The sequence below is a fragment of the Myotis yumanensis genome, unplaced genomic scaffold (assembly GCF_028538775.1).
Source record: "Myotis yumanensis isolate MYYU_CA2020_CCGP unplaced genomic scaffold, mMyoYum1.0.hap1 SCAF_5, whole genome shotgun sequence".
NCBI lineage: Eukaryota > Metazoa > Chordata > Mammalia > Chiroptera > Vespertilionidae > Myotis > Myotis yumanensis.
The window spans coordinates 65,386,174-65,446,800 of NW_027223756.1; the positions used below are offsets into that span (position 1 = coordinate 65,386,174).

General features: G+C 39.7%; 1 protein-coding gene and 1 pseudogene across 1 annotated transcript; one reads left to right on the forward strand and one right to left on the reverse strand.

Moving 5' to 3' along the window:
* Positions 1-14,308: 14,308 nt before the first annotated feature.
* On the reverse strand, positions 14,309-57,305 carry GUCY1B1 (guanylate cyclase 1 soluble subunit beta 1). The gene is made up of 14 exons (XM_070415420.1): positions 57,191-57,305; positions 56,458-56,531; positions 41,389-41,489; positions 38,964-39,082; positions 31,187-31,384; positions 29,001-29,231; positions 27,432-27,548; positions 25,987-26,120; positions 23,660-23,857; positions 21,064-21,301; positions 19,837-19,977; positions 19,202-19,356; positions 18,727-18,853; positions 14,309-17,324 (listed from the first exon to the last, which is right to left on the reverse strand). Exons 1-14 carry the CDS (start codon positions 57,191-57,193, stop codon positions 17,301-17,303), a joined length of 1,860 nt encoding a protein of 619 aa, XP_070271521.1. The 5' UTR covers positions 57,194-57,305; the 3' UTR covers positions 14,309-17,300.
* On the forward strand, positions 39,506-39,619 carry LOC139011947 (U2 spliceosomal RNA; annotated as a pseudogene).
* Positions 57,306-60,627: the final 3,322 nt, after the last annotated feature.

The window sequence follows — 60,627 nt, forward strand, 5'->3', positions numbered from 1 at the left end:
AGACATTTTGGCATCTATTTTCCAAAATTCCTGTTATAATCTTATGAAAAAGCAAAGTAAGTGAAGATATTATTATGGAGTTCAGAGACCAGTAAACAAATAGGAGGCTGATTTTAACTCTGCTAAGGAAAAATAAGAAGGAAATTCCAGTTTTTGAGTCTCTTTAAATTTTCAAGACTTTAAAATCCAGCTCTCTATATCTAAATGTGATTCAGGTTTTGTTTTAGGTCCATACAATTACCATTTAAATCTGGCTAATAACATCTTACAAATTCTCTAAAATACATACACTCATATATGCTCACACACGTGTGCTAGTGGGGAAAGTAGAGGAAACTAATGGGGAAATCTAGGTGGTTTAAATGAATAAAAACAGCTAGTAAAATCATTATGTTTCCTCCACATTCAGAGAGCCAGCACTTTTAGCTGATGCCTTAATGTAAGGATACAGTCAATGACATTCTTTCTCTACTTCTGCAACCCATCGGACCTCTGTTGGAATTAATCAGTCCCACAACCTGGAAACTCTATGGCCAATCTGGTTTTAGGGCAGCATACAAGCCTTTTATGTTTAGACTAGAGGCCCAGTGCACAAAAATTTGTGCACTAGGGAGTAGGGGGGTCCCTCAGCCTGGCCTGTGCCCTCTCGCAGTCTGGGAACCCTCGGGGGTGACCACTTGCTGGCTTAGGCCTGCTCCCCAGGGGATTGGGCCTAAGATGGCAATCAGACATCCCTCTGGCAGCCCGGCAGCCCTTGGGGGATGTCCACTTGCCAGAAGGGAGCAGACCTAAGCTGCAGTCAGACATCCTTAGCGCTGCTGAGGAGGCAGGAGAGGCTCCCACCACCACCGCTGTACTGGCAGCCATCAGCCTGGCTTGTGGCTGAGCAGAGCTCCCCCTGTGAGAGCACACTGACCACCAGAGGGCAGCTCCTGCATTGAGCGTCTGCCCCCTGGTGGTCAGTGTGTGTCATAGTGACCAGTCATTCTCAGTCTTTCTGCTGTTAGGGTCAGTTTGCATATTACCCTTTTACTATATAGGATAGAGGCCTGATGCACAGGTGGGGGCCGGTTGGTTTGCCCTGAAGGGTGATCTGGATCAGGGTGGGGGTCCCGCTTGGGTACCTGACCAGCCTGGGTGAGGGGCTGATGGCTGTTTGCAGCTGGTCACACCCCCTTCATGGTGGGGGTCCCCACTGGGGTGCCTGGCCAGTCTGGTGAGGGGCTGAGGGCCGTTTTCAGGCTGGCAGGCGACTGAAGCTCCCAACTTCTTTTTTTATTCTTTTTTTTTTTATTCTGGGATTTATTTACCTTCTATAGCTATCACTGGAGCTGAGAGCCGGCTCCAGCTCTGAGGCCGAGGCTGGCTGAAAGCAGGTACCTGGGTTTGTTTAGCTTCTATAATTGAAACTCTGTTGCCATCACTGGCATTCTAAGCTCTGAGGCCCCGGCTGGCTGAAAGCAGGTATCTGGGGTTTGTTTAGCTTCTATAATTGAAACATTGTTGCTTCCGGAGCTCAGAGCTGGCTGCAGCAGGCGGGGAACCTTGGCTTCCTCCATCACTGGAGCAAGCAAACCTCCTGTTCGCTTCAGCTGCGTGGCTGCCGGCCGCCATCTTTGTTGGCAGTTAATTTGCATATCCTGCTGATTAGCCAAATGGAAGGGTAGCGGAGGTATGGTCAATTACCATGTTTGTCTATTATTAGATAGTACTAGACGCCATTACACAAAGATTTGCGCAATAGGCCTTCCTTCCCCTGGCTGCCAGCACCGGTTTTCCTCCAGCACCCGGGACCCAGGCCTTTGGTCCGGCCACAGCAAAGAAGCCAAACCTCTTCAGTCTTCAGTCTTCAGTCTTCACAGCCATCTTTGTTGGGTTAATTTGCATAATCACTCTGATTGGCTGGTGGGTGTAGCAGAGTGACACCAATTTGCATGTTTCTCTTTTATTACAGTAGATGGACCCAATACTATTATGACATTTCTTCTACTATAATACTGTATGTGTCCTCTTGTTCTCTCCTTATGATTGCTGCTTTGTGACCCACATGAAGTTTTATCATATTCTCCTTTCTAAACTTGTTTTGGCCCTCAGGCCTCCAAAACCAGTCCTTCAGTGTTTTTCATGAGACATAGAGCCAAAACCTCCTGTTATATCTCCTTTATACTTCTTGACCATTTGTCTAACTAGAACTTTGTTACCTGAAGTTCAGTCACCTAATGTCAAATCACACTTGCCAATTGCTTTGCCAATGTCAGTGGTTATCAATCAATGTGCCACAGAATTTTTAAAGCATGCAATACCTGACTGTTTCATCAGGGTCACTGACATCTTTGCATTTAGATTGTCACATCAAAAAATGACAACAGCCCACAGGACAGTAGCCATCTGATGTGAATGAATCAAAATCACACCTATATTTTTTTTGTCAGATAGGCAAAATATATATATATATATATATTTTGGCATGCCATAGAATGTTGTAATTAGCTTACATGTGCCATAAGATGAAAAGGTTGAAAATCACTGGCTTGCATGTAATTTGAGAGATCAGATCATACTGGTTGGAAGCACAGGCTCTGACATTAGTTGTGTGCATAGTTACCAGCTCTTTGAATGGCAAGTTACCCAGACTTAGTGCTGCAGTTGACCTTTCATGTAAAATGGAGGTGATAATGAGTATTTACTCAATGGGTTGCTACAAGGATTAATCATATGCAATATGTTTAAAACAATGTTGGGTACATGGGGGCACCAGGTAATATTAGTATTGTTCCCCAATTGCCATCTGGTGATATAGATTTTGCAGGGCAGCAGGAGTTCTGGTCACCTTTTATCTCAAGTTTTTCATGCTCACTAAGTTTGATTAGCAGTTACTATATAGTACATTTAAAGAGATGTACATTTTTAAAAGGAGTTTTGTAATTTTTATGGTAGTGTTGCTAACACTATTTTTTAAAAGAACTCTTTTTTTAAAGGCTTTTACATGTTAATAACTGCAAAGAGCTGTATTAAAGAATTTCAAATCTTAAAAGTTCATAAATTGGAAGGAACTTTTGGTAAACTCACAGAGAAGGGCATGTTGTACGGTAGGAACATTTCCTCCCACTAAGTTCTGGGACATTCTGTTAAGCATAAATCAAATCAAGTTATAATTGTTCATGTGTACACAAGTGTGCAAAATCTCTAGTAGTCATCTTTTGCATAATTCTTTTTTAGTTAATGCTTTTCTAATATTCCTGTCAAGTGCAAACAAAATAGGTTGGGTTGCCAGAGAAAGAACAACCTTTAACAAAAATACAAATGAAAAGGAGAAATGGAATGTGGGAGGTTACTGAATGATGAGTTAAATCTTTATAAAGATTCTTAGCATTGTCAAAAGATAATAAGGGCTGCTTAAAGCTTCATAATTGCCTCTTACACAGAATTTGCAAAAGAATTGTCAAGTGAAAATGCAAGGTCCTTTATCATCTCAAAACATTAAGTTTCTAATGTTAATAACATTTAAAAAGGGCTAATTTCTCTTCCTTAAATATTTTTCTAAAAATCCCTGAGAATTCATTTTCCTTTATTACTCTTCTTAATCACCATCTATATATGTGCAAGGTATTTAAGTTCAGAAGAAATGCTTTATTCTAAACTATACATTATAAATTTGTTATATCACAAATCAGCCAGCTAGATACCAGACGCCTTAACAAGCCAATTAATTAGGAGTCATTTATTGTGCGAAGATTCAGAGCAGATTACCTCTGTCAAATTCTGAACACCCAAAGGGGGAAGCATTCTCTTTTTATATTTTTTTAGGTCCTTGTGTAAGTTATTTTTACAGACAATTTGTAACCTTGAGTACATATCATATTTATACAGACACCTGTAACCTTGAGTATCATATCTATACAGGCACCTGGCATCAATTATCAGTGTATCAGTTAGATGGCTAGCTTGCAAGGTCAGACAATTAAGTTTATCTTTTCTATTCAAGCAAAAATAACAAAGTTATTTTACAGTCTAAAAATAACAGAGTTGACCTACAGAATAAGAGACTGTCTAAGAATAACAGAGTAGTTCAAACAGCAGTTTCAAACAGCAGTTTTCCAAAGGAGGGACCACCATGCTTCATTCCCCACTGGTTTTATGTAAATGAGTCAAATCATTGACTCTTGTGGGTCACTGTTGGGTAGGAGGTCATACTAGCTCCTGAGGACCATAAGCTTGATGGAATTAATTCTCTGTTGAATAAAGTTAATAAACCAGTTTATAAGACAGGGGCCCAGAATGAGGGCCAGGAGTACATGCAAGAGAGTCTCAGTTTTAGGGTCAGATGAAGAGTCCTGGATTCTCTATTCTGCCAGTGCTGCCTTAATCCGGGTGTGATGAAGCCACATCGGGATCCCGTCGACCTTGACTGCCGTGGGGGTGGTCAAGATGATGGTGTGTGGTCCTCTCCAGGTAGGAGTCAGTCCTTGGGTGGTAAATTGCTTTACCCAAACAGAGTCACCAGGTTGGAAGGGATGGATCGGATCAGAAGTTGGTCCAGGCAGAGAGTCTTGGACGTGCTTCTGGAATGCTCTTTGAGTGGACTGTAAAGCCTGTAACAACTTGAGTAAAGATTGGTTATGGATTTCAGCTTTTCTAGATTAGGTTCCCATATAAGCTGGTGAGGTGGGTAGGTCAGGGTCTGGAAGAGTCACTAGAATCTGTAGAGGCCCCACTGGTTTTAAGGCAGCCTCCTGGGGTGCTTTATCTACAGCCTAGTTTCCTCTTGCTTCTGGGGAGTCCCCTTCTCTCTCATAGGTAGAGGTGGAAAGACTTGGTTACATTTGGTAGCACTAGTTGGTCCATCATCCTTGCTCTGCTCATGTCTGTCTTACTGCCTAATATATTACCTCAAGGATCCTGGTTCTGAATTCTTTCAGGGAAAATGCTGAAGGAGGATGGAGTTTTCTTTCAGAGCCAAGAGATCCTTGCTGTCTGTCAGAGGGACGATGAGGCCTAGGCACCGAAGGAGGTGTGCTTGTGACCTGGTGGAGACAAACTGCCTTATAAAAATTAGTATTATTGAGCAATTAGAACAGCAAGAGTTATAACAAATGGTTTGGTAGAAGGGAAAGAAAACATTCTAGTTTTAATAACTTCTATTGAAATACAATTTTTTTCCTTAAAATTATTCCTCTGTTTATTAAAAGAGCTAAATCAAGACTAATTTATCTATTGCATTCAATTTGGCTTGATTGTTTGCATAAATATAATAAGAATGGTAACTGACCACCTTTGCTGGAATTTCATGCTTGAATCTTAATGTGCCCCGTAGGGCCAGGAAGCCAAGCCATCCAGCTGCAGTCAGGCCTGCCTGCAGTATCTGCTGAGTTAGGTGAATCCCTCACCTGCAGCGACTCCATTTGGGCCCATGCCCTAGGCTTCAAGGCCTATTTCAGTAGCCCTCCTACTCCTTGTGGCCTAGAGTGCATGGGGGCCCCACAGGGATGCAGAGGTGCCCTTATTGCTCCCCTTCTACTCTGACCAACCGCCATTGATGGTAGGGGATGGGCTTGACACTCCAGCGCCAGCCATTTTCAGGGTCACCAAGCAGGATACCAGGCTTTCTTTATTGGTTTCAAGTGTTCAGAGTTCAGACAGGGCTTTTTAAAACATGACACTCCAGTCAAAGTTTTCAGTTAATAAAACCACTATTGAAAACCGGTCTTATTGAATTTATGCAAAGAAATGTATTGCCACGATTTATTAAAAAAATTGCCACATTTTGGAGGAATTATATAAGGAGAAAAATATACTGACCTGCTTTAAAATTTTCTGATTTTCCTTGCCAGTCCTTTCTATGGATTCTTCAGAGTAGTATTTTTCTAAATGTATTATAATCAAATAGTAACTGCCTTTAAATGACAGGAAGAAATTTAAAATGTGTCTATACTCAAATAGGTAGTCACAGCTGTCCCTGTAGTAGGGTTCCCCCTACTTGACTTGTCCTTAAACTATATATGGTCTCTGGGAGGGGTGACATGCTCTCTCAGAATGGATTAAGGGAGTAGCTCTGCCACATGAGCTTTATCCCTTTGCAGGGTCTCACATGTCACAGGACCTCACAGGGTCTGTAATTCCTGTAACAGAGGGCTGGTACTCACCATTTCCTTCTGCTCTATACAGGCCTCCCCCACTTTTCTAAAGTTGAGGTTTGTGCCACCCCTGACATGGTGGGCTGTCAGGGCCAGCCTGACAGGGTTGAGCCGGGCTGAGGCAGGGAGGTGGGAATTGAGAAAAGGAAGAAAGACAGGAAAGCGGGGTCGGGAGGACCCCAGTTCTCTCGATGAACTGAAGCAACTTTATTAGCCACACAATCCTATTTATACATAACACACTGAATAGGAGGTCTATCAAGAGGAATGTATTCTTTGTTCCTCTTAATCTCTAAGGGAAGGACACAGCAGAAGGACAAGTTCTCAGTACAGCATATCTCAGTAAATAGTTACAGACTTCTTGGTAAGCTATGAAAGGCTGTTCTCATTCTATAAATGTTGCTCTTATTCTACTGATAAGCGCCATCCAAACAAGTCTGGGAAAACTGTGTGGGTAAGGATCCCAGCCTTGCTAGCCCCTACAGGTGCAAGGACCTTGCCAGCTTACATCTGGCCCCCAACAGTGGGCATGGTCACACAGGCCTGCAAGGCAGTATACAGGCTGCCAACTATCTCTCAATAGAAACTAAAACCTGATGGGTATTTTTCTTTGCCTATTTGGGCACCAGCCCTTTTGGCAACTGCATTCAAATCTGCAAGAGAATTAAAGGTTAATATAACATATTTATATAATGAAGCCCAGTATTGGCACTGTGGCCACTTCAGGCAGCCAAATTTTCTGCTACCAAACATGACACATGGTAGGGCTATACAAACATTTTAGGGAGGTGACTAAAGTCCATTTTGACCTTCCCACACAAAGTAAAACTGTCCTTGTCTCTCTGGAGTCATGTCCATAAAGACGCAGGCATCATCTAAGTCTATTATACAGTTTTCTGCAGCCACTGTCAGGGCTGTGCGTGGCAGCCGGTTCTTCTTTCTAGCCACAAACACAGGCTGTCTAATTTCCCTAAAATGTATTCTGGTAAGGGGGGAAAGTTGTTTTGCTTTACATAGGCAGCTTAACCCCTATACAACTGGGCTTGGACCTCTACCTAGCACACTGCGGTCTATAAGTACAATATGCAGCCTCTGGTCCTTCTAACCCAACAGGGTCTCGGCTAGTCCCTCAGTCAGATTCCTCCTCTCTAGGAGCTTCTGAAAGTCCTGAAGGCTCTCCAGTCCATGGAGAGTACCTTCCCTTTACCCCCTCCTGTTAATCCTGTTTATCAGTTACAGGGCATGGCCATCCCTGTCTTTCAACACTGTTTGGTTTCTATTGGCGAGACAACATAGCTGGGCTGCAGGGATAAACAAGTTTGCACATAGCAAAGTGCTCCGGTGATGGCTTGGGCATCAGGCCCTTGCCTTCCCACCTGTCCTCTTTCCTGGCAGAGACTCTGGCCTCCTCTGCAGGCTCCTTTGCCGGAATGTGGCATCTAGCCCCCCTTAACCAGGTATCTTGGCCCACCTCTTGGTCTAAGAGGTTAACTCTCTTTATTTCTCTGGGAGAGTTCAAAGTCCTGAGCCCTCCAACTCAAAGGAGTGTCTTTTCTCCAGTTAATTCCTTGCAGTATCAGAAGCTGCTGCTGAAGTCTTAACCCTTTCAGTACATTTGCGAACAGGGAGCTTTCCCTAGCTCTATTTGCTGCTGTCACAGATCTGGGGCTCACTGTTCTATTCCTGGGACTGCTGGAAGGCTAGTAGCAGTCACTGGCTTCTGGTTTAACTGCTGTAGCCAGCAAGCCAAAGGCCTCAGTTTTGTATTGCTTATAAAACGCTCATTATTCACTGGGCAGCACCTGGGCAGCTCCAGTGTCAGGTAAATATCTGCTGCCCCCAGCTTGTCATTGTTGCTGCTGTTTGGCTCTGGGTGTCTGACCTCCCCTCCTGCTCACTCTTCTGACCCCCCCTTACCTACCCGCTCTTACTCTACCAGTGATGGCAAACCTATGACACGCATGTCAGAGGTGACACAAAAACTAATTTTTTTGATTTTTCTTTGTTAAATGGCATTTAAATATATAAAATAAATATCAAAATTATAAATCTTTGTTTTACTATGGTTTCAAATATCAAAAAATTTCTATATGTGACATGGCACCAGAGTTAAGTTAGGGTTTTTCAAAATGCTGACACGCCGAGCTCAAAAGGTTCGCCATCACTGCTAGGCAAACGTTTCTGCTGGGATTGCCTGGCTGCAGCTTAGATATTTAGCCTCTCTACCTTCTTTTTTTTTTTTTAATATATTTTATTGATTTTTTACAGAGAGGAAGGGAGAGAGATAGAGAGTTAGAAACATCGATGAGAGAGAAACATCGATCAGCTGCCTCTTGCACATCTCCTACTGGGGATGTGCCCACAACCCAGGTACATGCCCTTGACCGGCATCGAACCTGGGACCCTTCAGTCTGCAGGCCGACGCTCTATCCACTGAGCCAAACCGGTTTCGGCCTCTCTACCTTCTTTTGCCTGCTCATGCTTCTCTGGCGAAGGTCTCTGCCAAGCCTTCTGCTCCCCGCTGCTCTTTGGGGATCTGGTTCCAAGTCCTCAAGGGGTGGGGAGTCAACACAATCTCCTGACAGGGCACTTACCCCTAAAGGTCTGTCCTGACACCTAGTGTTTGGAGCACTGGCTCCTGCTGGGACCCACACATCTTCTAGATCAGCTGTTCTCAACCTGTGGGTTGCAGTAGGTTTTTAAATTGTAGCCAATCAATAGTTTCCTCACTCTGAAAGTCTCTCTTGAGCTCCTGTCGGTAGAACCACATCCTGTATGGTGCTGCCTGATTGGAATGGATTTTCACTCAAATAAACTCTTAAAATGTTTATCGTATAACATTAGCCTGAATCGAGATGTGCCTCAGGTATAAAACATGCACTGGATTTCAAAGTCTTGGGATGATATAAAGAATGTAAAATGAGCCCAGCTGGCATGGCTAAGTGGTTAACCATCAACCTATGAACTAGGAGGTCAGCCGATCAATGATTCTCTCTCATCATTGATGTTTCTATCTCTCTCTCCCTCTCCCTTCCTCTCTGAAATCAATAAAAATATATTTTAAAAAGAAGAATGTAAAATGATTCAGTAATAGTTTTTTGTGGATCACATGTTGAAATTACAGTATTTTAGATACATTAGGTTAAATAAAACATATTGTTAAAATCAGTTTCACCTGTTTCTACTTTTTAAAGAGTTGGCTACTAGATACTTTCAAATTTAAAGATTTAGATCACACGTGACTTGCATTTATTTCTGACATTATATGTCTATTCAACCATGCTGATAGATTATCCTTGCAATTTTCTAAATAAACTTTAAAAACATTGCTTTGGAGGAAAGCATAGTTATCCTAATGCATCAAAGAATTACAAACACCCCATTACTTAATATCCTATTCTATGCTTAAAACTGAGGATACAATGTCATTAAACAAATGTGTTTCATAAACATTTTTCCACCCACAAACGGACACCCTGCAAAAGGATTTGGACTCTAGACATACTTAACTCCCAAATCTTTCCTGCTGCTGATTCTCTCAGTTACTAGCTTGTTTTGACAGCCCACTAGGCTTTCTTATCAGTTCATAAATTTGATTTCTACCTACTTCCTGAGACTGATGATACTTCCTTCAAGCCCTGCCTTCCCTTTGTCTCGGGTTCCACAATATGAACCCCTGACTCCTCATGGACCAACCTACTCACTTACATTTAGAGTCTCAACTGCCCAGGAACAGAAGAATCAGTAGCTGTCTTAGCCCGTGCCTTACACTGTAATGATTTTTACACATGAACAACCAAAATCCCTTTGGTTATATTCTTTGTACTAATGCACTCGTGTGCACTCACATTATCAGATTTGGGTGCTGTGGTTGCCCAACTTTATGATTGCATTATATTCGTGGGTGTATATAAATTATATTGAAGGTTGTTTATGTCATGTCGTGCAGAAAAACACAAAAGAGAAGGTATTTACGGAGGTGTTCTAATTTAATTTTTAAGTTGTTATAATAATTTCCCCAGCTTTATTGAGGTATAAATGACAAACAAAAATTGCATATTTTAAGGTGTGCAATGTGATGTTTTGACATATGTATACATTGCAAAATGATTACCACACTCAAACTAATCAATATATCTATCACTTTACATAGTTACCTTTTCTATGTGAGTAATGAGAACACTTAAGATCTACCCTCTTAGCAAATTTCATGTGTATAACACATCGCTATCATTAACTAAAGTCATCTTGCTGTACATTAGCTCTCAAGAACTCATTCACCTTATAACTGAAAGTTTATACCCTTTGACTGACATCTTCCCATTTCCCACAGCCCTGATAAACACCTTCTAATTTCTGTTTCTATGAGTTCAACTATCTTGGATTCTACACGTGAGATCATTCAGTATTTGTCTTTCTGATCTGACTTATTTCAATTAATATAATGCCCTCAAAGTCCACCTGTGTTGTTGCAAGTAACAGGATTTTCTTCTTTTTAAAAACCAACTAATATCCTGTTATATATTTGTGTCACATTTTCATCTGTGGACATTTAAATTGTTTCCATGTCTTAACTATGGATTTCTTTTTTTAAGGGTGATGTTTTGTAAGTTAATCAAAAATAGGCAATAAATTATACTAGTACTAATTTAAAAATTATCTCTGTAATACTCACTGACACTTCCTGTCTTTCATTTTAAGAGGTTATATTCTATTTAAAGCATGGCTACTTAAAATAGAGGCACATTTTCTCCCCTTATTGTTAGAGAATCAAGAACACAACTCTTTATTAAGGAATTTAAACTTAGGACACATAATTAAATAAATATTACAGGACCAATTTTTAACAAACACATACATTAACACTCTTATACACTAATCTGGATTTGTCATTGTGATTTTAGCTTAGAGTCAAAAGTCTTCACCAGGTGCTTGCCCCACCCAGATTTCTTTCCTCAAAGTTAGTTTTAAAATCCCTCACTTCAGGGGTGGGCAACCCCTGGCACTCGTGCCAACCATGGCACGCCAGTAACTTTTGCTGGCACTTGAAACCCTCTCTTATAATCTTCCATTTACAATTTTTTTTCTTAATATCGACTTTTTTATTTTTCAGATAAATTCAGTGTAGATAAATAAATAATGTTACATAACAAGTTATCTTAAAGACCATAGACATGGATTGATGAGAGAGGGGAAGAGCAATTTCTATGCCTCTGCCTTAACTCTCCCTGCCTTCCTAGATCCAATCAGTGTTTTGGTTTCATCCACATACGCTTGTGAATCTTTGTTCTCAGTGATGAATTTTGTTAAGTCTCATAATAGGAGTAGCCTGACGGATGAAAGTAGTAGCTTGTGCATATCTCTGAAGGTCACGAAATATAAACCTGATGTAAAATCTCTGTCATCAGTGATGCAGCAGCAAAAGTCCCATGATAATATCAAACGGAGTCATAAAGTTTTCTGTTGGACTATCAGTGTACATGTATACATTAAAAAATAAATATAGCCGAAACCGGTTTGGCTCAGTGGATTGAGCTTCGGCCTGCGGACTGAAAGGTCCCAGGTTCGATGCCGGTCAAGGGCATGTACCTGGGTTGCGGGCACATCCCCAGTTGGAGGTGTGCAGGAGGCGGCTGATCGATGTTTCTCTCTCATCGATGTTTCTGACTCTCTATCTCTCTCCCTTCCTCTCTGTAAAAAATCAATAAAATATATTTAAAATAAATAAATAAATGTATTTTTCATCATCATATACTGTCCCTCGAATGAATTTTATTATTTCTTAAAGGTTCTTCACATACGTACACCTTAAGAGATATCAAGTAGGCGTAACATGTTCTCAAAAGATTAGGGTTGGCACGCAGAAGAATTTTGAGTCAGAGATTTTGCTGGTTTGGGCACGCACTCACAAAAAGTTTGCCCACCCCTGCCTCACTTGATCTACTCATGATTACTGGACTATTCGAGAGAGAGAATGGTTAAGAGTTTAGGTTGTCTTTCTGAGTATTCTCAAAAAGGCCAGGCCAAAGTCATAGCATCACTTCACTGGAATTTTTACAAAAAAATGATGGAATTTTGAAGCAAGAATTAAGTTTAGGTAACCTCTTGTCCAGCTCCTTTTATACAGATTAAGAAACTGAATCTCAAGAAGGTAAATGACTTGTCAGGACTGGGGGGCTGGCTTTGCCAGAACTGGACTCAGGCCCTTGACTCTCTGTCCAGTGTTTTTTTGTTTTGCTTTGGTTAATTAATGCAAAATGAGGGCTTCTTCAATTTTCTCCTTGTAAACAAACAGTACTCTTATATTTGTATTGTATAGCTTCTAACATGAACTACATAAAACTTAGTTTGCCTACAATCATTCTGTCCAAATAGTTTTTATTACAAAGTGCCCATTTTGACAAGTGTACATCGCTTCCTAAGATTTTAGAAGAAATATTTGGGTGAAATTTTGAACTAGGTATGTGTGAATGAATTTCATGTTACACAAACGGACAAAATGGGGTAGAGATAATTATTTTTATGACATGCCTTTGAATCTGGGGGCCGGTGGAAGAGATGGATTCAAGGTTGCACACAAGAAGTGCCAGTCAGTTGGGAACAGAGGTGGTGAAAAGCACTTCTAGGAGACATCCTGTTCTTTCTCTGTTCTTTCCCTAACGGCACGCTCTGCTGCCCCCTAGAGGTTCTACAAGTCGTTAGTGAGGGCTGCAGAAAGGGAAACATACTTAGGAGTAAGCAGATAAGTAATAATTTTTCCCTACAAATTCTGCACCCATTTACAATGTGGGCTTTCCCCCACACATACCACCAAACACCAGCTGGTGTTCCTACAATTCAACTCAATTTTGACACTATCTTCTAAGATAGCAAGTTTCAACCTTTTTCATCTCATGGAACACATAAACTGATTCTTAAAATTCTGCAGCACACCCAAAATATACATGTTTTGCCAATCTGGCAAAAAGGGGAATAATTTTTATTCATTCACACTGGATGGCTATTGTTGTGTTGGCTGTTGTCATTTATTTGACAATCTAAAGGAAAAGAGGTTTAGTGTTAGCTGCCTCCTGCACACCCCACACAGGGGATTGAGCCCGCAACTCAGGCATGTGCCCTGACTGGAAATTGAATGGTGGCTTCCTGGTTCATAGGTCGATGTTCAACTACTGAGGCACACTGCCAGGCGTATTGCGTGTTTTAAAAATTCTTGCGGCACACTGGTTGAAAATCAATGTTCTAGGAGATAGTATCAGATTCCACAGTTGAAGAGCTCAGCCCTAGAAAACTGGCCCCACTTCAGAGGCCAATTGCAAGTCTAGGTCATCTTCTGTGCTTCTGACCCACCTGCTACAAGTCTAACATTCCCACAACACCCAATTTTGGCTTGACTAATGTGCTACAATGGCACACAAGCTCAGAGAAATAGTTTACTTACTTAAAAGCCTATTAACTCAAGAACAGCGAGATGGGAGAGATGCATGGTACAAGATGTGAGGAAAGGGTGCAGAGCCTCTGTGCCCCACCTCTGCAGGCACCACTCTCTCTGCATCCTCACAGGACACCAATCTGGAAGCTCTCCAACTTGGTCTTTTTGGGCTTTTATGAATGTACTAGAGGCCCGGTGCACAAAATTTGTGCAGGGGAGGGGGGTTTGGTCCCTCAACCTGGCCTGCACCCTCTTGCAGTCCGGAAGCCCTTGGGGGATGTCCGACTGCTGGCTTAAGCCCACTCCCCCCCACCCTGGGTAAGTGGTGCTCCCTCTGTGGGAGTGCACTGACCACCAGGGGGCAGCTCCTGCATTGAGCGTCTGCCCCCTGGTGGTCAGTGTGCATCATAGTGACTGGTAGTTCTGCCTTTTGGTCAATTTGCATATTAGCCTTTTATTATATAGGATCATTGCACATATATGATTGATTAGATCACTGGCCATTGGTAATGGTTTTAGCCTCCAACCACTCTCCCCTCCCTGTAGGTCGGAGGCAGGGGTTGGGAAGACTGAAAGTTCCAACCTTCTAAACACAAGAGTGGCTCCACTGGAAACCAGCCCCCATTCTTAGGTGCATTCCAAAAGTCATCATTAATATAACAAAATAAATCTTTGTCATTTTCATCACTTAGGAAATTCCAGGGGCTTTAGAAACTTGTGTCAGAAAATGGGACAGGAAGGAAGACCAAATATATTATAATTTATTACAAGTGACAATATCACAATATAAAATGTTCAGAAAAGGCAAATTGTTAGGGACAGAAAGTATATTAGTGGTGTCAGGGGCTGAGGGAAGTGGTTAATTTGGAGTGACTGGTAATGTGTATAGGGTGTCATTTTAAGACAATGCAAATATTCTGTAATTAGGTGGCTGTACAACCCTGTGAATATACTAAAACCATTGAATTGGACACCTTAAAAAAGTGATTTTGATAGTGTCTGAACTGTATCTCAGAAATTTTTGAATACAGCAGACTACAGAAAGCTAGAAAACGAAATTGTCAGAATACAGTGAATTTTTAATAATTATAAAATCTAGTGGCAGGTGTATGGTTGTACCCTGTGCAATTCCTTTAACTTTTCTTTATGTTTTCAAATATTCACACACAAAAATGTTTGGGAAAGAATTTCACAGAAACAATAAAAAGAGAGTAATACTTTTTTTTTTAAGCCTGCATGCAGTAGTCATTGGGACCAATGAAACAGACTGATTGGTATTCACTAAACTTTGGAATTAGGAAGATGGCCTCATGCAAAGCACACTTGATGCATAGAATACATCTGCATATGAGAGTTACACAGGAAACTAGAGACACTGCGTGTAGGCCATGTGGACCAAAGAGCATCCAGTTTAAGAAAACGTCTTAACCAGAGTTTATTTGAGCCAAAATGACCACAATTGCTGGGAAGCAAAATCTCAAGGAACTGGGAAAACACTCGGAGAATGGCCATTTGCAACTTATTTTATACATTAGAATCAAAGGAGGAGATTTAGGAGGGATACATGAAATCCATTGGTGGTAGATTAGGGAGGCAGGAGAAAGCAGAGCAAAGTAATCACTGGGGTTGGATAAAAAGTAAAATGGAGAGACAAGTACTTCTTTTACATGGTGGGTACAGGATACTTAACTGAACATTTACAGCACATGGGGGTGGTATTCTAGGAACAAGGTAACAATGAGGGGTTCTGTGGCCTCTTGCTCTGGTGAGGTGGGTGTGCCCCGAGGATCAGGAAAAGATTACTCTGACATTTCAAAGGTATGTTATCTCAGATGCAAAAACACAGTATACAGGTTCACTTAGATAAAGACAGACCTTTGTCAAAGAAGCTACAGGCCTAAGACGTGACTACCCTCCATGCCCTGCCTTTAGTTAGGAAGTTCTATGTTCAGACCGTCCTCTGTGGTTAATTTCAGTCTCTGAGTTTATGAGGCCTGCCATGCCTTCCCTGAGCTTGTCAAGTTTAGTATGTGGCCCCTTATTTATCCACAGCTACGAAGAGATGCAGGTCCTTACTTCCATGGCACTAATTCGTCTTTAAACTAGAGCACCATAAAATCCAACTGGCCTCCCCATCTTCTCCTATTCTCACCCCACCCTGTCCATCCTCTCCTCTCTCCTTCTCTATGTAGTCTTTTCTTTCTCTTGAGGATGTTTTATCACTACGAATATTACATATTTTTTATCATTTGTATATGTGTCTTTCATTCCTAAAAAACTGTGAGCACTTCAAGAGCTGCTGTCATTGCATATTAATCTGTATATTCCTTCCCTCCTCCACCCACCTTGCCAGATCTAGTCTTGTTTCTGTTATTTTGTCAGTTCTAAAGAAAATCGCATTTTAGAATACGCCTATCTAAGAGGAGCATTAAACTTTATAACAGCAATGAGTCTAAATTGATTTTACATTTATAATAGGTAAAATCATAAAATGTATGTACAAAAAAATAGCATTAATAGAATGACAACATTCATATCATGTTTGTTGATGTAAAAACTGATAAGAGACAAGTGGAAAAAATAATTTATTGCAGATTCTTTTACACATTAACATGGAACATCTATACATATATCGATGTGTTGATATGAAATACTAAATTTAAAGACAAACATTTTTACACAAAAGTAGTTGCACTATATTTTGTAAAGATAGATATTCATAAATTATGGAGACATTTAAGAACAGGCCAATTATTCCAATAGGAATGCATTCTACGTTGCAATTAAACTGAGTTATCTGAACATGATGCCCTAGATATAATCACATCCTTCTGAACTAAGAAAAAGAAGTTCATTTCTGAGAATAAAAGGCCAGGAATGGCTCTGATTGACAGAGTGTCCCAGTTGTATTCTTGGAAGTGGTTAGAGTCCTGAACCTGTATCCCAAGCTAATGTAATATAGCTCACAGGGGAAGAGTGCAGCTTTCTGTGACCACTGTGTGTAGTTAATGAGATTTAATACAAGGGCTACAGTACAAACAATAGCATTTGACAGGAATTACAATTGCCACATGATTTGAATGAGCAACCAAATATTTTAACAACAGACACGTGTGTTCTATATTTCTGAAGGGAAATCGACACACTTCAAAATAGTCCCTATTTTCTTAGCATGATATACTAATCCTTACTTTGGGAGTCTGAAAATAAATCATTTTTTTCTCCCTAAAACTTACAATCCACTCCTTTAGAAAATGATTCCTATAATGCTATACACCATCATGATATAAAGTTTGTTATGTGTTATAGTCATTAAAATATACATATACATATATATGAAGCATGAGACAGATTTGGTCAACCATGATCTGTATACACAAGGCCAAATACTGTTCAGTTTCATTTAACTAAATTCAACAAATATGTATTGGGTGTCTACTACTTACAAATTACCATGTTGAGTAATGCTTGTAGTAGATTTTAAGACACATGAAGCACATATCATCCACATCTAAAGCCGAACTTTAGATATTGTATTAAACCTTGAAAAGAATCCAAAGCAGAGCTAAAGTTGAGTAATGAGTAGTGAAAGATATACCTAAGAGATAGGCTTGGGATCACTGAAAAAGACAAAACCAGAATTTGTATCCATAAATAACAACTGCTCCTAGGCTTGCCAGGTGTTAGGGGATAACCAACCGGAACCTAATCCCAGTCTTCCTCCCGAAGTCCAAGATTCAGTTATCATCCTGGTTTGTTTCCTTGGGAAGGGGAAGACACAAGGGATTCATTTTCAGTGATGATAAAGCTGACAGTACCCCTCAAAAATAGTTTTCTATAAGAGTGGGACCTGCATTCCTGTCTACCGTTTTTCTAAGGCATTCATTCCCACCATAACTCTGGGGGAAAGAGGGCCACCCAACTACAAGGACCAACACTCGAGGTACAGTTAAACGTATCAGAAAACATCAGTAAGCATGCCAACCACAGAAGTAAATTATTTAAAGTAAAAACAGCTGAAAGAGGATAAAGATAAATATTTTAAAACTCGGCATTCCATTCCTTTCAGGACTTGTTATACTCTAAAAGCATTTTCAGGGGATGTAAACATACAGAAAAAGAAATGTAATCAAGTGGTCTCACCCCCTCTACAGAACCAATACATCAATAGGGTAACAGAGTGTTTAACTAGTTTCTGATGCCACACACTGCGAGTGGGAAAGGCTGGGTTTGGCCTGCATGTGTGCCAGCTCACTGGCAGTCATGGGATTTCAGCTCAGGGGCCAGTGTTCTGAGGTCTGCTCCAGCACATGGGTTCTGGCGGGAGGACAACCACAGCGCTAGCATGAACCTAAAGATTCCCTACAAAATCACTTACATTCTGAAAAATTATAAATCACTCTTCTCTGTAGGTAAAACACCCAAGGGACCAGAATTGCCAAAGATTCCCCAAATACTTACAGGGAGATCGTTGGCCCTTAGAACGATCTAAAACCTCATGGTTGCCCAGTTGGTGTTGCTCAGTGGTGAGCACTGACCTATGAACCAAGAGGTCACTGTTCGATTCCCCGTCAAGGGCACATGCCCAGGTTGCGGTCTCCATCTCCAGTGGGGGGCTTTCAGGAGGCAGCCGATCAATGATTCTCTCTCATCTTTGATGTTTCTCTCTCTTTCCCTCTCCCTTCTTCTCTGAGTTGAGGACACAAGGCCAGGGGATTCCCCTCACAACCCACTCACCTCAGTTGTGTTTGAGCCAGATGACAGAGCAGGAACAAAAAATCAGGGCTTCTCCATCCAGTGATTTTTGGTTTTAATTTCAAAAGCCAGCAACCACAAAGTATCCCTTAAGAAGTATAGGGTATCCTCAAAAATGTACACACAGATTTTGAATAATTATAAAGGCAGTGTTTATTAAAATACACTTCATTTTCAAAATTGAGCTATCAGCTGTTAAAGTGTGTATACATTTTTGGAGGATATCCTGTATTTATTTTTCTAACTGGCTCATTGACAGTGCAATACTTTGGCTGCTTTACTTAAAAGTTCAATTCTGGAAATAAGAATTCTTTTCAAATGAAACATGTTTTCAGTGATTAAGATTTAACTCCCCATTTTTATAAGCTGTCTTGAAAAAAAAAATAATTAGGCTCTGCTTAGTCATACCTCTGTCCCTGTATTTTTTCTGGATAGAAACCAAACTTGCATTGGTTCTTTCTTGCCCTTCATGGACACTGGGCCTCTGTGCTCCAAGAGGAACTGTGGGTCTGAATTTTCTGGTGTCATAAGACATCTGAAAGACAGCGAACAGAGAGTAGGGAGAGAATTAGGAAATATGGTTGCATGGAGAGAGAGCGTGGCATGCACCAAAGCTATAGAGACAGCAAGGACCACACACTAAAATTGTGCTTAAAGGTAGTTCAAGATTTGAGGAGCAATGATCATATCAGGAATTTCTGAGATGATATGAAAACATTTAAAGTGAGAATCATGACGCAGTCTTCTCAGATACAAATTAAACGATCCTAAGAGTGAAGGTGATAACTGCTTAAAGGTAAAAGAAATTCACTCAGAAAGTTAAACCACACGCAAACAGACATTTCCCTTTCAAATCAGTACATACCAAGAAGTGTTCTCTTACCTGTATGTATATTCAGACACATTTATTTTTCCTTTTTCTCCGGTGGTTTCTGTTCTGCTTGTGAGGTTGACAGTATTTCCAAAAAGACAGTAGCGAGGCATCCTCTGCCCTATGACCCCTGTGACCACCTCGCCAGTGTGTATCCCTATTGTTATCTGCGGGAATCAAAGCTTTGCTTCAGTAACTTTAATCTCTAACACACTAATATTTATTTTGTGTTACGGAATAATGTAGAGTCACTGTACAAAAATCATAAGAATTCCCTAGAAGAACTCCAAGTGTATTACAGACAAAAATAAAAACCCTCACAAAATCTGTCTTCAAGAGAAACATTCCCTTTCTAAAGACTTAAGATTTTGAAGATGTGACTCTGGCAACTTAAGAGACACAAGAAAGAGATTTTAAGAAAAATGAAAACAAACAAACAGAACATGGGGTAGACTAAGTAATTTCAGATATGTGGAGAGATTTGCCATCTCTGTGAAAAAATGTAATACAATGGATTCTTTAAAATATTTCAGTCTTTGCTGTGAAGATACCCATCCTTGTACATAATTTGTGACTGATCAAGAACATGAATCGCTTGTCTACAGAGGTCCATTACCATTAGTGCGATATCTATTTTATTTACTAACCTGAACAGATTCACCATCTACTTGAACCTGGCCAGCAATTTCCATCATGTCCAAGGCCAGGTGGCAAATGGATCGTGCATGGTGGATGCACGGCTCTGGCAAACCACTCACTGTCATATACTTATCGCCAACAGTCTCCACCTAACATAGCACAGACAGTTAGATGTTTATGGGGTAGCATAAATATGACCGCTTCATTTGCTATCCTTACACAAAAAATTACTTGTCCAAAGCTATCAGTAACTTTAAACTCTCTTCCCACTTAGTTCTGTAAAAACTTTAACAACAACCTGAAACTTTGTCATTATTTGAAATGTACACACATGGCATTTGAGGTCTTTGATTACAGGCAGGTGTAGACACAGCATTATTTTTCCTCTTGTAAGTCCTTTTTTGCACCTCAGATACCCTTATAATTCAGTAAAAACAATGTATTGCCTTATTCCCTCTCCCCCACAAACATACCCAAGCAGTGAGAGTTTAACAGCACAAGAGCCACTGCCTGAAGTTCAGTGATTTATCCTGGTCCTTAACCATTTATTTTTATGATTTGCTCACCAAGTGTTACACTAAAGCTCAGAAAACGACTATAAAATAAATAGTTCTCATGGCACTTATATGACTCCAGATGCCTGTGGATGGTTTAGTTAACATTCTTTCCTTTACAAAGCAATATTCCACTGACTTCATTTTTCCAATATTATCATTGCTTCTCATTGAAACCAAGGGCAGAAATGCCTCATGAATGTTTATCTTCAGGTTGGTGCTGTCTAAACTTCCAGCACACTTCTCATGCTCCAGGACTTCTTTCCCGTATAAAACATTTATACATTTCAGCAAAAATGTCTCGTCCAGAGCACGAAAACGAATGCTACGTTTATATCCCGTGTGCTCAGATTTGTTCAGTGAGTGCAAAAAAGCTACTGAAGATTACGTTTTAACTAGGGAATCATCTGCTCCATGCATTGTGGTTACAAGAAAGAGAATGCTTTATAGCAGGCATGTCAAACTCGTGGCCTGCGGGCTACATGCCTTGTTTATTTGGCCCGTGTTAGCCTTTGAGTTTGACATGCCTGCTTTATAGCAAGAGGTGATTACTTAAGGTAATGATCAGTATGGGACACATGGAGGTTTCCTATCTACGGAGGCTACACTCAGAGAACGGAATGGAGTGCCCCTAGAGGGCAGGGTCTGACAGCACTGCATCGCCATAAGGTCAGGACTTGCCTTATACACAAATGGGTTTTTCCGGGAATCAGTCAGTGTGTCAAATCTGGTGTAGAGGTCATTAAGGAGGTTGACAATCTTCATGGCCCCTTCCCCAGAGGCATGCTTGCTACAGAACGCGTTGAAGCCCACGATGCCACTGAAGAGGATGGTCACATTGTCATATCGTTTAGCAGGCACGGGACGCTTGTGTCTCAGTTCATTGGCAACAGATTGAGGAAGGACGGAGTACAGCAACCTGTTCGGTGGGATCAGGAAAAAGCCGTAGTGAGGAATGCTGGGACTAGGTTTCGTGCTTCTATTGACCATTTCATAGAACATTGATATCATTTGCTCTGTAAAAGGCCTGGCTTCTTATAGGGAAACCTCTATAGCTAGCATCAAATGTTAGCTGTTTTTATGTCAAAACAAGACATACAGACAGTATAAATCATTTGTTTGATTTGAATTACATACAATTCCCCAAGGCCAAACCAACGCAAACCAAATCAAAATAAGCCAAACAAACACCAGACCAAACAAAGAAAAGTCAGTTTTCATTTCTAGTCCTGTGTTCTGACTCTGCTGTTAGGATAGTCACCCTATGGAAGTTGTCACTACCAGCCCTGAAAACACGGCATGACTAGCACACCAGGAGCATGCTTATCTCTCCGGAATGAGAAACTGATTTCAATTGTTGTAAAGCAATATTGAGAGGAGCAGATTTCCTCCAATCGCCTTCATCCCTCACTCTTCTGTGGAAGAAACTGGCAAGACAGGTGGACCTTGGTCTAGACAAGAAAATATTTTGTTTCTCTAGTCAATACTGAGACTGCGACAATGGCCTCCGGGACCCTGCTGAGGGGACAAGCGTGGTAAACACAACAGGAGATCATCCTTCGATCTCTGATGAATTTACAGGAAAAGAAACAGAAAGCAGGGAGACTGAGGACTCTGGGCATGAGGACTCAGAGGGAAAAATGAAGCCTCCTTCCTTGTTCTTCTCGGTAGTCAGAGGGCATAACGTGCGACATTGAATGTACAACATGGAGCTGAGCTCACATTATTTTTCCTAGCTTTAGTGGAATTTCCCCAGTCTTTCATTTTTAACTTTCAAACAGAAAATTTCATAAACTATTTTAAAGCTATATTTGAATATTAAATGTGAACAGTAGGACTACTTGGCTTTAAAGAAAAGAAACAGTAAAAGGGTTTATAATTAAATCACCTAGAGAAACAAATGTCTATAAAAAATAAAAAATAAAAGCACTAAACCTGGATGTTTTGCTAATATAACAGCCAGAGCAGAATACTAACTTGACTTTGAATCTTTGTCCTAAGGACTATCTTACGTGCTCCACAAAATTTGATGTTTTTCATGGATAAAGTTGTACCACAGACCAATAAAACATACAGTTTGAGTTGTTTTTCAAGCAGTGGAAGGAATGTGAACCGACTGTCCCATATATTTTCTGAATTTTTCAAAATACATGAATAGATTAAGGGGTTCGGTTTAGGACTGTGAGGAATGTTAAGTGGTCTCAAAAAATAAATAAATAAATTATTAAATAAATAAATAAATAAACAAACACACACAGCTTTCACCTGCATTATACAAGGGCCAAGACAATGCATTAAGAAGCTGTGGAAAAATACAAGCATTAAATGGCGTTCTCTGTTTCATCCATGCTATGAATAAATAGCTAACTGATGTTTTTATGTGTGGGCACAGCATCCATCCGTGGGCAACTACACATTTATCAATGCAAAAAAAAAAAAAAAAGCATAGAAAGTGATGTTGTTACCAAGATTCTAAGTGCTCAGGTAGAGTAAAAGCTCATATGGAAGTAAGACAGAGGAGTTCAATTCTCCAACAAGATATCTTCCTGTTATATAAACATTAAAAATGAACATACAAGGCCCTGGGTAAAATATCTTATGAACATCAGTGACTTAGTGCCTTTCATTACTATATGCAAGCAAGGCCAAGTAGTATGTCTGATATGTATTTAAGTGAATTACTGAAAATGAACTACTACTTTAATGCTACTTGCCCAAAATTTCATCTACCATTCATAGAAAAATAATTATAGCCTTATACTTCCATTTTTTGATAATGTTTGCCTTTACAAATATAATTGTTGTCATTACAGAGGACATTACAATCTGTCAGATTCATATCAGCCAATTCCTAAAATAATTCAGTCCAAGAAAAGAAATCTTTTAAAATATAATGGCCAATTCTAAGTTCTGTGTGCCGTGTAACCCTCAGAACTTGGCCAGCCCTTGGCGCCCAGAGGATGCTCAAAATATATTTCTTATCTAAAGGAAAGAATGAATGATAGTTGGATTTCAAACATCTGAATTATTGTAATGATTTTCAGAGAGATGTGTTGGCATTTATTCTTTCAGCTTGATTTGTAAAAATAGAAGACATATTCCCACCACCGTTGAGACTGATTTATTTCTGTATGCATAATTTCATTCTAAGTGATATGGAAGAGTTTATCTACTACTCTGGAGCTATCATGGCTCTCATGCCTTTTTAGTCTGACTATTGATCTTCACTGTAGTAGAGTCACTGTATACCTAGCAGTCGGCAAGGTTACAGGCTTACGTGTCTGTCTTTTTCTTTTCATCTTCCAGCGCTCTTAACGTGAGCTGCAGTCTGTCTGTCAGAATTTCCAGCTCCTGGGTCAGTTTGTATTCCTCTCTGAATTGTTCTCCCAAAAGAACGAGGTCCCGTGTGGCATCGTGCAGAGGGATGTCACTGAGATACAGGCCTCTCCTCGTCAAATCGTCCAGATTCATCACACTGTTATACAGAGAAATCAGGCACCATCATTCCAGCTCACCCACATGACAACACCAATGTTGATTACTGTCAGGGAGCATACTCCTGCCCTCTCCTAACATTCTAAAGCTTCTCAGGTTGAAGAAAAGAAAAGGAGAATCATTATTCATTCTTCTAGAGATTTCAAAATCTACCAAAGAGCAGTGAACTTAAAATGCATTTTTGCCAAATTGTACTTTTAATGCCATTAGCCTACATTGAAAGATAACGTAGACAATCGCCCTATGCAACCTGCTCAAGTATTTAACACAAGGCTGTGATTTATTATCACATTTTCTCTCATTATCAAGAGATGAAAAAAATTGATCCTTACTCTCTTTAACAGGGATATGTGTGCTTCTTCTGAGAAACTTGTTCGTTTCTTCCTATAGATTCTGTGACTCCTGTGACTGGTTGCTTTTTTTCTTTCAGACATGATGATTAAAACTTTACAACCAGATTTATGACCCATCTTCTATGTATTTACTAGAGGCCCGAAGCACGAAATTCGTGCAAGGGGCTTGGCCTCCACCACCATGGCTTCATCCGGAAGGACGTCTGATCTAATTAGCATATTACACTTGTATTATTATAGATGACTTTCTGACATATATTTTTATATGCTATTCTTACTTCTGATTCTAATTTCTTATCTACTCTTATTTTCTTTGACTAATGTTTCTCATTTATTTGAATCAGTATATTAATTGCTGAATTTTATGCATCTTTGCAACTTAAGTCATTTTTAGAAACAACATAATATTTATTGATTCAGTGTAGACCTGGTTAAATAAGAAGTAGCTTTTTAAAAAATGTTCTTAAAAAATTTAATCTTTGGTTAAAATGTCTTGGGGTTATATTATTGGTATGAATTCTTTAAATGTAAAGTAATTACTTTGGGACATTTACAATAATAGTTTCTCTAAGATGACATAATTGAGATTTTCCTGAAGAATTATGGATTGCTAAAATGCCCCCCTGGAATACATTTTCAGCAGAAATGTCCATATTTCAAAGCAAAAATTAGCATGCCAACATAGAGATATAAAATGATCAAAACATTTACTAATGAAGCACATGGTCTCTTTAGATTTTGTTATAATGGATATGTAAGTAAAACTCACTTGCAGAAATAGACCTTTCTGGAAAGAGGCCAGATAATCTGCTAACTGGTATAGGACTGCCCATGAGCAGAGAAAAAAATATTATATGCTTAAAATAAAAATGAATGGTTATGGCCCTTGCTGGATTGGCTCAGTGGATAGAGTGTCAGCCTGCAGACTGAAAGGTCCCAGGTTCGATTCCAGTCAAGGGCACATACTCATGTTGTGGGCTCAATCCCCAGTAAGGGGCATGCAGTAGGCAGCCAATCAATGATTATCTCATCATTGATGTTTCTCTCTCTCCCTCTCCTTTCTTCTCTGAAATCAATAAAAATGTATTTTAAATAGATGAATTGTCATGAATGTTCAGACTAAGTTAAAAACAATCAAATTATGTCTCATTTTTTAAAAAAATTATTTATTATTTTGTCAAACTATCAAGATTTTTTCTAAATTTCAAGTAATTCTCTTGAAATTATTTTAGAAGTAAAACTGCTCTTAGTTGATCTCTTTTTTAAAATTCAATGTGAGTGTGTCTTTCTTCACACAGGGACTGGTACCACATAACAATATGCATGTGTGTCACTATGTAACTAATTTCTGCATACGATAGTTAAGAAATAGACTCCAAAATTTTCTGCTCTGTTTCCATAGAAACCTTTATCACCATGAATAGAAACTGTTCCTATTGAGAAGCTCTCGACTACTAAAGCTCTACTTGGAAAGAAGCGGAAGAAATAAACCAATATTGATGGCAGATAAACATATAATTAGACCAATGCAAGTTGTTAATAAAAAAATAAAGTTTATGTTCCCTAGTTTTGTCTTTTTTAAATCTGTTTTTATTGATAATTTTAGAGAGAGAGGAAGGAAAAGGGGTAGAGGTACACTATAAAATCGACTTACACTTCAGAATATGTAGACATGATTGAATAAAATGCTATTGAAATCCTTTGTTACCTAAAGATGGGTTCTTATATGCATTATAATTAATCTAAAAAGCATTACCTTGGTGAGCACAGAAAAAGTATGCTGTCTGCTTCAGGTAAGTAGATCATTTGACCCTTGAGACGTAAGCAGCTGATCTCAGTCCCAGTCAGTTCATCTTCACATTCTAATTTCTCTACATCCAACAATCCTTCCTGGAAAAGGCAAGACATAAACATTACCTAGTACCTTTCTCCCTACCTAACAATTCAGCAAAAGGAAGGACACATAAACCTCATTTCCCACCAAACCCTAAGGGAGAATAAGTGTACCAATTAGTACAAGGGAGGGATTTCACCAGCGTACTGCCAGGTTGCAGGTATAGTGGTTCCCTTACAAACACTGCAAAAAAACCGAATTAATTCTCTCTGAGCACAGAAAGCCAGTAGGTATACTACTGTTCACATATTTATTTAAAGCTCCCATGATTATTTCTTATTTTCCAGTATGGTTACAATATAATACCTTGTCTTAAAAAAAACACACGCATTATGCTAAGTGAAATAAGCCAGTCAGTGAAAGAAAAATACCACATGATCTCACTCATTTATGGATAATTATAAACTGATGAACAAAAATAGATACAGAGGCAGAGAAGCATCGAACAGATTGTCAAAGGACAGCGGGAAGGCTGGGAAGGGTTCGGAGGTGGGGGGAGGTAAGAGATCAAAGGAAGGACTTGTATGCATGCATATAAGCATAACCAATGGACACAAGACACTGGGAGGGGGGTGAGGGCATGTGCTGGGTGGTAGGGGAGGTTGAGGAAGGTCAATTGGGGAAAAAAAGGAGACATATGTACAACTATTTGTAATACTTTAAACAATAAAAAATAAAAATAAAATAAAAAATAAAACACACACACAAAAACAAGCCTCACCACTCCTCACCCCTGCATTCACAGAGCAACTGGGAATAATTCCAAATACATAAAGTATGTGTACATAAGACCTTTGGGAAGGCTGTAAGAAGGATGAAGTGTGTACTTCAGAATACCTTTGCTCTATCAATCCCAAAGACAGAAACTGTGATATCTGGGTACTACCTAAATTTTATCACTCCTATTTCCATCACAAAAATGGAACCAAGAATAACAGACACTTGAAGGAAGTGGGTAAAGTTAAAAAAAAAAAAATCTATCAGTTCTTCTGACTCCTAAAATAGGACATCGCAGCTATACCGGGGCTAAAAGATGTTGGTTTAATGTGAAGCGGGGTTGTCCCAGAGAAGCATTCTCAACACTTACTTTTGTCAATTCTGACCAGGTGACAGTCTCATTGCTCCTCCGGAAAATAAAAAATCAACAGTGTCGCCTTTGAAATAAGACTCCGTTTGAGGTTTGCTTCTGATCTGGCTATACCTCCACCAACTTCTAGAATGGCATAGTAGCTTCTTTCCCCTCAGAACACTTCTAGTGTGTAACTCACCCTTCTTACTCACATTTAATAAAACAATATCTTGCTTACCTTGCTTCTCAATACGAAAACCGTATTGATGTGTGAAAGGATCCCATGGAAACTAATGTCAATATGAGGACGGACCAGAGAGAAGACAGACAAAAGGCTACAAGTGCCAGGCTGGAGCTAAAATGTAGATAAGAAGAAAAAGAACACCTATTTAAAACAATGTTTATTTTATATTATTAGATTAATCAGCTCAATTGTATATAAGCACAGAAATATATTATTTTGTAGGAAAGTTACCTCAACTATGGACTCGTATCTTGACCTATGCAACTCGGTGATTAAATGGACATCAAATAGTTCCATGAACATAAAACCTAATATGGATGCAGATGACCAATATTCAAAAATAATCTCACAGAAATAAGAGAAGTATTTTCAACGGAGAATGGAAATTTCTCTTTGAAAATGTAGCATGACCTATTAAATGCCAATGGCTTAAAATGAAATTTAAATATCAAGACCCTCATCAAACACAGTTTATCAAGAGATGGTTAATAATAATAATAATAGGAAGCAGTTACTGATTGCTTCTAAAGGACAAGGGCAGAGAGAGGCCAAGTAACACACCCCAGCTAATTATGAGGGAGAGCCAGAGCCAGCATTAAGAGCCCAGGCTTTTGGATTTATATGTTTATGCCTGATCCCATTTGGGCTAATCCTGGACTATCGAGTCTCTTTAATTACAAGTAAAAATTATTTCTGGATACATGTCATGTACAACTCCAAAAGCTGGTAGAGTAGAAAGGAAGGCTTTTACAACTGGGTCAGAATAATGTCAATCAAGAACAGATTCTCATCATGGCCTCCACTGTTGTCCTTTGACGCTTTTTCTACCCAGTCCCATGATAAGCTCTGTCGTTTTTAGTGTTTTTTAAAATTCTCTTCTTTTCCCTGAAAATGTCAAAGGTTGATTTTGAAAGCTATTTTCAGATAGTAGATATCCAATGAATATTCATTCAATGACTAAATAAGTGAAAGTTGATTGTTAATAGAAAGTTATGTTATCTCATTTTTAAAAAGTATAGCATTCCCACTTGCCGTCTTTATTTTTTTAATCCTCATGTACAGATATTTTCTCCACTGATTTTTAGAAAGAGTAGAAGGGAGGGAGGAAAGGAGAGGGAGAGAGAGGGAGAGAGAGAGAGAGAGAGAGAGAGAGAGAGAGAGAAACATTCATGTGAGAGAGATACTTCACTTGGTTGCCTCCCACACATGCCCTGACTGGGGTGGGGATGAACTTGCAACCCAGGTACGAGCCCTTGACCAGAAATCAAACCTGAGACCTTTCACCCTTCAGCCCACTGGCTGATGCTCTAATCACTTAGCAAAACCAGCCAGGGCAGCACTTGCCCTGCTTTTAACAGAAAAAGAAAAGAAAAAACCTGTTGTAGGAAAGGTAGCATTATGTTTAACTATACTATGCTCACAATTAAACAATTTAGGTAATATACAATGTGCTGCACACCACGTAATACACAGTAAAAAGGTAAATAGAGAAATGTCCACATGTAACAATAGCACCTTTATGGCCTTTTGTCTCAGTCCCCAATGAAGTGGGATGTGGTTTACCTGGGGAAGCACTCTGTATATGGCATTGCCACACTGAGTGACCACTAGGTCCCGGTCAAATATTATGTGGAAAGGAAAAGCTTTGCAGAAGGTGTAGGGGCTGATGCGTGAGTCCTGGGTACCATTTTCTTCAAATCTGTCAAGATCTTCATAAAAATCCTCTTCTTTAGACTCTTTTTCTTCAATTAAAAATTGAGTATGATCACATTCTTCATTTCTTTGCTGAATAACCTGGATGTCAAAGGGGAAAATGGTCTTAATTGTCTGCATTTCAATTTACTTAAAAAGGCCTATGTACCTAAGAAACTGGTTTTGAGAATTGCATTTAGAGGGTTAATTTTAAAAATTTAATGTGTGCAAATGCTACACATGCCTAAAATAGAAAACACTGTCTGGACATTTATTTATGAAATTCAAAGACTGAATAATTATTCACAGTAAAATTGTGAATGTGTTATCAGTCCCCTAGTAGCCTGTACAGACTCTGGTAGAATTGGAGGAAAAGCAATCTCTTATCCTGGTGTGCTTCGCCTCTAAGCCCGGAACATTACTATAATGAGTGACCTACAAACTATACAAGTAGTATTATTTAACATGTTAAAAATAATATTTTCAGACAAAAAGAAAATAATAGAGGCACATATTTAAAAATACATGCAATGTCACTTTTTTACCCATCGATTGGCAAGTATATAAAATTACAATACCAAGTTGGTTAGGATACATTAAAAAATAAGGCTGAAATAGGGTGGTCCTCTCCCCACTTTTCTCAAATTTGGGGCCACTGAAAAATGGCTCTTTGGGATGAATATGGTGAGCACACAAAAAGCAGCTCACTGGAAGAGACTGTCTGGATTAAATATAGAAAAATGATGGTTCTCTTTATTGCATAACTAGAGGCCCGATGCATGAAATTTGTGCCAGGGGCTCGGCCCTGGCAGGCCCAGCTGCCTCGTGGCCCTGCCCACTGGTCGTTTGGAAGGTCTTCCGGAAAGTCATTCCACCCTCTGGTCTAATTAGCATATTAGCTCTATATTCTATAGGATTGCATTCATATCTTGAAATTCTCACCTAAAACTAACAATCCGTATTACCAATAGCAACACCTTTTTAAAGTATGAGACCTGGCTTCTTTCAACAAGTAATCTAATTTAAAAAAAAAAAAAACAAAAAAACTTTTAGTTCACAAAATAAGATATTCCAATGATATTTCAGGGATAGACAAAAAAAAAAACCCACAAGGAAACAATGCACAGTAATATCATATCTAATTTTATATTATCATAGAATCTGACTGTCCGGGCTATGGAGGGTATTTTTTTTTTTTTTTTTTGTATTCTGAAGGACACAGCTTAGCCAGTCCCATATCCTCCTGCTTCCCAGCTACTGTGTGCTCACAGAGAATGCAAACTAAATTAAGCAATGTATAAAAAGAAAAATCTGCTGAGACAAAGGGGAAAAATCGCCTGTATTCCTATACAGTGGGGCCTTGACTTACGAGTTTAATTCGTTCCGAGACCAAGCTCATTAAGGAGCTAGTTAAGGAGCTCGTTAACTTAAATTACTCTATCAACTCAATGCAAAAAATCGGCCGAGAGACAGCTGGTATCTCAAAAAACTCGTTAATCGGGACACTTGTAAGTCAAGGCCCCACTGTATATCCTTGCATTCCAAGGCCAAGCATAGACTTCTGATGATGCCAGTGTTATGTTTTATACTAGTACTAGAGGCCCAGTGCATGAAATTCATGCACTTGGGGGTGGGGGTGGGGTCCCTCAGCCCGGCCTGTACCCTCTCACAGTCCGGGACCCCTCGCTCCTTACCGCCCGCCTGCTTGCTGCTCCCTACCGCTTGGCTAGCTGCTCCTTAGTGCTGCTGCGGAGGTTCCTGCCACCTCCACTGCACTCGCCAGCCGTGAGCCCGGCTTCTGGCTGAGCAGCACTCCGCCTGTGGGAGTGCACTGACCACCAGAGGGAAGCTCCTATGTTGAGCGTCTGCCCCCTGGTGATCAGTTCATAGCGACCAGTCATTCCACCGTTCGGTCAATTTGCATATTAGGGTTTTATTATATAAAATATGCCTTTGGTGAGTTCCACTAGCTGCAAGAATGAAAGGTAAATTCACTGAGCACCACTTTTAATATTCTGCCATCTCTATTTAGAAGTGTCTCCATTACTGACCATTACCTTCATGTCGATTTCAGTGCCATGTATTTGTTGAGCTACCGTTTTAATGATTCCGATGACAATATCCTGAAGCCCTTCTCTCTCTGAGTAGTAGTGCAGAATGAGTCCTTTGCCCTTATCTGCATCAGTGCACCTAAAGGAAGGTGCACGCATGCCTGGGTAGATAGTAGCAAGGTGGTCATGCAGAGCATCGAGGTTCTGCAATGAAGAGGAAATGGTGATGAATAAACAATGCTCCCACAATGGCAGCTGACTCCTGGAGAGCAAGATAAAGACAGAAGGCTCAATCTGAGCTTAGTGGGCAGATCAGCCGAGTAAACATTCACACAGCATGCCCTTCCCTTGCGGTACTGAGACATCTGTAAGGCAAGAACCACAGAGAACTTGAAACTCAAGTAGAGTAATTAAAACAAACATCCATGGCTATTAATAGTTAATGCATCTTAAGAAAAGATAAATAAACAAGTGGGGTAAAAAAAAAAAAGGAATGCCTGAAGCAGAAAAAAAGAAACATAGTTAGGGCTAAAGCAAATATATACATATTTATAGGTTTGGGGCAGCTATATATGCATGACACTATCATTTCATGGTAACATAGCAGTTTACCCAATTTTTCTAAGACTTGATTTTTTTCTGATAAAATGGAGATAACTAAAATGATATATATAAAACACTAAGCACATCCCAGGTGCAGCAAGCAAAATAATGGTGCTCCCCCTAATTTCCATGCCCTAATCCCTTTGAATATGATACCTCTCCTGGCAAAGGAGATTTTGCAGATGAGATCAAGGTTATGGATCCTGAATTGGGAAGAAGGTCCTGCATGATCCTGGTGGACCCAGCTAATCATATGCGTGACTGAGACCTTCAAAGCCAGGACCCTTTCCTGGTTATAGGGACAGAGAAGTGTAATGACAGAAGGTCAGAGAGAGGGTGGCATGAGAATGATACTTTGTTCCAGGTTCTGAGATGTAAGAGGCTTATGTGCAAGGGTGGAGAGAGGCAAAAACATCAGTTCATCCCCATGGCCTGTAGGGGCTGCTATTGTCATGTAAAATATGACAGACACGAAGTATTGGAAGTTAATATATAAACTACAAGCCGCTTGAGTCCCAAAACTATTTTACTTGGTTAAGTAGTACGAGGAGTTCTTCCTATGACAAGTTCTTCTCAGGATAATTCTTTTCTGAGAAGGGAAGACATGAACACAGAACCCTCCCAGATCCCATCTGCTGAAGTTGCAAAAAGGTCATGAGAGCCCTGGCTGGTTTGGTTCAGTGGATAGAGCGCTGGCCTGCAGACCAAAGGCTCCCGGGTTCGATTCCAGTCAAGGACGCTACCTTGGTTGCAGGCTCCTCCCCAACCTGGGTCCTGGTTGGGGCGAATATAAGAGGCAACCAATCAATGTGTTTCTCTCACATCAGTGTTTCTCTCTGTCTTTCCTTCTCTCTTCAACTCTCCTTAAAGATCAATGGAAAAATATCCTCGAAGGAGGATTAACAACAACAACAACAAAACTTTATGAGAAAATCTGGTGAGGAAAAAAAATGACCAAAGAGTTTTATACTTATCTCCATTTCCCACAAAGCCAAAATTGAGCTTGTTGCTGCATTTAGGTAATTACTTAATGTCCTCGGGTTCAGTACTGTGTTGTGGCTCATTTTAAAGGAAAAAAGATAAGTCAACCAATAATTTGAAAAATATATTTTAATAATATTGTTTCAATTTTCCCTCTGTGAAAAATTGAAATTTGTAATTTTCAAATACAGCAACGTATTTATATCGTAAGTCAATATGCCTATATCATTTGCATACTGATCTATTTTCATCTTGTTCATATTATATTAACATATTTCTACATGCAGCTACGTCATGAGTCACAAAGAGATAGACACTTTAGTCCTGGCCGGGTTGCTCAATTGGTTAAAGCATCATCCTGATAAGCCAAGGTTGTCAGGGCACATACAAGAAGCAACCAATGAATGCATCAATAAATGAAATAATAATTCAGTCTCTCTCTCTCTCTCTCAAAAAAAAATCAATTTTTAAAAAATTTAAATTAAATAAAAGATAGGCACTTCATCCTAAATGCTGAGCCATTTTTATTTAAATAAAGGTATAAATGTTGCTAATAGCATGTTGCTTAATTTATTGCTTCAAAGCAAGTGGGAAGGCAAAACATTTGAAGTCAGAATGTTCATCTTTTAGTCTTTGTGGTAACCAACTCTCCAGAGATTTACTGTTTTATTGAATCTACTGTTAATTAAATGGACAAGCTAAGTGCTTTCCTGCAACATGAAAGCTTTAACACCACTTAATGCAATATTGATTTTCTTTAGATAGCATCTAACATAAAAACACTCTTGGGATTTCTTAAGTTACAGCTTTCCTTACTCGGTTTTACTCTTTCAAAATTGAAGTGATTGCCACAGCCTATCTGATATGAGAAATGGAATTCGTGATTAAAAATTAAATTATTTTGATTTGAGTACGCTTATATTGCTAAAAATGTACCTTCACCATAGATTAGAATTGTTTATAGCCACACTGAAGGCCAAAAAAAGATTCTCAAAATAGCCTAGATAAAACCTTGACCACATTTTATAATATGATTTATACAAAGCTAATCATTTATCCACACGGCTGTAGCAATGTATTTTGGAGAATAAAAATTTCATATTAAAACTGGTATTCCATGTGCTGTTGTTGTTGTTTTTTAGATATACCCGTGGAAGCAGGTATACAAAGAAAAAACTATACACATTACAAAGAAGTACATACATTATGTGTGTGTGTTGGGGGGGGAGATTGAGCAAGAAAAAGAGAGAATTCATGGACAACAGTGATTGTTGGGGTAGAGGGGGTGTGGGTGGAGGTAGAAGAGGGCATAGAAGGAAAAATGGTGATGGAAAAAATAAAATTTTTAAAAAGGAAGTATACACATTAAACATAAGAAAAAAAAGTGAACACATACATATATTCTAGCACAAGTAGATTCCCAAGAATCAATAAAGAAAACCTCAAATGTGCTTCCCCTTCATTCTTCTCAGCTTTATGAAATTAGGACACGGGAAAGGGCTAGAGAGCAGGCCCACCATCTTTTTTGCCTCACGGTGCCAAAAAGTTACTCTGAGGTTTTCGTTTTGTTTCTTAACGCCCTGATATCATTTAACCGGTTTTGGGAGAAGCAAAATAAATGTACTTTTTCTCAGATCCATGAGTCCAGTTCATCTTGTCACCTAGCACTTATCATTTGCAGAAGAAAAAACGAGTGCTGGCATCCCGGGAGACGGTATGTAGTGCTCCATGTAGCACATTCCACAGATGTAGGCAGCCAAAGAGAATGTATCCTTCCACTGAGAAACACTGAAGTTCTCCATGTTGAAAGATCTCGGAATGTTTCTACATAAATGCAAATTTTCTTTGTAATATGCACGGCAAAAATGAGTGCATACACAATTACAGAGGCAAGATTTCTAGAACTCAGCTACTTCTTCTTCCAGGCTTCCAGGGCATGTAATTAAAAATCCCTAAAATCCACATAAGTGGGCAGAGTAAGACCTCGCTTCGAAAGTTTTGAGACAGAGAGATGTTTCCGTCTCTAAGAATCCGAGAGGATGGGAAAGCGGGAGCTATCTGTGTTACTTGAGAACGTTACTGGCACTTAGATCTGGAAGAAATCTTAAGATCAGTCCTTGCAAACCTCTTTTTTTAAGGAAAAAGGATGGGACGCAGCATTTCCTTTCTTTTCATTCCTCACACTTCTGACAAACAAGACCAACACCAACATTTACTTGTGCGGGTCATGTAATTTGACAAATATTTTAAGTTTTATAAGAAAGGAGTCATCTTAGAATTTGAACATGAGAAATTTAAGCAGGCAAGACCTCAATAAAGTGGAAAACACAACCCCATAAGAATGGTCAGCACCAAGGTCAGGGTGTGAGCAGCATGAGGTCAGAGTAAGGAAGTTGACACTTTAAGGCTCCTGTTCCTGCCTTTTCTCCTTGGAGCTGCTCCTTGAGAAATAGCCTCCCACTGAAAAGATACAGAAAATATTTTTTTTCTTTTAAAAAATAATGTAAGGCCCAATTTAAAAAAAAGAAATTATACCAGTTACTAAAATTCTTTAAATAATATCTTGAAATTATATATAGCTATCATTACCATCCTCTCAAGAGAAATATTTTAAAGTAAAAGGGCAAGTGATTATAGAATTGCCTGTGTAAAATATTTCACTTATGCTATAGCTCTTAAACTCATGTGTTTTTTTTAAAAAAAAAATCCCACTTATATAATACTATATTTGACAATCAATATCATGAAAATATATACCAGCTATTCAAATACTTATGTTCCTTTAAAGTCCTCACTTGTCCATTTAAAAACTGCAGGTTACAGAAATTAATGTTTTGGATGTTGGAAAAAACAGGTCCTTTGGAAATCCAAAAGTTAAAAATAAAATGAATGGAGCATTTTTTTTTCTAAGAAACACTGTAAATAATTTAAGGAAGTATTAGAATTTCACAGCTGTTCAGGAAAATCCTCACATTTCCCAGAATAACACTTTGGACAAACATTTAAGATTTTAGATCGGTCATCAATCCCAGATTGCTCCTGGTGGGCTGGCCACAGCGTTGTGTTTTGGAGGCCAAAACATGGAGCTGTCGTGACCTGGAAATCCCACTGCAGGCTGCACAGAGGCCCTGACAGAGGAACCCCCACGTATATGAATTGGGGAAATGAGTGAAACTGACCATTGAATGAGCCAGTGTTTCCAGCAAACTCTGACTGAATATTTGTAATATGATTCAACTGAGATTTCTATGCATATTTAAACAGGCCCATAATTTAAATTCTAACTCTTCTCTCAGATTGCATTGGCAGCCTTTGAAGCTTATTTTAATTTCATTTCACCTCTGTGAAATCACTGGGTAAAGAAAATATAATGGGATAATAACGGAACAGCACTAAAAATTAATTGGTAGCCCTGCTGTGGACTGACTTGGGTTCCATTCCCAAAAGCCATATATTATCTTATCAACGATAGCCAATACTCAAAGCTTCCGACTCAAGGAAATCAGTCTACTGTGTGGCTGTCTATTCCTCTATATTCAATCTTTGATTTATCTCTAAATAAAGTTACATAGTTTCATCTAAAAGGGGGTTTTGTTATTCTTAATTAAACATTTAAGCCCTAATCGGTTTGGCTCAGTAGATAGAGCATCAGCCTGCGGAATAAAGGGTCCCAGGTTCGATTCCGGTCAAGGGCATGTACCTTGGTTGCGGGCACATCCCCAGTAGGGAGTGTGCAGGAGGCAGCTGATCAATGCTTCTCTCTCATCGATGTTTCTAACTCTCTATCCCTCTCCCTTCCTCTCTATAAAAAATTAATAAAATCTATTTTAAAAATTTAATCTTGAGCTATGGTCATATTTGCTTCCTATTTTTACACAAAGAGTACATCTTCATAAAAAAAAAAAAAGACAGATATTCATTCCCAGCTAGACAGATTGTATTTGTGGAGATGCCATCATTAAGAGATTATACATGGTCTCTGGCTTCATGGAGTTTACATTCCAGCCCAACAACAGGAAATGATAATACAGTATGAGAACAACTATGGCTGGGAAAATAAATATACTATGAAAACATGAGAAATGCCAATGACCCAGAAGAAGTAATTTGACCAGCAGGATAAACAGAATTTATCGAGGTGAAAAGGAGCATGAACAGTGTTCCAGATAAAGGAAAGAGCAGATGCAAAAACTCAGAGGATAAAGAGAGCAAGATTTAAAAAAAAAAAGTAATGTTTGGCTGGGCTGCAGAAGAGGAAGAGGCAGAATGTATAGGGAATGTAAGAGGTTTCAGTCATTTTAACTATTTTTGACATTGTCCAATGAGCAATGGGGAATCACTGAAGGGTTTAAGAAAAAAAAATTTTTAATGGTATGATGAGATATATTTGCATTTCAGAAAAGTCACCCAAGTCATAGAATAGAGATGAGATTGGAGGAGTCATGAGAGAGTTAGAGAAATCATCCAATCTCTACACAGAAGTGTAGGGGGAATGAAGAAAAGTGGTAGAACTCTCAAAATCCAGCCCCATGTAGCTATTGGCTATCCTGTTAACAGTGCAGCCCTGGAACAGAGAGGAACACACCAGAGGCGGCTTGCTCTCTCACGGCACCACGACAACCTTAGCAGGTGGCCACCACGAGCCAACGCAAACCAAAAACAATGTGAACATTTGTTGTGCTGTGTAAACGTGGCCATTGAGAGAAAGATGGAATTAAGACAGAGAAAATGCAAGTTCAGACTTTGTTGATAAGGTGACAGTTTTAAAAAAAATGGAAGATGTATTCCAAAATCCAAAGTCTTAAAATACTTTCAAATATCACACTTAAATCCATTTAACATAATTCATTTAAATACAGCCTGTTCCCGTTTAATTTACACATCTCCTGGCAGCCACTCCATTTGGAAGTGGCAGCGTTCTTGGACCCAGTAGTTAGGTAAATCCGCGGCAGGCGATTGCAAATCAGTTTCCATCTTGATTTAACGCTGTTTTAAGTTTATAAGAAAAATGTCACTGTGTAAACAACAGACATTTTGATTAAACACCAAAGTTCTTATTTTGGCTGTTAAATCAATAATGCAGCTGGACTGGAAGTCGTTTACATTCCCTCAAAACTGGGCTTCGGTTCAGCTACTATTGCACTGACATCATTTTCCAGCAAGATCTGGTGGCTCTAGGCAGCCAGTTTGGAAATATCCTTTACAAACAACCACATAATTTTCAACATTAACACATCAAGAAGAAGGTCTCACAAATGGCCTCTGCTTAAAATAGGACAGACAATCCAAAAATAGTCTTTCATCGAATGTGTGCTTCACTAGTGAAAATCTTGTAAGGTAATTTTAGCAGGAATATAAGACAAAGGCGTTTGGTGATGTCATTTATCTTGTCCTGCACCTGAAATTGCCTTTGCAAGGCCTCTTACTTTCCTTTCTCTAGTAGATTAATTAATATGTAACTCAGAGTTATGATTCTCAAATTTGCTTTGGTGGCAGAGCACCTGTAAGCCAGCGGGCTTTTTCCTAAACAACAAGCTCCGGGTAGAAAGTCATAGATACTGACGTACTATTTAATTATGCTATACAAACTAAGAATGCTTTGCAAAAAAATAATAATAAATAAGACCATGTTTTAGAGCAAAACATAAAACCAAAACTAGTATCAAATATGACCATTAAAAAAAAAAGGCAGTTGGGCCTGCCCAGTGTGGCTCAGTTGTTGAGTGTCAATCTGTAAGTCATGAGGTCACGGTTTAATTCCCAATCAGGGCACTTGCCTGGGTTGCAGGCTCGATCCCCAGTATGGGGTGTGCAGGGGACAGCTCATCAATGATTCTCATCATTGGTGTTTCTATCTCTCTCTCCCCTTCTTTCCTTTCCTCCCTGAAATCAATAAAAACATTTTTTTAAAGGCAGTTGGATATACCACAATAGGCCATGATGAGTTTTTCAAAGAACATTAATTTACAACTTGCATATTTATAGTAATCAAAAGTTAAAAGAAAAAATATGAAGCAAAAATGCTAAAAATGTATTCAAGACCTAATAACTATTATTTTATTGAATTGCAAAAAAATGTCACTATTATTCCATTTCAGCAGCAAGACACTCTCATACAGCTGGCTGAACAACAGGATGCTAGAATCTATGTTAAAGAATCACGAATTCAGCACTTTCAACAAGACTTCAAATTGCTTACCTGTAGGAATTCTCTGACATTAGATCCCAGGACACGCAAGATTGTATCATAACCAGATTCTTGACAAAAGACAAAAAACATCTTCCCAAACATTTGGAGGATTTCTCCAGCGTTGAGATCTATTTTATAGGTTTGAAAGAATAATAAAAACAAAACATATTATACGTAGACTATTATTAATGGGAAGAAGGAAGATAACTGCATAACAACAAAATGTTAAATATCCTCAATTTTTGTGCCTAGTGAATATACATCACATGAAAAATTTCTGTCCAGGACAATACAATGAAACCTGAGAAGACAATACATTACCATGCTAACACTGTACATTTGTACTTAATAGCAAAGCAATCAGTTTCTCAGCTTCCATGACAAACTAGTTAATTAATTTTAAGCTTTTTTTAAATGTATATTTAATTTAGAACTTATTTTTTTCTGAAAAATACAGGAAGATCCTGAAAATCATCCAGAATGCACATGACAATATTTTGGCATAGAAGGATTTTTCTTTATCTAAATACACATATTAATAAGTTGGTTGCATTGCTTCTCGGCCTTTTGGCTAAGATCAAGTGTAGTATCTGTTCTTATCAGTTTAATAAGTTGGTTGCATATAGTATGCACCCTAATATCCTGCTTTTTTGTTTATATCCAATTATTATTTCTTAAAACTTTAAGATTTTTTCTGCAATTTCAATCACTACCTCACTCAACATAGAGATGCAACATTTTATTTAATTGATCCCCTTATTCAAAATGTAAGCTTTTCCAATTTTTGATAATCAAAGTAATTCTGAAGTGAAAGCACATAAATCTTAATGCAAATAAAACTAATAATTTCTTTTGGAAAAATTTTTAAAGAGTTTAAATATTTTTTAAGTGTTTGATTTATTTTTAAACTCTATACTTGACTACACTAGATATTTAATTTTCAAAAATTGACAAATTTATATGAAAAAAATCATACTTGTTTCAAATGAGATTAGATATTTTCTTCTTATTAACAATTCACCATTTTTCTTTGTAATTCTTACATTCTGCAATAAACAGTATTTGCTCTACTAGTTATATTTGGCAAAGCTAAAAAGCTTCTTTCTATTCTATCCAAAGCCTAGTTATAAATTAAGTACTCTGAGAATAAGAGACACTACTTTCAGAAAGACTTTTTTATAAAGCTATTTTTTTTAACTTTGCCTTCATTGCATAAGTTTTGTTTGATATAGATCTATTTCCTGTTTCTTTTACCAATAGCTAACAAAACTTATTATAAAAGAGATTTGGGAATCATATTTTCTCCATTCCACAATGCAGTAATGTAGTAATTATTACACTTGTGCAATTCTGTGCTGTTGACATAGTAATGTATTATTACATTATGGAAATTACTACATTAAGAAGCAATAATTTATTTTTTTCTTCCTCAACATATGGCTTTCTGTGGGGAGGGGCAGAGAGCTCCTCTAGTCTCTAAACCAGCGGTTCTCAACCTGTGGGTCGCGACCCCTTTGGGGGCCGAACCACCCTTTCACAGGGGTCGCCTAAGACCATCGGAAAACACATATATAATTATATATTGTTTTTGTGATTAATCACTATGCTTTAATTATGTTCAATTTGTAACAATGAAAATATATCCTGCATATCAGATATTTACATTATGATCCATAACAGTAGCAAAATTACAGTTATGAAGTAGCAACGAAAATAATTTTATGGTTGGGGGTCACCACAACATGACGAGTTGTATTAAAGGGTCACAGCATTAGGAAGGTTGAGAACCACTGCTCTAAAGAGTTCTTAAAAGGAGAAATAGACTGAGCATAGCCTGAGCCTAACATTATATGTAAATGTCTTCCCATCAGGGTTGTGCAATGCATAACCTACATCCTTGTACATCCTATATAATACTACTAAAAGCCTAATACACTAAGTGTTTGGTTGACTGGTCGGCCGTTCAACCAATCAAAGCGTAATATGCTAATGATATGCTAAGGCCGCTCAACTGCTCGCTCTGATGTGCACTGACCACTGGGGGGCAGACAGTCGACCAGTCACTATGATGTACACTAACCACCAGGGGCAGATGCTCCGACCAGTAGGTTAGCTTGCTGCTGGGGTCCAGCCAATCCAGACTGAGCAAGACGGGCCAGACATGCCCTGGAGCCCTCCCACAGTTCCTCCCGGCTGGCCAACCTCTCACATCTCTCCCTGTCCCCAGTCGTGCACCAGTGGGGTCCCTTGGCCTGACCTGCAACCTCTCGCAATCCGGGACCCCTCAGGGGATGTCAAAGAGCCAGTTTCGGCTCCATCCCCACTAGTGCATAAATTTATGCTCCGGGCCTCTAGTCACTATATAATGGACTATGCATTCCTTTGCACTTGTATGTGTAACCTGGCCAAAGAAGGAAAGTCATATTCAACTTACTGAGGACTTTGCTTGCAGCAGCAACCAAATCATAAGTTTTAGAATCATCATATATTATTCTGACAAGAAACTGTCCTTCTTCATCTAACTGTGCCTCTTTTCTGGAAAACAAAAATGAGAGAGACAGGGGGAAAAAAGCTGGAATAAAAGAATAGGTTCTATAGTTACAATGATTGTATAAATAATGGATTTATATCTGAAATATAGCTTCTTTTTGGCAATTTGTTTAAATCAATGTGCTGTACCTAAAAGTCTGGTGGTTAAGAGGAAATTATTTCACATCCCCCTCCCCAAATTAAAAGGACATAGGTAAATATATTTTAGCAGGGATAACATTTCTATAGTACTTTAACACCCAATCCAACACCTGATATTAAATATAACCAAGAAATAACTTTTGGTTTAATAAATAGTTAGCAAATATTTGTTCAGTTCCTATATATGCCAGGCATTGTTCTAGGCACTGGGAATACAGTGTTTAGTAAAGTAAACAAAAATACCTGATTACCTGGAACATTCATATTCCAGGAGGGGAGACAGAAGGGGCATAAAACTCATAAATGACAAATACAATGGTAAGTTGTTTGGAGAAAAATAAAGCCGGATAGTGGCATAAGGAGTTCAAGTACAATAATTGGAAGCTCACTGAGTAGCCGGAAATTGAGTGGAGTCTGAAGGAGCTCTGGGAATGAGACATGAGCCAGTGGGGAAGTGTGTTCTGGGTAGAGGGAAGAGTACATGCAAAGGGCTAGACAGGAGCAACCTGGGGAGTTGTGGGAACAGTGGGGGCTGGGGTTAAAACAGAGGCAGGGTATTGTAGCTGTAAGGGAACAGATCAGAGAGGTAACCTGAGGTTGGACATTGGAATGACTGACATTTACTTGAAAGAGATGGAGGGTCCTGGTACTTGTGATATGAGCACTGAGACTAGCGGACCTGGTTAAAGGGATCAATTCTGCTACTGCATTGAGAATGGACCAAAGAATCTAGGACAGAGCAAGGAGACCAGTGAGAAGGCTACCACCAACATTCTGGTGAGAAATGCTGCTGACTTGGTTCAGAGCAGAAGCAGAAAAGGGAGTGAGACGTGGCCCATGTTGGGATATATTCTGAAGGCAAATTCAACATGATCTGCTGAGAGGCTGGATGGAGGGTGTGAGAGAAGGAAAGGACACAAAGATGTCACTAAGGTTTTGGCCTGAGCAACTGGATAGATGTTGTCCCCAATTCAGATAGAAGCTGAATTGGGAAAGACTGTTGGAGATGGACAGGGGGGTAAGATGAAGAGCTGTGCTTTCAACGTATTAAAGTTTGAGTGCCAAGTGTACTGAAAACATCTTCTAACACAGTGGTCGGCAAACTCATTAGTCAACAGAGCCAAATATCAACAGTACAACGATTGAAATTTCTTTTGAGAGCCACATTTTTTAAACTTAAACTATATAGGTAGGTACATTGTTATTAACTTAATGAGGGTACTCCTAAGGCTTAGGAAGAGCCACACTCAAGGGGCCAAAGAGCCGTATGTGGCTCACGAGCCACAGTTTGCCGACCATGGTTCTAACATATCCTTAGCCTATTACATACAGTAGCTCAAAATATACCCAGTATTAATTAAAGGGCTTTATAGTAACTGTTAATAGTTGTCATGGTTATATACATATACCTATTTTGATAGGATTTGGATTGTTTTTCTCAAACTAGTGTCCAAAGGGGAAGGAAAATATATTGTCCAAAATATTGCCAGCGGTGGGAGAGAAATGACAAGTTCCCAGATACTGTTCCAATGTTAAATTCACAAAAATACGTGGAGCTTGGATATCAATCTCTGACTCTCAGTCCAAATTTTCTAAATCCTTGTACACTGCCAGGAGAATACAAGAGAAACTAGCCACTATTGTTAGGTAAACTTTCAACACAGTAGCTCGAAATAGCTCCTTAAATGCTGCCACGGCCGGTCACATGGAGTCGCAACCACTTTCTCTTCCTCAGAAGCTATGCTACCACAGCTGCTGCTCATGGCTTTACCAGTGTCTGCTCAAGGGAGCAGTTCAAATAGTGGCATGTCTTAGGTCCAGGTGGGATGGAGATGATCTTTAAAAACCCTGTGTCCTTCAGAGCATACCATTTATTTGCTGGCAGTTATGCATAACAGTGAATGTGGCAAAAAAAATAAAAACCAAACACAGCATAATTTTGTAGGCACAAAAATTTCAGTTCAGAGCCCACAATCCAAATGAACTTGAACAAATCAAATAAAGCACCTGAGCATTAAAACCCCTCTTTTCTAAAATGGGAGCAATTATATAACCCATAAGTGTAAAGAAATAAAGTGCAAAAGAATGTTCTAAGCAGTTGAAAAATTATATATATTACTAGTGACCATAGTACTTCCCATATCTATATATTCAAAAATTTGATGTGAAATCCTCCTCCCTTTTGCTGCACATACACAAACACATCTTTGAAATCCTCAAATCTTTTTAATACTCAAAGTCAGTGAAATATCCCCAAATCATAACAACTTAATCTACAAACAATGACTTATCATTTGATAAATGCTATTATGTACCTTATGCATTCTAATTTCTATTTGTATAAAAATACAACATACTGATGCTCCTTGACTTATGATGGGCTTATGTCCCAATAAGTGACCCAATAAACATCATACATTGGAAATATAAGTCGAAATATTTAAGTTGAAAATGCATTTAACACACCTAACCTAGCCCACCTTAACTGTGCTCAGAACACTTACATTAGCCTACATCTGGACAAAAATCGTCTAACACAAAGCCTATTTTATAATAAAGTGTTGAATATCGCATTTATTTGATGGGCTACAGTATCTGGAAAATGCTGGCAACACAGTATACTGTAGAGTACCAGCTGTTCACCCTCGCCACCGCGTGGCTGGCTGAGCTCACTGACACTGCTCAGCATCACTAGCCTGGGAGGAGATCAAAATTCAAAATTTGAAATGTGGTTGCTACTGAATGCATATCGCTTTCTTCCAATCACAAAGTCAAAAAATCTTATGTCAGACCATCATAAGTCAGGGTCCATTCGTATAAGAAAAAAGCTTTAAAAAAATCCTCCACTATCCTGAGATACACACTGTTATTCAATTTGTTCATGCTTGAATATACTTGTATAAATAACACACACTAGATAATACTGCTTTCAAACCCCCTTTCTTGACTTACTATTTGATAGACATCCATTTATTATTAAGTATATTTCTATACCTTGACTACATAAAATTGTATTCTATACACATATTAAAATTTTAGTAGATATTTAGATTGCTCTTATTTTTTCACAAGTGCAAACAATGTTGTGATGAATATTTGGTAGCTAACAATTTATATTTCTGTGTAAAATAGGATAAATGTTTCGAAATGGAGTTGCCGATCTGAAGGACGTGGATAGACTAATTTTTCTCACGTTGTCACTAATATCTTGCTATGCAACAGCATTGCTCTACAGACTGAAATTTAAAAGCCTCTGATTTAGGGCATCCTAATAAAATATCAATTGATTTTAGGTAAATATATAATAAAATACAAATTAGTTCATGCTCTCACTGTGCCCTATTCTGTTTCTTCCAGTGGGGACAAATCAGATGACATAACTTCTGGAACCGTCTCAGTTTCTTGGAAGCACCAATCCATAGCACCCATTACGTGAATGATGTACAAACAGAATACAAAGTCCCTCTAAATAAAATAGAGGAATGGCTACTTCCCTAGAATTCCCCTAACCATGAGTCAAGGCACCCTTTCTTTCCTAGCTTTCCTTTTAATGAAATAAGCTCCCTTATCTTTTAAGCTTTGCTTCCTGAACTGATCAACCCAACATGCTCCCTGGAGGAAGGCTGAAATAATAAATGAAACAGTAGGACATGAGAGGAAATAATCACTTCCATTAAAACTTCCACACTGAATTCCAATGACTTCTCCAAAATATTTAGGATTCCTTGTTTATTATATTTATGTTTAAAATCTTTGGGAGCTTTGGGTCACTCTTTATTCTTTCCCACCAATGCCCTCCACCACTCCCCACTCCATACCCCACCTCAGGGAAGGGAGTTTTGCCACAAATATTTGAGCACCTATTATGCCCGGGGACTTTTCTAAGCACTTTAAATATACCAATGGACAAAATAAATGTCCCTGTCCTCATAGAGTTTACATTTTAGCTGGCAGAAACAAGCAATAAACAATAAGCATAATATATGCTCAAATTTTATAATCTATGATGAGGTGATAGATGCTACAAAAGAAAGTAGATGAAGATAAAGGGGTGAGAGCAGCACCTAGGAGCAAGGGGCAGGATGCAATGCTAGATGTAGTCAGCATGGAGGCTGCCTGGAGAAGTTAGCATCAGAGCAAAGACTTCAGGAGGCAAAATTGATCTCTATGACTTAATAGTCTTTCGGGACCCATTTCCCTTCTTCTGTAGCCCATTCTTCATCTTTTTCCCTTATCAGAGGAAAAGCTAATTGGAGATATTATAATAAACAGTTTAGGGAGACTTGATTGAATACATTAAACTGAACGGAATTTACAGTGCAAACGGAGTAGTAAACAAAAGAATTCCAGGCCACTTGGTCATTGAAGACAAACTCTCACCTGGGGAAAAATGGCAAATAATTGCATTCTATACATTTGTAGCTACAATAACTGTTTAAAAACTGAGTATTTATAAATGAAAATTTTTCCAAGTAGCAATTCATTTCCTAGTTACTTTTAGAGATGGCTATTTGTTATAGTTTAAACTGATCATTTATTTGCAGCACTTACCCTTCCCCTAAAGGGTAGTGTGCATATATCCTATATAATAAAAGGCTAATATGCAAATCGACTGAATGGTCACTATGAAGCACACTGACCACCAGGGGGCAGACGCTCAATGCAAGAGCTGCCCCCTGGTGGTCAGTGTGCTCCCACAGGGGAAGTGCTGCTAAGCCAGAAGCTGGGCTCACTGCTGGCGAGTGCAGCAGTGGTGGTGGGAGCCTCTCCCACCTCTGTGGTAGTCAGACATCCCCCGAGGGCTCCTGGACTGCAAGAGGGTGCAGGCCAGGCTGAGGCACCCCCCCCAAGTGCACAGATTTCATGCACCAGGCTATGTGTATATATATATATATATATATATATATATAATGGTAGTATTTTGTGGTTTTGATTTATGATTTTTGATGTTTGGTTTTTTAATCACTGGTGCCTAACCCAAGTGCCTGGAGTAGAACATGCATGCATTCAATAAATGCATGCATGCTTTAAAGTAAGTGAAGGAATGAATTAGCTACAAATATTTCCCCATGAGTTTCCAAAGTCCCTACTGAAAATCAAACAATCAAATATTACTGTCAAAATATTGTTCTATTATTTAAAAAAAAAAAAGGTATAGCCAACTGGTGTTACTCAGTGGTTGAGCATCAACCCATGAAGCAGGAGATCACAGTTCGATCCTGGTCAGGGACATGCCCAGGTGCAGGAGGCAGCTGATCAGTGAGTCTCTGTCATCTCCATCTCCCTTCCTCTCTCTGAAATAAAAAAACACATATAAAAGATTAATATATATATATATGTTGTCAGAAATATCCAGGCAACATTTCTAACAACTCTTTACTTAAGGAGATATTCCTTAACTCCAAAATGTGAATGCACAAAACTGAATTAATATTCTGAACCTGAGCTCCAGCTATTATACACTTTTCAAGTAAGTTTAGTATTCTAAAGGATTGCTGGCTTTTAGGTAAATACGTTCCCTTGGAAGTATGAAAAAATGAGTATTCTGAAGTGGGAGATCCTGAATACAGGCATCTGAGAAAGGAGTCTCAGAACAGGGTGTGGTCTCAGGCAGAAAAGGTCAACATACATCACACAATCAACCCAATCAATGACAGTTCAAAGGGGTCTTGATCCTTTAAACACCCTTATCACAGAGCATGTCCTACAAACAACAGTATGTAGGTGTTGTCTTGTTAATAAATGGGATGTTCCATTGTAGTGAGCTGTAAAGGACATCATGAATGCTGGTTTGTGTCCAGCCATTATTAAAATTAAAATCTACCAATATAAAACACAGATAATAACTATAAGCAACATCTTAATTAAAAATGTATATATATTTTTGTGAGTGGGTGCAAAGCATTAATGGCTCTCAATTTTCAATAACCCAATCCAATGATTCCCAATGAGTCTGAATCCCCGGAAGGGCAGACTCTGGTTTGAGAGAGCTGCCACGGAGCGAGGCCCTTCACATGCAGCGATGGCTTCCTGCTTGGGTCCTCTTTCAGTTGGTAAAGGTCAGTCCTTTGGACTCAACGTGTTCACTCATCCAAGGACTGTAAACAGTAACCGTAAATGCTCACATGCGTGACATAGATTTTGGCAAAGTAACATCAGTCTTGATATATAATTGCATTTTTTCTGACTGTGTTCAGCTTACCACGTGAGAGTTTCATTAGTAATGGCTTGAATTTTGAAACCATATGCACAAACATTTCAAACAATTCCCTTTTCAGTAGCTTCAGCAGACAAATGAATTTGCTTATTAGCCACCCATTTAATCGTCAACTCGCCTCCTGAGTACATCCGGTCACAGCTCTTCTAAAAATAAAACAAATTGCTCACAATTTCTGAGGCTCTGATTTCCTGTAGCAGATGTGCCAGTTGGTGAATAAAACCACGTTTAAAAATATGACAAGCAGCCTGGCCCTTGTGGCTCAGTGTTTGAGGGCCAACCTATGAATCAGGAGGTCACAGTTAGATTCCCAATCAAGGCACATGCCCAGGTTGTGGGTTTGATCCCCACTAGGGGGCGTGCAGGAGGCAGCTGATCAGTATACTCTCATTGATGTTTCTATCCCTCTTCCTTCTTCTCTGAAATCAATAAAATAAATAAATAAATATGACAAGCAAAATAACCTGTGCAAGTTCTTGAAAAGTTCAGGGGAGACAAAAACAAAAACGGGTGGTACTAACACACATCCTTGTTGTCCATCTCCATGCTCATCTGGTTGTCTTTGGAAAAGAGAAGGTCATAGGTCCTGCTTTTGGGGGGAAAGCACATAATATGACCATTCCAAGCCCATCTGTGTCCACATTCCTGCTCTGATGATTAACAGCTGAGTAGTTTGAGACACCGTTTTAAAGTACTGAAGCTTCACTTCCCCAATTTATAAAATGAGAATAATAGATATCTATTTTTTGTGGTGGTTATTGTGAGAATTAGGTGTAGAACCATATGGTAAGTGTCATATATATATATATATATATATATATGAATTATAAAAGGTATATATGAATTACCTTTCACATTTTAATTTCCAGAGAATAGAGCACATGTACATTCATATATAGAGAGAGAGAGAGAGAGAGAGAGAGAGAGAGAGGCTTTCCCCTAGGCCACCAATTTTCAACCAGTGTACCGAAGAATTTTTAAAACGTGTAACACCTGATTATTTAGTCAGGAAAACTGACCTCTTTTCCCTTAGATTGTCAATAAAAAATGACAACAGCCAACACAACAACAGCCATCTGGTGTGAATGAGTCAAAACTATACCTTTTTTTTTTTTTTTGGTCAAATCACCAAAAAACATGTTTCTTTGGTGTGCCTCAGAATTTTAGTAATTAGTTTAAGTGTGCCATGAGATGCAAAAGGTTGCAAATCCGCTTTCCTAGGCAATAGTTATAATAGTTAGATAGAGGCTAGAGGCTAGTGAGACAAGAGAGATAAACAAGTAGTAGAAATAACATAATTATATACTGTGGCATGTACAGTGAGACGTAAGTACAGTTTTGGAGGTAAAGGAAGGCTTCCTTAAGAAATAACATTAGTTTTGTCATCTCAAAGCTGAGCCATATTTAAGTTAATGGGAAGGGTGGAGTGAGTGAAGAAAAGGAGACCCTTCTAAACTCAGGCTTTTGTTATCCTCACACACGTAAAAACTCAGTGTGCAGCAGGAACAGAGAACTGGCCCATGAGGCTACAGTGCTGACAGCGACTGCGACGTAAGGACTGAAAGGTCCCACGTTTGAGTGACTTGAAGATTGACCGCAAATAATTTCAATAAAGCAACAATTTCATATTGCATGATTCAATAATGATGGGCAAGTAGATCAGAATATGCGATAAAAGCAAAGCTGCAGTAACAAGGAATAAATACTTCGAGTGTTTCAGTTACTGGGAGTAGAAACTTCTTTAACCTCAATATCTTTGATATAGAAAAAAAGCGTTCAGTTTTGCTAGGCATAAACAAAGGCACCATTTCCCCCACTGTTTCCTTTTTAATGAATGAAGTGGCAAAGTAGCAAATGGAAAAGCTGCAAGTACTCAGGTCTTCTGAGTTGTCAGCCTCTGAACTGGGCCAGCTATACAGATCTCTTTAAGTGTGTTTTCCTGTTGACGTCCGCAGAGTATCCACCCAGAACTATCACTTTCCAACACCATGAAGAGAAACATTTGCTATGGAAAGAGTCGAAAGGACATCTGTTCCTTGCAAACTAAACCAACGCCCAGTTAATGTTGGCCACAATTAGGTCTGGGTATGTAGGAGAATACAGATTTTCTGATTTATCCTCTGGTGCTCATTTTAATGACCCACCCAATAACATGCTTCTTTGTGTTTTTTTTAATTCTCAAAAATTGCAGAATGCTAGGAAAACAAAGACCCAGCTTGAATCCCATGGTTGCCTCAGATCATCAAAGTAAAACCCTGAGATAAGATCAGGTTTATCTCCTGGGCTCCATGCTGCTCACCTGACATGGCCCAGGTTCTGAGAGAGTCCTCTGCAAGTGCTCACTGATGGGTATGTGAAAGGTTTACAGTCAGATATTTACTTTTACCTAAAAGAATAACTTCAAATGTTGGTGATGTACTTATCAGCTAATGTACTGTGCCTTCTTTCATCTTTTAGGCTAACTGGCCTATCTTTCTAAGGAAAAAGGTCTTGATCCTAACAATTACCCAGTTTACCTATTTTTTAGAATCTTAATATTAATTTGTTTATTTGTATTGAGGAAGTTTCTGGGTACAAAAATTAATATGGTTTCATTTTTGCATGTATACTATATTAGCTCCTATTTCTAACTTAAAAGGAATAGTAAATGGCACCAAAAGAGCTGGATTGAAGTACTGACTTCAATGATAAAGCTGACTTTATCATTAAAAAATATAAAATTGATCCTGGTCAGTGCCACTCAGTGGTTGAGCATCCACCCATAAACCAGGGGGTCAAGCCCACATGGCAGGTTGTGGGTTTGATCCCCAGGAGGGGATGTACAGGAGTCAGCTGGTGGATGTTTCTCTCTCATCCATGTTTCTATCTCTCTATCCCTCTCCCTTCCTCTCTCTCCAAAATTAATAATAATTTAATAAATAAAATAGAATAAAATAAAAAACACTGAGCTCACTTGTATGTGGAAGCTAATAAGAACAAACTCAGAGAAACAGAGAGTAGAGTGACAGTGACCAAGGCTTAGGTGTGGGAGAAATTAGCAGCTATTGCTCAAAAGGTACAGACAACCAGTTATAAGATTACCAAGTTGATTATCTTATATAATAAAAGGCCAATATGCAAATGACAGAACTGCAGAACAACCGATACCTATGATGCGCACTGACCACCAGGGAGTAGATGCTCAATGCAGGAACTACCCCCTGGTGGTCAGTGCACTCCCACAGGGGGAAGTGTCAGCCACTCAGCCAGAATCCGGGCTCATGGCTGGTGAGTGCAGCGGCGGTGGCAGGAGCCTCTCCCGCCTCTGCGGCAGCGCTGATGTCTGACTGCCCATAGGAAGCAGGCCTAAGCCGTCAGTAGGACATCCCTCAGGGCTCCCAGACTGCAAGAGAGCACAGGATGGGCTGAGGGCCCCCTGCCCCATGCACGAATTCCATGCACCGGGCTTCTAGTAGCTAATAATACTGTATCATACGCTTGAATGTTGCTAAGAGAGTAGATCTTACATGTTCCCACCCCAAAAAGGAAATGGTCACTATGTGGCACAATGGTGGTGGTAGCTAATGCTAAGGTGGCAGTCACTTCACAATGTATAAATGTATCCAATCAACACATTGTACACTTTAAACTAAGCTGGTGGAAGTGGGGGGACTGTGCTAGAAAGGCCCTTCCTATCTCAAATGAGCATTGTAGTACTCAACTGAAATGACAGAGAAAAGAATTTTGGAAGTATCGAACAGCATATATTATATAAAGTACCACTAATATATTAAAACTTACATGTGCAAGAGTATAGTGATTTACTTAGATAGCCTCATGAATATGAAAATCTGATTAAAACACAGTATACTATTTTGTTTGCATTCATTCGTTTTGATAAAATGAATACTGAGAACATATGCTGCGTTTTCAAACAACAAATAGGAGTTGAGGGAAAGAAAAAAGAGTCAAAATGACAATGAAGTTGCTACTTTTCCTAGAGTGATGAAGGAACATTTAGACTGGTATAGTATATACACTTCAATGAGCTACTGCTATTTAAAGGAGAGCTTCATATCTTTCAGGTGAGCTGGGGAAAGGAAAAGTTGAAACACTTTGATTCTAGAGAAAAATAATAGCTACCACTTATCAATGTTATTTTTCAGGATCTGTGTTTAGCACTATTCAACATATTACAACATTATAGAGTAGGTATTATCTACTCCTTATATACAGTTGAGGTAGGTATCTACTCCTTATATACAATAATGTGCCAGTTTATTGCTAGGGGATGTCCGACTGCCACGTTAGCAATGGCTACATGGCCACTAGCTCCTACAATAAAGACTCTCTTATACATCCACAAGGTCTCATGGCATCTTCATCTACCACCTGGCATCCAAGAAAGTCCAGCCCCTGGCAGAGGGGCTCAGACCTGACAGTTGGCATAGTTGGGCAGGATCAGGACCTGTGGACCTGACAACGACACAGTGAGCAGAGAATAAAGGAGGAACTGAGTTCCCAACAGTTAGTACAGTGAGCAGGGTTCGAGGAGGAACTTGCTCTGACACTTGGCACTGTGTGCCGAATTCAGAAGCATGTGTGGGTTCAAGGAGTGAGTGCTCCCACATGATTATATCATTCACTTTTCCATCCTCCAAGTCCAAAACACAGACTACGCTCTTTAAAAATAAGATTAACTAGAGAATGAAAGAATGAATGAATCAATGAAAAAATCAATGAATGCCTGCCTTACTATAGGTAAATTAGATATATAAGCATACTAAATATATATGTATTCTTTATACAAAGATGATGATTGACAGATTCTAGAGAAAATTACTCCAATATTTATCAACTATCAGTGTCATTATATAATTTTCAAATCTCATACCAAAATTTTGATCACAATGTTTATCTCTGATTTTTCAGTAATACAGAGAAGGGCTGATCAATACACTATGTAGCACTTAGGCATTTCAAGTCAGTATTTGTTCCTTGGTCTGCTCAATTCTAGGCACAATAGTTTTTACAAACTTGTTTTTATTTGTTTTTAATAGACATTTAATCATCTTAGATTTTTTTTCTTATTTGAATCCATTTTTACGTTCCAATGACATTAAAAAACCTAAAATCAAATCCAGTAATTTGATCCAATGATTAGTCTTTCCAGGACTAATGAAAGGGTAACATAGCTGATTAAATAAAGTATGTAGGTACTGTTCTAATATATATATCTTGACTTTGTGGGGGTTTTTTTTTTCTGAAATAAAGATTGGTTTTTCTCTTCCCTTAGAAACCATGACTTCCAAAAAGGACTATCTGAAAACTGAAAGGAAACCAACAAAAAACTTGAAGTAGATTCAGAGATCTCTTTTGCTTTTTAACATGTATTTATGGTCTAGATCAGAGGTGGACAAACTATAGTCAGTTGGTCAAATTCAGCCCGCTACCTGTTTTTGTCTGGTCCAAGAGCAAGGACTATTTTTTACATTTTTAAATGGTTACATCTTAATAGTTATATAGACACCTACATAATATCCTCAATATTGACCCTTGGCCTCCAGCACCTAAAATATTTACTATCAGACCTTTCACTATCTACCCTCCATCTATTCTAGACCATTTATCTTTTTCTTAAAAAGGGGAATTTAAAGTTCTTGGGAAATGGTTACATTGTTGGGAGTGTAAGTAAATGCTGAGTTTACAATGAAGCATTTTTTGGCTCTTATCCACTTAGAACTTTCTGTCTGGAATCTGTTACTTGGGATTTTATTTGCCATTAAATGTTTGGCATCCTTTCTTATGAAGCATGGATGGCCATTTCCTACTAAATCAAAAAAGTATGATGTAAATTTTTTAAACATCAATGTAGACAGTTTCTCAGAGACCAAAAATGAAGATAGAGGAGTATGGTACTTAATGAGACAAAACAAGTTTTCTCCATAAATTCAGTTTTTCCTAAGAAGTTGAAACTGAAAACATCTTGCACCACTGACTAGTGATCCTCCTTAGAGCTGAGGGTGAGGTCTGGAGAAGGGAATCAGAATCTCCCAGGGAGCATTTTAAGATTAAATTCCTCCAACTGCTCCCCTGCCCCCAGGCAGTGAGAATCTGTTTGGATAGGCCAATGCTCTGAGTAATAATGCCTCAGTGGGACTACCTGGGTTGGAAACCAATGACCTGCTTCAGTGCCCTGAACTATGTTCTCTGGTTCAGATACTAAACTGTACCCAAGACAAGATGGGCTCCACCAAAAAGTATGTTTGGGAAAAAAAGAATCAAAATGAACACCTGGATTGTAAAGGCTAGTTTAACTAATAGTATTTCCCTTTCAAGAGCACATAATCCTTGAGATAATTTTATTTAAAAAAAAAAAAAGAGAGAGAGAGAGCCTGGTGTGGCTTAGTGATTGAACATCAACCTATGAATTAGTAGGTCACAGTTAGATTCCCCATTAGGCCACCTGACCCAGTGATCCCCAGTAGGGGGCGTGCAGGATGCAGCCGATGATTCTCATCATTGATGTTTCTATCTCACTCCTTCTCCCTTCCTCTCTGAAATCGATAAAAATGATATTTAGAAAAAAGAAACACCCATATGATTTGTTTCATTTTATCATAAAAAGGTATTTGAATAATTTAAATTGTCAACATTTGAATAGATTAGGAACACTGTTTAAAGCAATTTAGAGATACATTAGGGCATTAAAATATTGATGTTTAATTTAAAATTAATAGTTTTTCAAAGTAGAATGTAACAATATTCTTAGTGATTTGGCAGAATTAAGTTTCACATCAGTGTAATTTGTATATTTTTAAATATTTTTACTTTCTCTGGGGAAAACATAGCCAATACAAGCAAATAGCTTGATAATTTAATTTTTTTAAAAATTTTGATATATTTCTCTATGACATAAAATTTTCCATCTCTGTATTTAACAGTAATCTAAATTGATAATGGGTAGGGTACATTCTAAATCTGGTTAAAATGCATAACAACTGTTTAACCATATAGCCATATTTTATTGTGCTCTCAAAATTCTAAATATATTCATTGTCATAGCATATCCACCAGAAAAAATGGGGATTTGTAACTTACACATGAGAAAACATCGTTTTCATAAATTTACAAAGAAAGTGGCTTAAAAATAATCCTATACTTGTTACATTGTTTAAAATCCTACTCTTGATATCTCCCATATACCTGTCCGCTAAGCAAAATAAAAATTCTGAAAGCATTAATAAGATTCACAGAAAATTCAAATCTCAAAGTAAGCTTTAGTTTCAACATTCTCATTTGATTTAACTGCATAATTGCCAAACCTCCACTTCGTTTATAATATGTAGGTGTGCTCTCTGGGTAACATAAATACAGCTTATGGATAGTGAACGGATGCTCATTGATACAGGCCCAAGAGAAGAAAAAGTTGCATTTTAGTATTGCATATTTAACCCTGGTCATTTCCATGGAAACTATTTATAAAAAAAAAATCCCTATCGTGTAACTGTATAATAAGCTTAATGCTAATAACTATAATGTATGGGGGGGGGGGTGTGAAATAGCATGAAAGCATCTCCTACTTGATATACTAAAATCAGGGAGGACAGAAAATACGAGTATAGAATAGCAATGTGTTCTCCTTTGCCCCCCCAGGTAACCGCGCCCTCCGCCTCCATTTAATGTGACAGATTAGACTGCTGTTCCAATATGAAAATCCATAAGTACGATTTTGTTGTAGCTAGTTGGTTTGGGTCATCTATGCAATAAGTTAAATGCATATTTCACTAGAACAAAGGGAAAGGCCTCTGTTAAATTGAAATGCTCAATATAGCCACAGAGACGATCCATCGTTTCAACAGGTTTACTAGTAAACTCTCAGGTGTCTGTGGTCTTTCCGTCCCATCAGGAGTCCTGGGCTCAGAGTTCCAGCCTGAAACTAGGATGCCCTCCCACAACTGACAGCCTCCACCATAGTTGAAGCAGAAAGGGTGTGTGTGTGCGGGGTGGGGGTTGGGGGGTGTAATTCGGGGAAAATGAAAGGGCAAACATTCCAATTCCACTTTATTTCAAAATGAATAGATGCAGGTGATATTCACAGTTGCTCAGGAAATAGTCTCAAGTTTTAGCATCGTGAAAAGGCGTCACTCTGCTTATGTCTGCGAGGTGTGTACATGTGCAAGGAGCCGGGTCTCCCGTTTGTGTCTAAGGCCTCTGGGAACTGGAACGTGGCGGAGGCCTGTGTGGTCCCCGGGGCCCTTCTCCGCGTGGGAGCCGCGGGGCCTGCAGAGCCTGGGAGCGCCCGGCGCGGGCAGCGCGTTCCCACGCTCGGGCGGGTCCCGAGGCCGTGCCGACCCGGAGGCTCCGAGCTCTCCCTCCTTCCCGGGCTCTCCCCTCCCAGCCTCTCCCGCCCCGGCGGCCCCTCCTCCCGGGGTCCCGGCCCGGAGCGTGGGAGCGCAGCTGCGGCCGCGAGCGGCGGGCGGAGGCATCTCTGCGATGCGCGTCCGCGACGGGAACAGGCAGCGGGGAATGAATCGAGGAGCGGGGAGCAGCTCCCGGGGCCCCTCCACGCGCGGCGCCGGAGCCGGGCCCGAGCTCCAGGAGCCAGTCACTTACTTGATGTCCTCCCACACCTCCGGGCCGTAATTGCGGATCACCAGCAGCTCCAGCGCGTGGTTCACAAACCCGTACTGTAGGGACACAGGGAAGCCTGCGCGTCAGGGACCGGCTGCCGATGGAAGAGGCGCGAGGGAGAGGCTGCCTTGACTGCCTCCCGGCTGCTTTAACTTTGGGTCCAACCTATTCGGGGTGCTCGCCGCTAAAGAGGGGTGCCTCTGGGTCGCCACCCACGCCACCAATAGGGGGCAGATCCTCTCCATCACCGCCCACCCCACACCCGAGTCGAGCCGCAGGGGGCTGGCCGCCGCTCACCTGTCACGGCCAGGAGGCAGGCTGGGCAGCGGGGAAGCATGGCGGGGGGCGGGTGGGGGGGAGGAGGGTGCAGGGCTCACAGCCTCCCTCACCCGCAGGGCCCGCCGGAGCCGGGAAAGCGCCGCGTCTCGGCTGCACGGCCCCTTCCCGGGCTCGGGAAAGCACGGCGGACCCCCTTGGAAGCAAAGGCACCCACGGCCCCCGCCGATCCCTCCCCCCCTCCCTCCCCCCCCACCCCACGGCGTTCCCATCTCCTCTGCTCCGGACGCGGGCAAACTGCGAGGCTGCTCCCGCGACAAGCGGTGCGCTCCCCGGGACCCAGCGCCAAGCTCCGGCGGCGCGATCGGTTCGCTTGGGCTTCCAGGCCCGGTCCAGCTGCGGTTTGTGGGTTCGGCCTGAGCCGGCTGAGAGCACTCACCATGGTGTCTGCGCCCGGGATGGGGGAGGATGCCCCCGCGGAGAGGCACGGCGGAAGGGACCCTGGCTACGGAGGCGACAGCGCAACAGGACCCCAGCGGCAGCATAGAACTGGAATGAGCGCAGTGGTCTCGGTCCGCCTTGATTGCCACCTCTTCCCAGCCAATAGCGAGTCGAGCCGCAGGGGGCTGGCCGCTGCCTCCTAGTTTTCAACCAATCGACGGCAGAGGAGGGAATTCAGATGCTGTCACTACTGCTGCGCTCCAGGTCTTCCCGCCCCCGCCCTAGTGACAAGGCTTTCATTCGAGGCCACAACAATGACGATGGAGAAGCTCCAGTTTTGTTCCTTGCATGAATTTTGGGGCAGGAAGAATGCAACTATTGTAGTCCCCCCAAATATATTCTTATCCAAAGATCTACCCGCAGAGGTAGCAAAAACTGAGTAGAGGTGTGTGTGTGTGTGTGTGTGTGTGTGTGTGTGTGTTTATCTTGCAATGCACAAGCCTTAAAAGGAATAAGCCCTCGTGGTCAGCATCCTTCTTGTTTCATGTCATCTTGCAGAAAAATATTTCCTTTGTGGCTTGGTCCTGCAACAGTTTATGGTAAACTGAAAGCTAATAATACTGAGCTTCACACATTTTGCTTTCAGTCAATGGGACTAGTTGAGTGAGTTAGCTAAAATTTTCAGCAATGTAGTTTGGTGAGCGTAGTGTCAAAACAAGCTCTGCCCATTACTAAACTTCTCTACAGATCCAGTAATGATCTGTGCTTGCTCCTGGTGAGATGCCTGATCCCAGATCATGGCCAGGAACCATGAATCCGAAGTTTTTGACTGTCGAGAATTTGGTCTCTGTTGTTGTTTCTCAGAGCTAACTGATGAACTGTGAAAGGCCCGGTACAAAATGAGTGGACTTTTAATTAATCTAGCCCCAGTCTATAATCTATGAGGCATTTGAATTAGTTAATGCTCTGAGCCTCACCACAGGGATAAGAAGGAACTGTCTGATGATTAAAACTCTGTGCTTGGGGTACATGGACACGCTTGACGAGAGTGAGGTGAAAAGTGAGGAAGGGAAGGCAAGCATTGCTTCCAGATCACAAGGGTCAAGTGGACCTGAGAAGCCAAGATGATATTCTATGATATGAGTAGTTTGCTGTGAGAACAGTATCAACATGGTGAGAGAAAAGGTCAAACCTATAAAACTGCTAGCATCCATACCCAGGGACCTATCTTGAGGCATAATTGGTTCATAAATAATTACATAGGAAACAAATAAAACAATGACAGATAATAAAAATACTAATGTTGAATAGTAAATTATAAATTTACAATGACAAATAATAAAACTATCAATGGTGAAATTATAAAATAAATTAGAATCTTTCATACATGGAACACTTTACTTTGTACAAATATTAAAATATTAAACCATTATGAATATTAGCTGTTAATTTTAATTATTAAAATAGCCCATTGCTCTATAGAGCCATGAAAACACTAGATACAAAATGATACAGAAAGAGAAACTGACATGAGAAACATTGATTGGTTGCCTCTCATACCTACAGCCTAGGTATGTGCCCTGTCAGGGAATTGAGCCCATTACCTTTCAGTGTATGAGAGACACTTCAACCAAATGAGTCACACCAGTCAGGGCAACCCTCAATTTTTTAATGGTTATACAGAATAAGGTGTCATTTGGATAACAAGAACACATATACATATACATTGCTATAAAAATGCATAGGAAATTTTTTTATCTCTGTTGTTTGTAATTAAAACCAGTGGCTGCCCTAATTGGTTTGACTCAGTGGATAGACCATCAGCATGGGTTTGATTCTGGTCAAGGGCACATGCCCAGGTTGCAGGCTCGATCCCCAGTAGGGGGCGTGCAGGAGGCAGCTGATGAATGATTCTCTTGCATCATTGATGTTTCTATCTCTCTCTTCCTCTCCATCCTTCTCTCTGAATAAAGTAAAAATATATAAAATAAAAATAAAAAAACAGTGGCTGAAGGGACCAAGGCTTTTACTTTTTGCATTATGACCTTCTGTATCTTTTGATTATTTTCTATTCACAGGTAATAACTTTTTTTAACTTGTTAAAAAGACTTTTTCTCATTTCTCGACCTGTCTTCCTTTGAACAGCAGTAGAGTGAGCTGTGGTATCCTGAACTTTAGACTCTTGATAGGTAAAAACAGGGAAGAAAATTGCTCTCTAGTGATGAAAATGAAGGAAGTTCACCTTGAGAAGATGAGAGCAAAAATGAAGAATGAGCACCCTGCCAACTTCTTTTCTATCGCTGAAGTTCTAACTTCTACCGTCACTGTTCTTTTGGACCAGTAACTCTTTGAGCGTATCGCCCTTCTGTCCAACACCTACATGCATTTGTAAAGATGTTATACTGTGTGTGTTTTTTCTAACTGTCTTATATTCACTCAGAATCTCAAGGAAGGTCTGTTCACTAAAACTTTGCCAATTTTTGTTTGGTCCACAAGATACTACAAAGGATCTGCTGATCAGGGATAGAAGTAGGCCACCAGCCATGGAAGAACCCAAAACAGGTCACTATGCTTCTGTAAACTCCCTACCCATGGTCCCTACTGCTGACAATGGAACATAGAAATCAGGTCACAAGTAGGTTATGCCATATTTTCAGAAACAATAAATTGCCCTTTTCTCTGTATGGCCCAAGCTGAAGAGAATCAGGGAGGACAAGGAGAAGCCTAGGGGATGGCTTAGCCAGCCATAGTGTCAACCCTAACTATTTGAAAACCAGTCCAATGCATAAAAATTAAATAAATAAAAAGGCATACCAGGGTAAAGGCTAGGCCCTCCACCTTGCCCCAGGGTAAGGGCTACGCCCTCCACCTTGCCCCAGGGTAAGGGCTACGCCCTCCATCTTGCCCCAGGGTAAGTGCTCCATCTTACCTTGGCCACGTGCTTGGCAAGAAGCTTCTTCCCTGAAGTCTAAGCCTCTGCTAGCCACACCCAGGAACAAGACACCGACTCTTGTCTGGCCAATCGGCAGAGCACAGTCCTTTCTCCTCCCCTTACTCCAACTCCCCCTATATAACCCGTCTCCACACAGAGTTATCTCTCTCTCTCTGCTTCCTGCTGCTGTGTTGGCAAGGTGGGGGAGCCGAGCTAGCTCGAATAAAGACTCTTATGCTTTTGCATCGGAAAAAAAAAATAAAATAAAATAAAAAAAAATAAAAAGGCATACATGGCTTTCAGAAATGTCCGCTGAAATGACTCACATTTTCAACTAATAAAAATAAATTAGTAGCCTGGCAGGTGTGGTTCAGTGGTTCAGCATCAACCCATGAACCAGGAGGTTGTGTTTCTTTCTGGTCAGGGTACATACTCAGGTTCGATCCCCAGTGGGGGGGGTGCAGAAGGCAGGCCATTGATAGTTCTCTCTTATCATTGATGTT

Bases quoted from the DNA above. Each gene is read 5' to 3' on its own strand.
- GUCY1B1 (XM_070415420.1), bottom strand. The intron at 31,385-38,963 runs GTAAGCAATTTG...TCTTCATTGCAG, and splicing joins ATGTCAGAGAATTCCTACAG to AACCTCGATGCTCTGCATGA. The intron at 29,232-31,186 runs GTAATGGTCAGT...TTTGACATCCAG, and splicing joins GCACTGAAATCGACATGAAG to GTTATTCAGCAAAGAAATGA.